This window comes from Ictidomys tridecemlineatus, chromosome 6 (genome assembly GCF_052094955.1).
Source record: "Ictidomys tridecemlineatus isolate mIctTri1 chromosome 6, mIctTri1.hap1, whole genome shotgun sequence".
NCBI lineage: Eukaryota > Metazoa > Chordata > Mammalia > Rodentia > Sciuridae > Ictidomys > Ictidomys tridecemlineatus.
Window position 1 is genome coordinate 171621938 of NC_135482.1, and position 69162 is coordinate 171691099.

Below are 69162 nucleotides of genomic sequence, written 5' to 3' on the forward strand. Positions count from 1 at the left end.
CATCAAAATGGCGATATTACCCAAAGTTCTCTACAGGTTTAATGCGATGCCAATCAGAATCCCAAAGACATTTCTTGTAGAAATAGATAAAGCAATCATGAAATTCATATGGAAAAACAAAAGACCCAGAATAGCAAAAGCAATTCTAAGCAGGAAGTGTGAATCTGGAGGTATAGCGATACCAGAGCTCAAACTGTACTACAAAGCAATAGTAACAAAAACAGCATGGTACTGGTACCAAAACAGGCAGGTGGACCAATGGTACAGAATAGAGGACACAGAGACTAATCCACAAAGTTACAACTATCTTATATTTGATAAAGGGGCTAAAAACATGCAATGGAGGAAGGATAGCATCTTCAACAAATGGTGCTGGGAAAATTGGAAATCCATATGCAACAAAATGAAATTGAATCCCTTTCTCTCGCCAGCCACAAAAGTTAACTCAAAATGGATCAAGGAGCTAGATATAAAAACAGAGACACTGCGTCTGATAGAAGGAAAAGTTGGCTACGATCTACATATTGTGGGGGCGGGCTCCAAATTCCTTAATAGAACGCCCGTAGCCCAAGAGTTAATGACAAGAATAAATAAATGGGACCTACTTAAACTAAAAAGTTTTTTCTCAGCAAGAGAAACAGTAAAAGAGGTAAATAGAGAGCCTACATCCTGGGAACAAATTTTTACCCCTCACACCTCAGATAGAGCCCTAATATCCAGAATGTACAAAGAACTCAAAAAATTAAACAATAAGATAACAAATAATCCAATCAACAAATGGGCCAAGGACCTGAACAGACACTTCTCAGAGGAGGACATACAATCAATCCACAAGCACATGAGAAAATGCTCACCATCTCTAGCAATCAGAGAAATGCAAATCAAAACCACCCTAAGATACCATTTCACTCCTGTAAGATTGGCAGCCATTATGAAGTCAAACAACAATAAGTGTTGGCGAGGATGTGGGGAAAAGGGCACACTTGTTCACTGCTGGTGGGACTGCAAAATGGTGAGGCCAATCTGGAAAGCAGTATGGAGATTCCTGGGAAAGCTGGGAATGGATCCACCATTTGACCCAGCTATTGCCCTTCTTGGACTATTCCCTGAGGACCTTAAAAGAGCACACTATACGGATACGGCCACATCAATGATTATAGCAGCACAATTCACAATAGCTAGACTGTGGAACCAACCTAGATGCCCTTCAATAGATGAGTGGATAAAAAAATTGTGGCAGCTATACACAATGGAGTATTATGCAGCACTAAGAAACGACAAAATCATAGAATTTGCAGGGAAATGGATGGCATTAGAGCAGATTATGCTAAGTGAAGCTAGCCAAGCCCTAAAAAACAAATGTCAAATGTCTTCTTTGATATAAAGAGAGCCACTAAGAATAGAACAGGAAGGAAGAGCATGAGGAAAAGACTAACAGTAAACTAAGACGAATGGGGGGAGAGAAAGCAAGAGAGAAGGGAAAACATATGGAAATGGTAGGAGACCTTCAGTGATACACAAAATTATAAGAGGTTATGAGGGGCAAGGGGGTGGGGGGAAAAAAAAAAAAAGGGGGAAAGAATTGAACAACAGCAGAGGAGGTAGAGAGGGAAGATGGGAGGGGAGGGGAGGGGAGGGGGGATAGTAGGGGATAGGAAAGGTAGCAGAATACAACAGTCACTAATAAGCCATTATGTAAAAATGTGAGTATGTAACAGAAGTGAGTCTGTATTATGTATTTGGGGAGTACAAAACCCAATTGAGTCAAATGTATGAAAGATGATATGTCTTGAGCTCTGTAATGTTTTGAACAATCAATAAAAAAAAAAAAAAAAAAAAAAAAGCAAAAAATAAAAAAAATTGAAAAAAAAAAAAAAAAAAAATAAAAACCTCTTCATTTTAGATCTTGAAGTCTCTGCTGGCAGCATCATAATTCCTGTGGTAGCAACTATGACAGCCAAACAAAGGATTAAGGCTGTTTGTTGAAAAGCAGCAGCAGTTGAATTCATAAGCAAAAGAAATTCAATATACTTGTAAATGCCTCTCACAATAGAAAACAAGGGAGATAAAACACCGAGAGGCAGAACTATTTATTTCTCTAAGATTACTTGAATTCAAAAAGTAGAGAAGTCTTTTTATTTGCAGCTTGCAAGATGCCATTTTGGATCTTGACCACACAGAGAACAATACTTTGGGGTTAAATTTAATATGTTATATAAAAATTTAAATATTTTTTAAGATGAAAAAAATTGCATTCTACTCTTCTAATGCAATTATGCTGTTTTTTCTCTTTTCTAGTCATTTTCATATCCCCTACTTATTCTTCACATAACTGTAAAGATAGAACAGGTGAATTCTTACAAATCACTTTATCTGGAAAATCATTACTCTGGCACAAATTTTGAAGGAGGCTGTAAATATTATGAATAACTGCTAATATTATGTTGAATTAATATATAAGATTGTCAATCTTTATCATGATTTAGCATTAGACCTTTGATTTTCTTTCAAGTTTTTATACTTGTAGATAAATTCCACAATAAATATTTTTATACAAATAGCTCTTTTTCGTCTAGTGAATGGTTTTGTTCAGATAAATTTTCTAAAGAAATCATATTCCTGGTTCTAATTGCATAATATTTTTTGCTTGACTGATAAAGGTATATTGATTTCTTAAAAGGTTGCTCCAGTTTACCAGGCCATCAGCTATGTGTTTGCACACAGTGCCCATCTCTAAATTTTTGTGAGTTTGGAGTATATGGAAGTGTGTAGAGAAAGAAGGCTCAGAGTATGAAAGAAGAAAGATACATAAAAGAATAATAGTGGGTGTTCAATAAGTATTGATTACTTGAATGAATGAATAGATAATTATTTTTCAAATGCTCAGTTCCTTCCTTGGAATAAAAAGTAGAGGAGAAGAGAGAACAAAGCATTTGTCTACCACTAAGAGTGGTTCTATTTTCTTCCAAAACCTTGCTCAACAATTGAGAAAGCACTAGCTTCCTATTAGCTTAAAAATGGAATTATGATGCTCTTTTCAATGTTATTGTTTTTATTATAATTGGCCATGAACCTCCTAAATGCCACTATCATAAGGACAATACACTTTATCATCATTTCCAATCTTTAACTAAATTCATTTGTAGGCAATTACCTGCCTACTATGGATCAGCCATCTGTTTCCCCAGTAATTACATAAGCATATCACTTAGCCACAGGATGCACTTTTCTTCCATGTTTCCATAGAACTGCATAATTATAATTTTAAAGCAAGAAAATAATGAAGTGTTCACGTATTACAAATACATGTTTAATCACATGCTCTATGCATATGTGTATGAATGGGTTGGCTGCATGTTCCTTATATCTGGGGTTACTATAGTAAACATGGGGAAAAAGGATATTTTCCTTCCTTGAATGTCTCATTATAGCTACAAGAGCAGCAATCCTAACTACTAGAAGTTGAGGGCTTGCTATTGACCAGCGTTGCAACTTGCAAGAACTTTACATATATCATGTCACTTAATGCTAACAAAAATCCAGTAAGCTGGATATTTTAATACCTAAGTGAGACAGTGTTATCCTGTTTAAAGATAAAGAAACTGAGGCTTAGAGAAAGTAATTTTCCTAAGGTCTTATGAGAAGTAACCTAGAATGTGATTCTGAGCCAGAATTAATTGCACAAAAGCTCATGTTTTTAATTTCACATCCTCCAAGCTGATCATAAAATTATTTCATTTACTACTTGGGCAACTTGGCATTTTATGAGCAATATAATAGTATTAATAATGAAAAAGAGATCTCAAAGTTCCTCTGGCTTCCTCTATGAATTCTGAACATCTCACACAAGCAGACCCCCCAGATTTCCCCTTGTTCTCCTCCCAGCGTCTGGTGTGCTCAGAGCTCAATTTAGAGCCTGCTGAGCCCTCGCAGCGGGGACTGCTTTGGGTGCTAGCTCCTACCTGGAATTTTATCTTCTTATCCAGAAAGTGTCTTTGTAAAATAATTGGTTATTAAGTTTATGTCCATAAACTGTTATTTTTGGACAGCAACACTTGTGAGGCCACATTTGCATGAACACAGCATTTCAAAGTCAAAAGATCCAAAGTGAAACTAACTTATTTTTTTTGAATTGTTTTGTATATCCAGACTTACCCAGTATATCCTCTACCCTGTGAGTGGCACTGCCAGAGGCAGATTTGCTCAATAGTGGCTGGTGAGTACAATTCATCTGATTTCCTCCTGCTTATCTGCTCGCATCACCAAGCTAATCATCACACCACTCCTTCATCATACTTCCTCCCCAGGGTTCCCCTTGTTATTACAGAAGACCCCCAGCTAAAATTCCTGAACCACTCTTGCTCAGCCAACTATTTTGACAGAGCACCACCACAGCTGTGATGATCCTTCTAAAATTACTCTCCCTTCCATAAAACACTCTATGATTCCACAGAAATTTGAAACAAACTTTCCATTCTTCTCTCAGGTTTGCATGGCTCTCCATATCTGGCTTCTGTATCTCTCTCCAGCCTCATCTCCAAAGGTGAATGTGTCCACTATCATCTAGCCCCAGGTTCACTTTTGGTTCCTAAATGTATCCTTTTCCCTACAGGTGGACACAGCTGTTCCCCAGGTCTCTTTTTCCCAACTCTCCATCTTCTCCAGCTCACTAACTTCTATCGATTTCAAAACTCAATGTGGAATGCATTACAATTCTTATTACACATATAGAGCACAATTTTTCATATCTCTGGTTGTACACAAAGTGTACTCACACCAATTCATAATGCATTTCACAGTCACATATAAATAGATAGATAGATAGATAGATAGAAAAACTAAATGATTGTTACAAGTATCAGTAATGGAATGATTTTACCAGAAATTGCTTGCTCCTCATGTAAGGGAGAGTATTAAGTTAGAGACTTGAAATAAATATTAAGAAAATGTCACGTCTGGTTTAACAAGTAGAAAGAGAAAACAACAAAGATTTTTCTGCATAAGAAGTCTTTGATTTAGGGATTTCAAAATGTGCATTTCATGCAGAAGAAGAAGCAATGAATTTTGTTCCTCATTTAATCATATTTAAGTACATTTGTTAAAAAAAATATCAAAATTTAAAATGTAGATTATAAAGTGACACAAAAATAGAAAAATTAATAATTAAATAAAGATAACATGATTAAAATGGGGGGAAAACTCAATATGGAGAGTCATTTCTCCAGAAAGCCTTCCTCAATGTCCTACCTAGGAACCTTCATATCAGTTTGGATGTTTCCTATGATGATACTTGTCACACTATTTGGCAGTCACTTATTTACTTGTCACATTATCATCATCACTGAAGAGTGGAACAGTCCATCCTGGTCATTGTATAATTGTATCTGATGATTATATCTCCAGGATATACCTCACATGACCAAGAATTAGCAAATAGTTCTTAGATACACAATGAGGAGAGATGATGGTGGTGTCAATGGGGTCTGAGGGGAAGAAATGTTAATATCTTCTAACAGTCATACATCCCAAATCACATGCTTATAACCTTAAATATACAACCAGCTAGGAAGGAAACTATTAGCTATGGGCAGACAGATTCTGATGCCAACTTCTATCTGCAAACTCCTGGTTCCTGCACGTACATACACAGGAGGCTATCTTCCCAAGTCAGCTACATCGGTGAGGGGAAGCTGTGGGGTGAAAGTGTCCTCCCACCCACCAGGTATTTGCCTTGGGCAGTGCATTCCATCCAAGGCGGTTGGGCCTGACCCTTCCTGTCTATGAAATAGGTGATTGAACTGACCCTTAAAGCCTCTACAAATCTGCTTCTCCTTAAGTGCCCTTCCACAAGCCCTACTGGGGTTTTCACAGGATGTTGTTTTTGTAACCACTGTTACTAAGCAAGCCTGGAACACACTGTTCTAGTCTACCCCCCCCACCCGCCCCCAGGTCCTATTAGCCCTAAGGGCTCAATTCAAGTTCTCCAGAAAGACTGTACCCTCTGATAGGGAACAGGTAGAAGTGGAAAATAAGGAGTTAATTCTACAGACTGGACCCACATGCTAATTCTCAAGTTTTTAAAGAAACAACTTACACAAAGTTATCCTGGTCCTGCTCTGACTTCACCACAACCAACAGCATATTATTCTCAGGCCTGATAAGACAAAGACAGATTTCCTTGAATGAAGGCCGGACAGCTCAGCAGCCTGGAGGTCAATGAAAAAGCAAGCTCCAGACAGCACACAATCCAGCTCTCAATCAAGGCCTAGGAAGGGATGCTTGGGAAGGATGCTCTGGAAACTTCTCCTTCGCCCCAATAAAAGCTGGGTCACAAAGAAGGGACTTGTCAATCTTGTCTTGAGAGAATTTACTCCCTTGAGAGTATCTTTCTCTCCTTCTTTCTCTTCTAATAAACTTTATTATACTCTTCCTGCACCTCTTGTCTTGCTTGAAATATTCCCTTGCAAAGACACAAAAGCTGAGAATAGAACATAGTCACTGGTTATACCTCTAAGTGCAGCCAAGGGCTTCACGAATTGACATTTGTTCCAGTGTTCTGCATTGTTTGTCACTTCCATAAATCTCTGTTGATAATAGCAAGAATAAGCAACTACTAGTATCATGCCCTCTATTAAACTCCCTACACACATTTAATTATCACCATAGTTCTACTAATCCCCAATTTATACATGAGCAAACCAAGACTTACAAAGATAGCTTGTGAGTCGATGAAAAAAAAATGGGATTTAAACACCATCCTTCCAATTACAGAGTCCAAATTCTTCATCTTTAGGCTACATTAACTCTCCTTGAGAGAAAGATCTTTTTTATCTCTGCACCACTAATACCTACATAGAACAAAGCAAGCTGAATGTCAGATAGCTGGGTAAGTAGTTGAATGAATAAGCAAGCAAATTAGTGAATAGTCGAGAATACAAGAAGCAACAAGAATACAACCATAGTACTTGCAATAATAAAAACATTTTTAAAAACTCAAACATGGAACTAATACAACATTTAAAATCTTTTATGAGTATCATTGCCATGATTTAAGTTCTATCATTTTTATGTCCTTTGCTAACAAGGTATATAAAAATTTACCATATTTTTTATTGTGGGAATCGGCAGACCTCATTCTACCTCATAAGTACTGGACATAGTACCCAACATATCATATATACTAATTAAATGTTAATTTTCCTGAGAAAATATACCAAACAATTTTTCTTGTGAGATGTCAAGTGCTCTTTAAAATTGTCCTCACATGAGAAAAATTTCAAGTCTTCGGGGACACTTTTTAATTTGATGACATCACCAATACCTTGGCTCAAAAGAGAATCCATCAAGAGATGACCAGTGCTGCCGAACCTTCAGGCTGAATACAGAACAAAGGCAAGGAAATGTGATTTATTTTCTATGGATTAAGATTTTTCCACAGCAGGTAAGAAGGAGACAGGAGAAGAAGACAAGAAATAAGAAGCAGAAAAAAAGAGGAACCAGTAAAGAAAAAGGAAGGAAAGAAACAATAAGAATAGGAAAAGGATCAAGAAAAGTAGGAAGTGTGATTGCTGGAAAAGCAAGGGGTAGATGAGGAAGAGCAGGAGCAGATGAAGAAGACAAGACTCCCTCAGGTCATACTTTCCTTGACCCTCAGAGGGGTGATGTGAACTGTGGGAGAAGTCTCATCTGAGAACAGAAAGCCAAGGAGAATCTCCACCTCTCACTTACCTCTTAAGAAGATAAAGTGAAGGAGTTCTATTAAACATCTCTAAGACTTCTTTCAGGTATGAAACATTAATGAATCTATATAAAGTCTTGCTTTCAATTCTTTTAAATATTGCTTGAAGATCGGATATTATAGTAATTTTAACATCTTTTAAGCAACATTGGAAAAGCTATCAGTACAATCAGATTATATTGTTTAATTTTCTGTGTCAACTTGCCTGCCATGACTTGCCTCGCCCAGACCTTTGGTCCAACAGTATTCTGGACATTTCTGTAAGAGTATTTCTGGATTAGAAGAATATTTGAATCAATAGACAGAATAAAACACATTGTCTTCCTCAATGTGGTTAGGTCTCCAACATCATTGAAAGGCCTAAATAGAACCAACAAGGTGGTTTCTCCCACTAGGTAAGAAGGAACTCCTTCTACCTGATAGTTTGAGCTAGGATTTGGGTGCTTTCCTGCTTTTAGACTTGAAATGAAACATGGACTTTTCTTGAGTTTGGGGCTTGCTAGCTTTCTGATTGGAATTTTGCTATTGATTCTCCTGATTCTCAGTCCTCTGGACTTGAAGCTGATGGGACCAAACTATCAGATTTCTTGAAGTGTAGCTTGCTGATTGTAGATCTTAGGACTTCTTAACCTCCAAAATCTATGATCCAGCTCCTAATAACAAACTAATACTCTAATAAGCATTACCTTTACGCACATATAAATGTATATTTACGTATGTATACAAACTTATTATATACATATGTATACATATATACATGTGAATACATAAGTACATGGAATACATGTTTACATATATACCTAAATATCTATGCACATATACTGGCTCTATTTCTCTGGAAAATCTCAACTCATATACATATCATTATAGAATAGTGATCAGCAAGTTCTGACAATTTTCTTCCTTTCTGGAACAATAATACTTTTCCAACCAATTTGGTGGAGCTAAACATCTTCATGAAAATTAGGATTCAGTTCACAACAATCTTTCTAGATCATGGAGCACCCAGTGAGCTGCTCCTAAAATGAGCACAGCTCTTCCTGCATTCAAGTTAGACGTTCCAAAATTCCCAGGTCTCTACGCAACCAGAGCCTGCTCTATGGTACCTCGATCCTCTGGGATGGTTTCCAAATGCTAAAGACCCAGGTCTGCAATGGTTCTTTCCTTTTAATGGGTTGTTCAGAAGACACTCATTCTTCTTTTACAACAACTGCCAAACTGATTACTTTTTTCAGGTAAAGGCAATGCAAGTTATTGATCTTCCTAATGGAAATATTTGGGGGGAGTTCTTTGAGGAGTTTAATGCCTTAATACTTATCCTTTCTGACATTCAGCACATCCTTGGAAAGAGAATGAAATTTTATTACCTAGAATTCTTTATTCCAAACACATTGGACTTTCTATTATAGGAGCTGTCAAGGAGAAAGTGACGTACAACGTGTATATGCCATGAAGAAAAGAAAGAATTTTTTTTAAATAGTGATGCACTGATTCCCAAATACTTTTCAAAGGTTTGTGAAAGGCCTTGACTTTAACATTGAAATGTGGCAGAAGAATTATTTCTGATTATATGCTTTTCTTGCCATTTAACAGGGTTTAAATTGGATCACTGATCTAAAATATTCATTTTTAAAATTACTTCACAAAAAAATAAAAAAGATTAAATACTTGATGCTTTCAACTGTGGTCTTTAGAGACAGCCAAATGGTATTATAGCTTGTTCTTCGTTGCCTTTTTGTTCTAAATCTCTATTAGGATGATTAGTGCCAATTTTTAAATTAACCAAAGAAGCAATTAATTCTGAGAATGAATTAAATCCATAAGAACTTTTTTCATTCTAAAATTTTACATAACAATTACATGATGTCTTTTTCACTAAGAAAAGTATTTTCAGATGAAGATTTAAGTGTAACTTTTGAAATGAGCTATCTTCATGATGGATTCTTTAGCTAGTTTATTTATCATGGGGAGATTTAAGTTTTTATATATAATAACTTGGAGCAGTAAAATATGTTTAGGGATTTACCATTTCCTAAGAACAACTGGCAAATATAGCAATTCAGGACTTTGGCGCCAGACTTAGGATATAAATTGATTAGAACTGATTAGTTTCCACTACTAAATAATCTTCTGTTTTTATGCTACCAAAGCAAGAATTTAGGGATAAGAACACATTACCTGAAGTATTGATTAGAACTAGAACTCAGGAAATAATTACTGTCTTAGCATCATACTGGTATTGTGAACAACAGAGAGTCAAGTAAACTAATGAGCAGCCCTCTTATAAAAGGGAGAATCAGCAAAGAAAAACAGAAGCCAATAGTTAAGAATGACTACAGCACTGAGACTGACCATACAAGCTGAGACTTTGATTTCCATACAAAGTGATGATCAGGATAGGTAGTGTCTGTATGAATCTGAGAAGCTGAGATTTGGTCATACATACAATCTGGGTATTTCCTGGAGGTCTGGTTGCAATGTATATCTGTTACTAGATCTACTTGAAGGTCAGTAACTGGAGACTCTTGGAGTGACTGCAGCTTTTCCTATAAATTCGTTTATCCAAGTATTAATCTCTTTGGATTTACTCAGAATAAGCCAAATAAAAGGATCACACATTATAGAATCTTTCTCAATTTACATGCATAAGTAAAATTTTAAGTAGTTGTGGTAATATAAGGAATTGAATTTCAGCTCAAGCCTCATGTTTTGGGGGATGTGATTGATGTGCTTACTCATATAAACCGAACCATTAATTGGTCAAACAACAGAGTGGCTAAAACTTTATACATGGCATTATAAGTGATACCAAACATAAGCCACAGTTTCTTAGGGAAATCATGACTTTGATGGTGAGACCAGAAGTAATTAGTAGACACAAAATCTACTTCATAGAGCATCACATACAACTAAGCACCACAGAATTTCAGAGAAGTAGAAAATCAACTTAGGTTTAAGAATCCTTTTAAACTTTTCATTAGAAAATAAATGCAGATTGTTTTATTAGATCAACATTTATCAAAGTGAGCTTTTCGGTCCTTATTCCTGGTGGTTGATGTTGATTTGCTTGTTTATTTTAAAGGCCAGATTTAGTGAGTGGATCATCTGAACTGAGTATTAATGAGAGTGATGATGCATACCTGTAATCTCAGCAGCTTGATAGGTTCAGACAAGAGGATCACAAGTTCAAAGCCGGTCTCAGCAATTTAGCTAGGCCCTAAGCAACTTAGGGAGACTCTATCTCAAAAACAAAAAAAAAGACTGAGGATGTGTCTCAGTGGTAAATGTCTAGGTTCAAAATGAACTAATCAATAATATTTACCACATGCCTACTAATGCCGGACTGTGAGCTTGGTATTATATCAGTCATCTTTACAATCTTCACAGACTGTAATGAAAGAACAGGTGGTCATGGAAAATATGCTTCTGCATTGTTACCAGCAAATAAATCTAGGTATCCTTATGAGCTCATGAATGATTTTCTTTTTGTCACTTAGATTTTTATGTTGTATTTAATGAAGGTAGTCTTCTTTAAGATGAATTCTGTTATATGTCATTCCTATGCCTACAAAAAAGAGTAACATAAGTGAAACGAATTGATTAAAGCATTTTTAAAGTAAATTCTATTATATCACATTTGTCACCAGATTTTCAGTGATTGTAAGACCATCCTAATTTCAGAAATGTTAAAATGTGTCAAACAGCATAAACAATAAATAGCAAGTAACATGTGCCCACCTACCCACTATCTTGCTTAAGATCCAGAGCAATTCTCAACAGCATAAAGCCCCAGGCAGATACTTCCCTGGTCACACCACTCTCCTTTTCACCCAAGTGCTACCTTGAATTTTGTATTTACTATTCCTTGTTTTTATCTACCCTTTTACTAAATGGGCACCTTGCACAATCGAATGTTTGCTCTTATTTTTTAGTAGACTCAGGCTCTGAGAATCCTACCTGCTACGTTTAGGTCAGCATGGCCATCCCACCCCATTTAGCCAGGGGAGATGTGCTGAAAGTAATCCCTGCTGAGGAAACAGTGTTTCAAGAAGTCATTGGGGAGACATCGGTGCAGAAGGAACTACTGAGAGGAAAGGGTGGACAGGCAGACTGAGGCCAGATTGTGGAAGGGCCTGAATGGCACATGAGAGAATTTGGATTCCATCTCAACACTGACAGAGCCATCTGGACTATTTGAAAGGATGTGACATAATCTGACCTGTTCTTCAGAAGCGATCCTCTGACACCACAAAGATACATTAATGTGGGGGAAAGACCTGATGAAGGAAAACTAATGAGAAGACAGTTAACAGCAGCCCAATAAATGGTGATAAGGCTCTCAACTAGGCCAGATGCAGCAATTAGAAAGCATATAAAGTTATTGAGGAGGGGTGCATTTTAGGTACATGTACTAAAATTAGTGATGACTGAGAGTGGCAAGGACTCAGGAGGAAACTCTGAGGGTTTGAATTAAGGTAACCAAGTAACTCATGGTGTCATTGAGGAAGAAAAGGAAAGTCAGGAAGAACGGAATTGGTAGAAAACAGAAGTCTGTTTAGTGTGGACCACAGACTATGATGTCATCATCCTCTCATTCTGTATTTTTAAGTCCACTACACCCCACGCAATGCACTAAATGCTGATCACGTAATTATGAAAAAAATGAAGTACCTGTGGTAAATGAATGAGAGGCCAAATTGACTGCAAATGATTTAGTATATTCAGGTTCAAATAATATTGCAGATGAAAAAGTAGTTAGATCTGAAAAAAAAGAGCCTTGTGGGCATAAACACACACAAATTTAAAGGAAAATAAGGAAAAGACAGGTCAGTGTAATAAACAGAGGTGTCTATGAGATACAGAGTAAATATCTGTTTCTTTGAATAATTTTCAACATAGGGATAATTGGAGGACAAAATTAGGTGTTATGTTTTTGCTTCATTCTTGGAAGATAATGAATTAGTATTAGAGTTATCACCAAGAAGTGACAGCCAAGGGGCCAAATAAGTGGCCTTTAAACTCCAAACTGTTTTACATATTATAAAGGGAACACAATAAAGTTGTCAAGGCTCCGAAGAACAGAGCTTTTTCCCAGGGGATGTTTGAGCTGCAGAACAAGTAACAAAACTTAGAGGGATTTTCTTGGCTTTGTATGTATATCTGAACCCACGCAGAAGTGTCCGAGAGCATCCAGAATACATGCAGTGTTGCTGGAGCCATTACCACCAACTCTTGGGAGCCTACTGCTGCGTTTTTAGGAATTTTCTAAGGCTGTTATGAAACACAAACATTATTAAAATATGCTATATAAGCTTATAATTAAACAGATTTTATTTAATACAAAGGAATGACACACTCGAATGTTACCACTCTCTAGTTATATACTCTACCATGATCTGTGGTCTTCAGATTGTTTACAGCCACTGTTTTCTGAACAATGGAAATACTTAAAATGGAGCGCTACCTCACATCTCTACCCAACTCCACATTCAGTGATATCACATCGGCAGCTGGGAGTATTTACAGCACAGAAATTGGCAAAGGCCACAAAGCAGACTTTAATTTGTTGTTGTTGTTGACTGCTTAGATCTAAGTAATTAATGGGAAAAGTGTGGTAGGCAGAGGAACAGAGGAATCTGGGATTTGATTAAGAAATGGGTAGGGGTTGGATTGTCCTGAGCCTTTTGGACCCTAGAAAGGAGTTTGGGTTTTAGTCTTAGTGGAAATGAGAATAATGGGAAGGTTTAGAACAGAGGAATAGCAACATCTAAATTCGATTTTTTTAAACCTTTCTTTGGTGACTCTGTAAATAATGAACCATTGGGACATAGAGAGGCTACTGTGACTATTCAGGAAAATGATAAGGACAGCTTAGACTGTGGAGATTGTAAGTATGAAGAAGAAAAGTGGATGGGCAGGGAACTTTGGAAATAAAATTGGAAGACTTGACCTTATATACAAGGAAATTATCCAATAATCACCAATTATTATTATTAATATCTTAGAACTATAATATTTACATGTTATTGGACAAAACTTTAAAATACAGTTATCAATAGATTTTATTGCCAGACATAAACCTTTTAGCACTGGTTGTTATTTCATTAATTAGAAGTGAAATGTGAAAACAATAAGCCACTACTGTTTTCACATATTCCTCAAAAGCTAATTCTAACAGGATCTGAGAATATCTGGTCTATCACCTCCAAATATACGCCTGTTTCTCCCTCACATTCACCCTGCCGTTTAGATTGTTGGCTCCTTCTCAACCTTCTGATCTCAATTTACATGCTATTTCCCGAAAGAGCCCTTTCCTGACCAAATATAAGAATATATGACAGACTTTACTGTTATTTTTTTTCTTTTTTAGCACCATACAGGTTTTCTTTGTGGCAACAGTCACTTGATAATTATTTACCAAATTACTAAATGTATTTATTTATATAGCCTTCTCCCTACCAGAAAAGTGATAGTTCCTATCTTAGTCAATATTTTATCCAAATGCCAAAACCACTGTTGGGCATATTATAGGCGTTCAATTATTACTTAGTAAGTAAGTAAGAAAGTGCTTTCCTAGCCTTTGCAAGGCCACGGGTTCAATCTCCAGTACTACCCAAAAAGAAAAGAAGACAAAATTATATCTGCAAAATGAAGGCAAGATGGTGGAGTTAAAAGGAGTCACTTCCCATTCGCTCTGCGGTTTAGAATTTGAACAACAGAAATACTGCTTCATAAAGAGATGGATATCTGAAGGAAACCATTATAAATCATTATTTGTCAGTCAGAGATTCTGGTGTTGTGAATAGAGGATATAATACACCCGAGCCTGGCAATGACAGTAGTGCTGTGTCATCACAAATGGAGGGACAACACAAATGGAAAGAGAAACACAGCAGACAAATTTGGGACACAAAATGTGTTCCATGTTTCTCAACTTCTCAGTGAAGGACAGAGAGGAAGATATGTCTCAAGGAGTTCATGCCAAAACTTGTTCCTACAGGAACATGAGAGTCCTTAACAAATATTTCACTCTGTCTCATTCAGTGCTTACTGCATGTCCTAAAGCATACCTGGCAAATCATGATCCTAGAATGGTTACAAGGGGGATTCAGACAGAGGTACAGAGGAGAGTGCATCATGCCCTCCCTTTGAGATTAGTGGTGTGCCAATGACCAGCAGAAAAGGACATGGGAAATTGTCCACGGGGGCATGATTACATTGAGGACATGAGAGTGCAATCCAACTTCCTCTTGCACTCTCTGGCACTAAAGACCAGCTGAAGAGGACTGGAGGTGGGGATTGATCAGGCAGACATGATTACATTCAGGGATGGAGACTTGGAAATTCATGTTTGGGTGATGGGCACACCCAGAAACCTGCCATGCACCATTCACTCAGAGAAGTCTATCACTCAACCCTAACCAGGAGAACTCTAGGAAAACCTTAGAAACCCAGAATCACAGATCCGTATCTACTCAGTCCTAATTGTGGAAGGATTTAATGACTCTGGAATATATACCCCAAACAAAGTTCTAGTTAAAATTTGACCCAGCAGCTCAAACTTCCAAAATAGATCTTTGCACCACCTTCAATCAGGAAGACTAGTTTTCTTAGACATCTGGACAAAATCCCAATAGAAGGTACTTCCAGTACCATCCCCCATATACTAGCAAGCACAGAAGCTGAGAGTTATTTCAACCAGTTATATTTCCAATTTACTCCAGCAGGCAGAGTGATGAAAATCACAAAAGGAGATAGGGTTTGTTAATAAAAGGCACAAAGCCCTAGAAGTAAGAGACAGAAAAGCAGATAGGAATAGGATGTAAATACTCAAATTCAGCTGCATCAGTAGAAAATTTAAGCTTTTTTTTTAAGAATTATTATTCCCTACTTTGACTTTTTAATTTTAATTTTTTTAATTTATTGGCCAGGCTATATCTGCTGACTGGTTCAAATGTTCATATACACGTTTCTAGGGTTTCCCTCTGTTTTATTGTCACTTTTTCTTTTGTTAACCTTTTAATATCTATTGTTCTTTAAGATGCAATAACTATTTTTTGTTTGTTTTCTTATTAGTGAGTATTTGGGGGTTTTTTTTGCATTTTTTTTTTTTATTTTTTGTATTTGTGGAAGGATTTAATGATTCTGGAGTACATACCGCAAACAAAGTTCTAGTTAGAATTTGACCCAGCAGCCCAAACTTCCAAAATACTTCTTGATATTGGGGTGTTGTTGATGTTCAGTGCTATTTGTTTGTTTGTTGTATTATTCTTACTCTTCTCACCTCTCTTTCTCTCTAATACCAAAATATCTTGTTCTCTCTCTTTTACTTCACTCCCTCCCTCCTTAGGGTCTTTATACAAAAACTTGATTTCACTTTCTCTCCTCTCACTTTTGAGTAATCCAAACTTACTTTGGTGTTCATACCTCAGCTTCTTTACAAATGAATTGTATTTTTAGCATCCTTTTAATCCATGTAGTTTATCCCTTTGGGGAATAAAATATAGTGGTTTGGAGAAAGCAACATCATCAGAGCAGCCCCACAAGTGTGAAACAAGACAGCATGTCAGCACCGGCAAATTGAGTCTGCAAAGTTGAGTAGAGCAAAGAATTCATGTACTTAAAGCAGGCTATCTGAACCCTGGGACTAGGAGGCTGACTAACACTGGGGGTAGGAACTGACCAAATCTGGTGATCCCTGAATCACCTCTTTCAAGCCTAGAAAGGGCTGGAGGATAGGTTGACACCTTCCACTCTCCTCCCTGCAGCATGCAGTTTGAGACTCTCAGAAAGAGAGGGGTCTTCAGAGCTGTACAGTTAAGAAGCCTGTGAAACCCTGAATACAGACTCCTCTAACGAGTTTGACATTTGGGGGACAGAGCGGAGAATGACCAAACTGCATAACAACTGAAACACCCAAAAGAAAACACCTTCCTTCAAAATCCTGACCAAGAATAATATATTAGTGGGCTGCTGAAGAACATTGTCGATACATTTTTTTAAGATTTATTAGTATGAGGCATTGTTCTGAAGTGGCTCATCATTTCTCTATAATAATATTGAATGTAAGTGATAGAATTCTGCAATCAAAAGACACAGATTGGAAGAATGGATCAAAAAACAAGACCCAACCCTATGTTGTCTAGGAGACTCAGTTTACAGGCTGAAGGTGAAAGAATGGAAAAAGATACATTATGCAAATGAAGATCAAAAGCAAGCAAGAGTAGCTACTCTTATCTGACAAAGTACACTTCAAGGCAATTAGTCAGCAGAGACAAAGAGGGTCACTTCATACTGGTTAAGGGAATCATCCAACAACAAGATTAAAAGATTGCAAATATTTGTGTACCAATATTGGTGTATCTATATACATAAAACAAATCCTACTCAATAATAATTTTAAAAAGTAAATATAACCCCTTACAATAATACAGGGTGATTTCAACACACATCTCTCTAACCAATATACAGGCCATTCAGACATAAGCTAACTAAAAATTCTTCAAAACTAAAAATTACTATTAATCAAATAAAAATCTATAGAATATGCCATCCACCAACAACTAATTTACTTTCTTCTCAGTGACACATAAAACCTTCCCTAAAACTTTAGGGTAAATAGTAAGCCTTAGTACATAAAAAAAAAAATAGAAATAATTTCTTGCATTCTATCAGATCATGATAGAATGAAATTAGAAATTAGAAAAAACAAGGTAAACATCAGAAACCATCTTAAAACATGGAGATTAAATAATATTCTTTTTAATGAGAAATAATACACATAAAAAATCAGGGAAGAAATAAAAAAATTCCTATAAACAAATAATAACAGAGAAATGACATATTAAAATCTCTGGGAGAGTATGAAAATAATTCTAAGAGGAAATTTCACATCACTGAATGCCTATATTTAAAAAATGGAAAGATCCTAGGTAAACAATCTAATTCATCAACTCAAGTCCTTAGAAAAGGAAAACAAACTGATTCCAAAGTCAGTAGAAGACAGAAAATAATTAAGATCATGGACAAAAATAATCTAATTAACAATAAAAAATCATACTCAGGATAAGTGCAACAAAGAGTCTGTTCTTTGAAAATATAAACAAGATAGATGAATCCTTAGTCAACTAACTAAAAGAAAGAGAGATAAGGCCCAAATCAATAAAATTAGAGATAAAAATAAGATATCATCACAGACATTTCTGAAATTCAGAGAATCATTAGAAACTATTTTGAAAAAGTATACTTCAGTAAACACGAAAATCTAGATGATATTAAAATATTTCTAGATACCTGTGACCTACCCAAATTGAATCATACGGATATAGAAAACGTAAATAGGCCAATATCGGGCAATGAGATTGACAGTGTCTAAAAGCCTTCCAACCATGAAAAACCAAGTTCTATCAAACTTTAAAAAAAAAATAATTAATGCCAGCCTTTCTCAAATAATTCCATGAACTAGAAAGGGAAGAAACACTTCCCAATTTACTCTATGAAACCAGTATCACACTGATAACAAAACCAGAAAATGACTCATCAAGGAAAGAAAATTACAGATCTATAGCCCTGATGAACCTGGACACAAAAATACTTAATAAAATATTAGTAAGTAGTATTCAAAAACACTAAGAAGATAGTACAGCATGATCAAGTGGATTTCATCCTAGGATGGGAGGTTGGGTCAACATATGTAAATCAATAAATATAATTCACCACATAAATAGAATTAAAGACAAGAATCATATAATGTCTCAATAGATGCAGAGAAAAAGTTCAATAAAATTCACCATCAATTGATACTAAAAATGCTGGAGAAACTAGAGACAGAAGGAAGTTACTTCAATACTTAAAGGCTATATATGACAAACCCAAACTAATATCAAACTGAGAAGAAAATATTTTTTAAAAAATCAGGAATGTTTACTCTCACTACTTCTAGTCAATATAGTTCTCTAGCCAGAACAATCAGGAAGAGAAGAGAATAAATGGATATATAGGAAAAGTCAAATCATCTCTTCACTGATGACATGATCCAACATCTAGAAGACCCAAAAAACTCCACCAAAATACTTCTAGAACTGATAAATAAATTCCACCAAGTAGCAGGATATACGATCAATATATGAAAATTAATAGTTTCCTATACTCCTTTATGTATGCTCAGAAAGAATCAAGATAATTATTCTGTTCACAATAACCTCAAAAAGAAAAAGAAAAATTACTTGGGAATAAATCAAACCAAGGAGGTAAAAGACCTCTAGAATAAAATCCATAGAACACTGAAGGAAGAAATTAGAATATGGAAAGAGCTCCCATGTTCTCAGATAGGTAGAATTAATATTGTCAAAAAGCCACACCATCAAAAGTATTACACAGATTCAATACAATCTCTATTAAAACTGCAATGACATTCTTCACAGAACTAAAAAATAAGTCCTAAAATTTGATTGTAAGAATAAAAGACCCAGAATAGTCCAAGCAATCCTTACCAATAATATTGATGCCAGAGGCAACACAATACCTAATCTCAAGTTATACTACAGAATTATAGTAACAAAAACAGCATGATACTGCCATAAAAACAGACATGAAGACCAATGGAATAAAATAGAAGACTGAGAGAGAAACTCAAATGGATACAGTTATCTGGTACTCAACAAAAACCTATGTTGGGGAAAAGAGAGCCTTTTAAACAAATGGTGCTGAGAAAACTGGATATTCATATGTAAAAGAATGAAACTAGATTCCTATCTTTCAACCTGCACAAAAGTCAAATCAAATTGGATCAAAGACATAGGAATTAGGCTCAAACTATGCAACTCCTAGAAGAAAACAGGGTCAACACCCCAAGACATTGGTGCAGGGACCAACTTCCTTAACAAAATCTCTAAAGCTCAAGAAATAAAACTAAAATCAATAAGTGACATGACAGTAAATCCAAAAGCTTCTGAATGGCAAGGGAGATTTTATTAGGAGTGTGAAGTGAAAGTGTACAGAATGGGAGAAGATCTTTTCCAGCTACCTCTGTGACAGGGGATTAATATCCAGAATTTGTAAAGAATAAAAGGATACATAAAAGCCTATCACCAGAAAACCTGCAAATATCCAATGAATAAATGGGCAAATGAACTAAAAAAGATACTTCTCAAAAGAAGAAATGCAAATGGCCAACAAACATATGAAAAATATTCAAGATCCCTCGCAATCAGGGGATGCAAATCAAAAGTACATAGATATTCCATCTTTCTTAAGTTAGAATGGCAATCATCAAGAATACAACAGTTACTAATAGGGCATTATGTAAAATTGTGGATGTGTAACCGACGTGATTCTGCAATCTGCATTTGGGGTAAAAATTGGGAGTTCATAACCCACTTCAATCTAATGTATGAAATATGATATGTCAAGAGCTTTGTAATGTTGTGAACAACCAATAAAAAAAAGAATACAAATGACAATAAATGCTGAGAAAGATTTGGGGGGAAAAGATATACATTATTGGTAGGACTACAAATTAGTGCAACAACTCTGGAAAGCAGTGTGGAAATTCCTCCAAAAAACAAGAAATGAAACCACCATATGATCCAGCTATCCTAGTCCTTGGTATTTATCCAAAAGAACTAAAATAAGCATACCATACTGATACAAACACATCAATGTTTATAGAAACGCAATTCATAATAGCCAAGTTATGGAACCAGTCCAGGTGCCCATCAACAGATCAATGGATAAAGAAAATGTGGTATGTACACATTTGAAGAATGAAATAATGGTATTTACTGATAAATAAATGAAACTGGGGAACTCAAGCTAAGTGAAATAATCCAGGCTCAGATAGTCAAGGCTGAAATGTTTTCTCTCAAATGTGGAAGCTAGGCAAAATAAGGGGAAAGGGAGGGACATCATGAAAATAAAAGGGAGATCAATGGAGTGGAGCAAGAGTTTTGAGGGCAAGGAGGAGGAATGGGAAAAGGGAGGAGCTGTGGAATGAAATTGACCTAATTAGGCCATAGATATGCCACAGGAATTCTACCTTTATGTATGCCTTTTAAGCATCACTTAAAAAAAACTATAAGTGAATAGAGCAGGAAGAGGAAAAGTTGAGGAAAGAAAGAGAAATAGGGTGAGGGAAGGGAGGGAATGGGGTACTGGGGACTGAAATGAAGCAAATTATATTCTAGGCATGAATGATTATATCAAAACAAACTCCATTATTATGTTTAATTATAATGCAGCAGTGAACACATAAAAAAAACTTAAAAGCTCTCTAATTGAAGAGGGTATACTCTTTTAACAGATGCATATTTATTATGGCTGTATGAATTACCTTTCGTGATTTTACCTAGTCCACTTTCACTATGTCAATTCAAGTGTGTTTTCATCGCACTTTCATATACGAAGAATTACTACTCCTTTAAAATTCACTTGGAATATATTTTTATAAATGAAATATATAGTCTGAGGCAGCCTTTCTTTAATTCTCCAGGTGCCCTGGTTTTAGGTGAATGGAATCTTCTCCTAACATACTGAAGTCCACATTCCTTCATCTGGTCTCTGGAGCTCTGGCTTTCCTCTTCTCTCTTTGGTCATTTCTTCAACACTCCCTAACTCTTGTGTTAGACATGATTAGCCTACCTGCTTCCCCTCAAAGACCAGAAATTTCTTATTTAAGATTGATAAAAGCTCCATTAAGCTCAATTAATTCACTTATAGGCTACCATTTAGTAGTAAAATGAAGTCATTTAATTTTTTAAAAATCGTTTGACTTACTCGGATAGCTATCTGACCAAATTGCTTGGCTCTTTTGGTATCATATAGATGTAGTCAAATATTGTTATTAAATTATCTTATTACTTGTTTTAAGATTGAATTATTCTGATATCTTTATCTTCTATGCCTAGAAATTATTTTATGATATCTTATCTTCTTTGAATTATTGTGAAATTTCGTAACTATTCATATTTCTCATATGTGGCATATGGGATCTTAAGCATGTTTATATGCTGCCAAAATTATGATATAAAATAAAGGACAAATTTTATTTATTTTATATACACGCATACATGTATGTGTGTATATATATGTATATGTATACATATATATATTCTATGTATATATGAGTGTGTGCAGGTGTGTATATATAATATTTGTTTTTATGTAAGTATTTGACATTGTAGAAATGGAGTTTCAGGTATTTTCATCTAGATGTTAGATATTATGTAGCTAATGTAATCCAATCAGCTGTGTGCTCCAGGTCGCTTTTTGTGTTGTGGTTAATTGATGAGTGTAACATGCAGATAATCAAAAGATTTGTTACAATCAAGATAAAGTACGTCTATCATTTCTCCTTGATCTACCATATTAGATTAGCTTTTAAAGGATTTGGTTTTTAAGTAGAACACATTAGTCTATCCACTAAGTACCTTCTTGTCTTCAAGTTATTTGCAATTGATTGTATCAAGGTTTCTGCCAGTAGTTTTTTAAATATCCAAGTGAAGGTTACTTGTCTGCTCTGCTTGTTATATGAATTGTGACTTCATTTAGTCCTCTACTAGTGACAGATTTCCCTGTTAACACCTCAAGATAAAGTCTTTAGGGAACCTGGCATATGAACAAAAAGACTGCATTAAAATCAAGGTTGGTGGAGCTGTTTCTATTATTAGAGCTCCTACTATGATTTTCTGCCAATATATTGAATGTACATTGAATGCTTAAAAATATCACTGCCATTCTTCATTGTATATTTAATATCAGGTTTAGCAAGGAAGATTGTGAAAAACATTTTACAACTATTAATGTGGTGAAATCCAGTTCTTTTAAGGGACCATGACCATTAAGGGATAAAAAGTTGAAAATTGTTAAATATTTTAAAGTTTTTCACCTTATATATGGTTTATATTGCATGTAACACAAGATCAATGTTATTTCATGAATTACGTGATTCATACACAAAAATATGTTCTCTCCTAGGTAAGTACCTGAATTTCAACATTTAAAAAAATTAAGTTAATTTTGTGTGTTGATATATTTGGAAGAATGTACAGTGTAAAAATAAAGGAACAAGAACAGACTTAGGAGCCCAAAGATCTCAATTGACTCTCACCTGCCCACCTACAAGCTAAGGGACCTTGGGTAAGTAACCTACATTCTTGGATCCAACAAGTTTGTCTATTTCACAAGTTTGTAGTAGGCTTAAAGGTTATAGTATAATTGAGCTCAGCACAATGTCTAACACCTTGTAACTCATAAAGAAATACTAAGGTCCAAAGATTCATAGGTTTTCTGAGGATATGAGGGAAAATCTGCTAAGTCATTTTGGGGCAATTGTTTTGCCCATTTTTATCAACACAGGGTCAATGAAATGCCATCTGAATTACTATTATATGGCATCTGGGATATAGTAATTTCTAGTTTGATGAAGTCATTTATATTACATTATGTTATGTTTTGTTATATTATATTATATTATATTATATTATATTATATCATATCATATCATATCATATCATATTATATTATTGGTATTACCAGAGAAGGTCTATCTACCCGTATAGTGTAGTGATAATACTGTGCTCTTAGATATTCCTGGGCATACACCAAATAGTATTCAGATCATGGGCACAAAATGAAAATTGCTGTGGGCTATGACCACATGATTGAATTCATGAATTAACATCATTCAATACATGCCGGATCTGTTTAGAGTAATACATTGCCAAGAGTTACACAAACCTCAAGTCAAATCTGGGCTCTTACCAATTGCACATGGCTTAAATACTCCCTCAGATTTGTCAGGAGGTTTTAATGCTGCTTCTGACCCTAAAACTCTCAATTATCTCTATTATCTGCGGCACAGAACAAACAAATCAGGTCCATGAAGTCAGGGCCCTTGAATCTAATGTTCACCAATATATCCTTATCACTCAGAAAAAAATCTAGTACACAGTAGGTCATCCTCTTTGTTGAATGAATAAATGAATGAATACAATTTTAATTCAGCAAACTCTTGAACAGTCAACCATTCTGAGTGCCTGAGCTGTGAAGTTTTGCCAGCTAAGGGTTAAAAGAGGATCCCAGCTCCCTTTAGTTCAACTTTTATGGTTTTAAAATGTTTCTCAAAATATCTGTATATAATTTCTTGCTTTACTAAGCACAGTCTACTGAACATAACATCTTTCAATGATGTGATGGATCATTGAAGATTCTGGATTATCATGTAAAATCCAGTTCCATCGTTCAACTGCAAATACAGATGTAGGAGAGTTAAAGATTGAGATGAAAGAAGAATGGTCTTGAAATGTAAACTTATAATTTTCTTTAAATAAATATCAGCTATTGAAAGTTTAGATCACACATAATTTGTCTAAAATTCATATGGAAAACAATATCAATATTTTCTAGGCATTTGCTAGATGGGACATGGATAACTTTTACTATAATGAAAATTTTATTATCACCAAACAGCTTCTTTTTTCCAGAAATAATTTGTAATCATCTATTGTATATGGGAAAATACATATACTAGACTCTAGGAATAGATGAATTGAGTAGGATGTGGTCTCTGCACTTAAAAAAAAATTCTCAAAGAGTTCACTGAAATTCAATATAGTCTGAAACTTATTTCTATAACCATATATGATTACACAAAATTGTGGGTGACTTAAAGTGATTACTCTGTTAAAGAGGACTTCCCAAAAGAAGAACCATGTGAGATAAATATGATGAGTATAATTCACCAAGGTCACTATGTCCAAGGAGCACCATCCCCATGACATATAAACAGTGTTCCCTGAACTTGTGCTCCTGGGGAAAAAACTCTTTTCATGTATCACTTAGGATGTTTTCAGATGCAAGCAAACAGCATACTACAGAAAGTACCTCAATTCATAGAGGGCTTTATTTTTCTCAAAATCTAGAGGAAAGTGGTCCCACTTGAGCTTAAGTCATGATTATGTCATCTAGTTTTTTCTATCATTTCACTCCTTTTCCTCAGCATGTGGCTTTTACCCTTGGATTTATCATCACCGCCTGGTCATAAATTCCAAAGTCTCAGGTGTTACCATATTCAAATACAGAAAGGAAGTTTTGTAGATGAGAAGACTCCTTAAATATCTCTTTTTAATTTTTTATTTTATTTTTCTCACCTATATAAGAGTAAAGCTGCCAAATAAAAAGGGTATATATTTTTAATGTAAAAAAGGACATTTTTCCAGGAGTGGTGGCACATGCCTGTATTCCCAGCGGCTCAGGAGGCTGAGGCATGAGGATTGTGAGTTCAAAGCCAGTCTCAGCAATTTAGCAAGGCCCTAAGTAACTTGGCAAGACCCTGTCTCAAAATAAAAAATAAAAAGGGCCCGAGGGTGTGGCTCAGCAGCTAAGTGCCCCTGGGTTCAATCCCTGGTACAAAAAAAAAAAAACTGACCTTTTAATACATTTGTGAAATGATTGGCTTAAATGAGCATATCCATCACCTCACATACATTAAGATCTCCTATCCCAGAAATTTTAAATTTTCTCCTAGCAATTTTGAAAGTATTTACTGTTTTCAAAAATATACACAATATATCATTAGTAAGATAGCTACCATGCTGTGCAATACTCAGAACTCATTCACCCTGCCTAACTGAAACTTTTTACCCCTTAACCAATATCTCTCCATTCCCATCCCTCCTTTTTTTTTTTGAGAGGAAAATTCTTTCAGAGAAGTCACCCAGAAAATATACCCTTCTGCTTCACTGTCCAGAAATTATATGACCATTACTGAATGCAAGAAAGATTGGGAGATTAGGAAAGCAAGTATTTTTAATCTCAATTTAATAAAGCAGTTATTAATAGGAGGAAAAAGAAAGGAGGGGAAAGCTCTTAAGTAGGCAACTCACAGTATATCAAAACTATTCTAAGATTAGAAAAGATTAAGACTTTTGGTCTCCATGACCAAATATTTTGAAAAATACTAACCTTTTTGTCTATATCTGCTAAAAGTATAATTTGGTCTTAATAACTTCTAACATTTTATTTTTTTCTTTTCCCTTCTCAAGAGTAGTATGTCTCTACTAAACATCTTTTCTTTATTTCAGTAAGGAACCTACAAGGTATGTATTGCTGTAGTTATTTTCTATTTGCAGAGGAGATTTGGGATGTGGAGAGGCCAAGCAACACAGCTAGAAAATAGTTAAATAATAAAACCTTCATCTTGATAGGATTTTTTTCCCTCTGAAGTCTCTAATTTTTATATAACCATAGTATGTTTGTGTGTGGCAGGGATACTGGGATCTGAACCCAGGGGCACTTTACCATGAAGCTACATCGTCAGTCATTTTTATTTTTTATTTTGAGACAGGGTCTCACTAAGTTGCTGAGGCTGAGTCAAACTTCAGATCCTCTTGTCTCAGCCTCCCAAGTACCTAGGATTACAAATAGATAGATAGATAGATAGATAGATAGATAGATAGATAGATAGATAGATAGATAGATAATTGATTATGATAATTCTATACACTATAGTACAATTTCATATAACAACACATTGTAATAGTGAATCCCTGTCATATTTCAAACTGTCTAGTATATCCCAAGGTAGACTAGTTAATCAACCTTGTAGGGATTATTCATCATGGGCTAACAAGTAGCTCTGTTCAACAGTGTACTCTTTGTTCCAGAAGCCTACCACCTTCCCAGCATGATGCAGGGCCTGAGAGAAATAAAGAGTTGGTTGTCACCTGTCACCGAAGGAGGTAGAACAGTTTAGGAAATGACCTGGCTATAAGGGAATGTATGAAAAATGATCTCAAAAGCAAGAGCTCTACATTCCTTGGATTCCTTTTCCTCCTCCTTTCCTCTGATTTACACACATCCATGTGGAATAACTAAATTGGCAGCAAATCAAAAGAACACATTTGCTGAGATGAGTCTTTAGAAAACCATGAGAAATTAAGATGCACTTCATCACTGGGGAAAGAGACTGCATGGGCCATTTGAAAACTCTCTGAGATGGACTATATGCTCAAGATCAATAGACAATACTGGATAACGGTAGCCATGGTCGCCATGGTGAGCAAGGCTTTAGCTATAATGACAAGGTTCGACTGGATGGATCACAGGGAGAAATTCTTTATGAACACAGTGTTGGCACCCTTACATAGCTCCTCTCCAACGTATTTCTGACAGTCAGAGGCAATTCAATAGATGTTACTTTTGAAGAAAGAGTAAAAAAAATTGGGTCATTTCATTCTGGGGCTTTCAAAGACTGCTCTTTTAAACCAGGCAAGGTTCTAAACAGCTCCCAGGGTCTGCAGCTATAATTCAGGAATGTGGCTGTGTATTTACTTGACCTCATTTCCAACATGAAGAATTAGCTATTAGACAAGTAAAAATAGATTTTCTCCAAAGCAAGCACACTTTGGTCAGGGCAGAACCCAATCAAGCAGAGCCCTGGAGCATGCATCTAAAGAGTGAGAAAGGTCAAGGATAAAGTTTGCTTAAGAGTGTGCCAGAGCCTTAAGTGGTGGGATGATATATACCTGAGTTATGGGTTGTGTGGTATATTTTGATTATGTAAATTACTGTGTCATTCAAAAAGAGTGTTTCAAGATAGGCAATGAATCTTTTGACTAATATACACTCTGAAAATTCAAAGATTATACAAAGGCTGATGATGAACTCCCAAAATAGAGCAATAGTGTGGACTTTTTAATTAAAAAATTTATTTTTGAAATAATTATAAGTTTAAATGCCATTGCAAGAAATAATACAGAGAAAGCTAATACCCAATTTCCCCCATGCTAAAATCTCTCATAATTTACAAGTACAGCACCACAATATAACAATGAGATACTGATAGTGATGTGATCCTTTAACTTCATTCAGACTTCTAAATTTTAGATACTCTCATGTGCGCGTGTGTGTCCGCGCGCACACACCAGTGTGTGCCTGCAGGCTTATGGGATTTTAGTTACATATAGGTTCATGTACCTATCACCATAGTCAAGAGAGAGTTTATCACCTCAATGATCTCCTATTGTCCTCGATATAATGTTTTGATGACCTGTAAAGCAAAGGTGAGGACTATTTCATTATTTAAATAAGAGTGAAAAACAAATTTAATTTAAATTTTAGAAACTATGCATTTTTAAATACAATTTCCTTTCATTTTCTTCTATGTCTATATTTCCTTCTGAATTGATGAAAATATAATTAACCTGACCCTACACACTTTCAGTATTTTCACATGGTCATTTGAACAAATATAATGAGAATCAATTATTTCCATTATAAAACACATGATCCATCAATTACATGCTTGGGTTTATCCTAGAGAAAGGAAAAAAATATGTTCACTCAAAAACCTATATGCAAATATTCACAGTAGTTTATCCAAATTAGCCAAAATTTAGAAAAAAATTCAAATCTCCTTTATCATATGAATGTATAAATAAATTGTAGTACATCCACACAATGGACCATTACTCAGCAGAAAATAAAAGGGAATAAATATTGATACACACAACTCAGTTGGAGCTCAGGCAGTATAATAGGTTTAAAAAGTTAATCAAAACACATCCTATATAATCTCATTTATAAAATAGTCTCTAAATGATGAAATTGTAGTGATTAAAAAAAATAACAGTGGTTTTCAAAGGTTGGTACTGAAGAGGCCATTATTCCAAAGGAGTACCACAATGAAGTTCCTTTTTGGTGATGGAGAAGTTATTGTAAGTTATTGTAACAAAACATTATAGTCTAGGTGGCTTAACAACAACACAAAATTGTTTCTCATGTTCCTGGAGGCAAGAAGTCCAAGATCAATATGCCAGTCATTCTAGTGTCTGGTGAGGATATACTTTCTGTTTTGCAGGTCATGGTCTTCACTGTGAATTCTCACATGATGAGGGGTAGTTGGGAAGCAAATCCTCTCCTATCTGCTTGTACAAGGGAACTAATCCCATCATGAGATTTCTGCCTTCATAACCTGATTACCTGGAAAAGGTCCCACTTTCAAATACCATCACTATAGAGGTTAGGGTTTCAACATATGACTTTGGTTGGGGCTGGAGGCACAATATTTAGTCCATAGCAGTGATACATCCTGATGGTTGTGAAAGTTATATAAATCTACACATGATAAGGTTTTATAGAGCTACACTCCCTGAAAAAAAAAATGTTTAAATGTAAAACAGTGCCATCTGAATTAGGTACACAGTTTAGTTGATAGCATTGTTCCCAAGTTGGCTTTCCAGTTTTGACAATGTGCTATGATTATATAGGACACAAACGTTGGAGGAAGCTTGGAAAGGATACACAAGGAACTCTGTACTTAATTTCACAACTTCCTATAAGTCTAAAATTATTTCAGTAACTAAATTATTTTAAATAATTAAAGAAGTCAACTAAGATTCAAGTTAAATATCTTACCCTTATTAAGAGCCCTCAAACTAGTAAAAGACTAAACTAAGATTTGAATCCCAACATTTGAATTTGTGACTTCAAATTCAGGATTCTTTACACCACAATGTTATTACCTATGTGTTTATCATGGGCAGATGAACATCCAAGTGATTCAGGAAAGTCGTCTAGGTGGATGGAACAACCTATTCAAGGTGAGAAGATGAAGGAAAAAAGAACCTCCAAAGGCAGACAGACAGGAGGAAACAGGGGGCTAACAGTGCTGAAGCCTTCATGGGCGCCAAGAACAGGGATAAAGAGAACAGGTCAGGAGGTTGTGGGCTGGAATCAACTGCCTGATTCTGAGATTAAGTGTTTCTTGAAGGTGACAGGCTCTAGAAATGGCCCTACAAAAGAGATGAGTGATGGTGTTACCAGAAGTAAAGGCCAATGAACGTGAGACATTCAAGGAGCTGAGAGGCTAGAGCCAGAATGCTGCAAGAGTGGGGCGGACAGGAAGACAGAGCTTTATGACCTGCAGCATAATCTTCCTAGGGGAGGGACTCTGCTTATTTACCTTTATTTCTCCCACAGAACCTCCAACAACCCTTGGACTGGAGCTGCAGTAATATTTGCAGAACTAATGAATGAATGTTCTCATCCCTAGGAAATCTGAAACAGTTAATGAATTATATTTAACTCTTATTTTCCCTTGAACGAATAGCTTTGGCTAATAAACATGACACCCCCAACAACTATTAAATTCCATGTTTAAAATACTAACTTATTTATCATAATAAAGATAAAATATCCTATTTGTTTTTGCTTAGAGTCATCTTATGTTGTATTTTACAAATATTGACCCACAGATTTCTATTTATCACTAACATCTTCTAATACGTGCATACCTATTTATACATAACCACACACATACACACACACACACACACACACACACACACACACACACAAAACCTTCCATTCAGAGAATTAAAATATAAAGAGGTACTCAGAGTTGCTCTGCTGTGGTCTCAATTCCAGAGTTGTTCTGTGAAATAGGTAGCCACTAGCACAATTTGGCTGTTGAGACTTATAATAACCACATTCCAGGGGCTCAGTACAGATATGGACCACTTCCATCATCTCAAAGAATTCTAATGGACAGCAGTGCCTAGAGTAACCTGTCATCAATGCACTAATTCGCATTTCCCCTGACCTTTTTCTCCTCTTTCACCCCACCGTGTCACATTAAGAAGTTTAGCACTCCAAGTTTCCACAGGTCCCCTGCCTGCAAAATACAACTTTTTGAATGTAACTTTTAGACTGTTGTAAAGCACCATTATGTAAAATCTGAACCCCCATGTCTTTTACATCAACTTTTATGAGTCTGTATCAGGCACAATAGTATGTGCCTATAGTCCTAGATTCTCAGAAGACTGAAACAGGAGGGTGACAAGTTTGAGTTCAGATGGGCAAAATAGCAAGAGCCCATCTCAAAACAAAAAATAAATAAATAAGTAAATAATTATATATAAATATATAAATTATATATATATATGTATGTATATATATATATATACATACACACACCATACATATGTGATTATACCATTCAATATACCGTAATATATACTTGCTATGGTAGGAAAGTGCTGGAATAATGACCCCCCACCACCACCACAAGATGTCTACATTCTAAACTCCAGAACCTCTAAGTATGCTATGCTGCCTGACAAAGAAGTAAGGCAGAAAATGGGATTTCGTTTGCTAGTCAGCTGAGTTTGAGTTGGGAAGATTGTCCTGGATTATTCAGGCAGGCCCACTGTAACAAGGACCCTTGAAGTGGAAGAAGGAAGTTAATAAGAGTCAACATCAGAGTTACGGAATGTGAAAAAGAATCAAGCTGTAAGGGACCCTGAAGATGGACTGGAGCAGGAGCCAAGGAATGTAGGCCACCTGCAGGAGAGGGGAAAGACAAGGAAACAGATTCTCTCTTAGATCCTCGAAAAAGGAACCTTTTGTCTAGCTTTTGGCATCTTGAGTCTAGGGTTGGCCAAAGTGATGTTAGACTTCTAACTCCAGAACTGTTATATAGATGTGTTGTTTTAAACCACTGTTTGTGGTGATCCTTTCAGTAGCAATAGGAATTGAATACAGAAGCTTTTGAAAATTCAATAAAATTGGTATAACTCTTATTTTGTTATTTTTTTTATTTTTACTTAGCAGTGGTCAAGTAAAGGTTTCTAATTAAAAAAAAATAGTGATATTTTAACACTCAGAAGTTTTTCCTTTTTTTACCTAAGACTTTAAAGATTCATAACTGGCCACAAAACCCAAAACTTCATAACAATGGGAAAACAGGCCTTGAGCTAAGTCTCCATGTGCAAAGCTGCTAAAGTGGTACAGTTGTTTGCCTGAGGTTTTCAGTACTGAGGAAAAACTTAGATAACCTATGTTGCTTCCGGAAAGGGACAAGGAAATGACATAATCTTTAAGAACATTAGAAAAGTTTTGTGATTCTATTTGTAATAGCAGTAATATAATTGTTTTATTGTGTCCTATCACTGAGATTTATATGTTAAATCAGATAACATTTCATTTTCCTTTTTTTTTTTTTTTGACTAATGTGCTTCTGAAGGTAATAAGCACTGAATGTTAGTATCAAGACAGAAAACTGAACTGAATGTTTTGGAGATGAAGGAAATTGCAGCCAAAGTGTTCTCATATAACCCGCCAGTGGATTATGATTTAATGAGGGTTAAGGAACTACTTCAAAACTTCCCCCAATCTCACATATTCATTCCCATCTGTGCCTGTCTGAAATTTTCATATTATTTACTTTATTTTTTGAACATTTAAAAGAAAATGCAATATGGAACTAAAAGAATAGGATGCAATTTATGGGTTTCTTTTCTGAGAACATAAAGTGGAAAAAACAAGTTTACCCCCCAGGTGACCTAAGGGGCTGAACCTAGAGGAACTTAGATAAACCAATAGAATAACTGTTACTGTGCTAGGCTGAAACCTTGCCCCCTGCTTCCTATAAAAACTCTGTACCCCCGAGCCCGGGTGTGCCAGTCACCGAAGCTCCGGCTGAGGTTTTGCTCTGCACCCGCAGGCACCTGTGTGAGAATAAACCCTCCTGCTGTTTGCATCCAGTGTCTCGCGTGGTCCATTCCGGGTTGGGGGATCCGGGGGTCTTTCACAACCCATTATCAAATCTTTATGTTTCCTCCTCTGGATCTCTCAGGTCCATACACTCCTTTCCACATTCATTTTCAGAATCTCCATTAATCTCATTGTTAAAGAAAAAACATTCAATGATACTTGTTAAAGCACAGTAAGGAAGACTATATTCAGGACTATAAAGATAGGTGCAGGAACCACTGCAATGTGCAATGCTACAGAGGGGAGAAATATTCAATACTCAATTCCAAATAAGGTATGGCCACGTGGAATTTATAGCTAAGGAGCTGTGTGGGGATCCGTGAAAACTTATGAAAAGGGAACATTCAGGGGAAGGGGGATTCGACTACACTCACCTTACAGGATTCCTGCTTAAGATGGGCTAGAGTGATCAGATATTGCTGAGAGCCATTACCAAGTAGGAATGACGCATCGTAATCCTTGCCAGCGTACCCCATGTTAAATGGACTTGCCTTGGAAATTTGCTGCGACCTTGCTTGTGTGTTTGAGAAAGGTGACCCTGCTCAATGACCAGGGTGGATCCAGGATTAGGGTGTATCCTGCAGGAAGTATCCCCGTCCTTGGGTTTAGGGCATGACAATAGGAGTTTTAGGGAAGTTGGAGGTTGAAGATTATTCCTGCTGGGAGTAGGGCGTGCCTGCTGCCTGAGTTCCCGCTGAGTTCTCGTGGAGAGAAAGTATTTAGGAAATGAATTGTGTGTGTGTGGGGGGGGGGGAATTGGGATTGCCCTGAACCTGTGTGGAGGCGGTGTGAGATCGGGAATAAAGAATTGCTGTTTGAACCTACAAAGCTGTGTGGTGACTCGTGATTCTGTGCCAAGCCGAGACATTGGCATTTGGCAAGATATCACATCAGGGATGGTGGAGGACAAGGAAGCCCAATCAGACATAGAAGATAATCAGATAGATATCAAGGGGGTGTTGCTTAAATGACTTGGAAAAGTTCTTTGTCAAAACTGGATTTTATAATAAAATGCACAGATGGACTTGGGGAAAGTTTTAGGAGACTAAATTTTAGTCAAGCAGAAAATCTTTGTCATCATCAAAATTCTAACCAGATTCTCATCACCAAGTCAGTGAGAAGGATTAATAACTACAGGACATCATTTTAGCTCTTTCATAAAAATAATTTTGCATGCACTTCTATCTGACAATAATTACATGAAGGCAAACTTTTTGATATCAAGAAATTTAATGTCAATCAAGAAAAGAAACAACAAAATTATGTAACAACAATATAAATAGCCAGTTAACATGATTACTTCTATACTCTAGGCATTTTTCTAGATGCACTATGTATATTGTCTATGGTAATCATAACAGTCCTACTTGATAGGAATTATGCTCATTTTATAGATAAGAAAACTGAGGCTTGGAGAAGTTACTTATTTGCTAAGATCTCACACTCTTGATAGAATATAATTCCAAGATTTTAAGGGAAGAGGCTATCATTCAATTTTCATTTTCTGTTAGTGCCAGAATAAAGGAATTTCAGACAAAGTAGTTTCTGGCTTAGTGGATAATGATTAACAATGTAAATCAGAAGAAAACTATAGTCTTTACAATAACATTTATATTATTTAAACGGATTCCATATTGAAGCCTCAGGTTCTTGCTATTTATGTTGTTCTCTTAATACACTTTGGTCTTATCATTTTTACAAAGAAAACATAAGTAATGATAAGACCTATTTCACAGAGTTCCTATGAATCTGATTGGATGATGAATACCAAGCACTTAGCCTAATGTAGTAGCCATCAAAGAAGTATTGCTTTCAGCTATTATCTTGCCTCCTCTCTAGAAAAGAGGAATTGCAATAATAATATTACAATGAAAAAAAAATCAATGATTGATTTTCATCCTCTCCAGTTATATATACACCAGGATATTTTGCCAGAAGCTCAGTGGTTCATCATATGAACAGAAAAAGAGCAAATCATGGGATTTAGAGACAAACTCAGAGAAAAACTTAGCTAAAATCTAACTCAATGTAGATGAGTGAGAGATGAAATAGGGATCCATAAAAGGAAAATTGACTTCACAAATGTTGCAAAGCTTGTTTAAGAGTGTTTAAGAGTGTGATTTATAATATCACACTCTCTCAACTACTAAGAAGTGTATGCCTTTTTAGAGGTCAGGTCAGCAACATCTCATGTGAATTACTAGCCATATTCTTCCCAAATGTTAATTTAAATAAACTATCCATAGCTGAGTTTAAAATGAAAGTCAAGGAGAATTTATATCCTACTGAACACATGTATTTAAATTACTTACAAATGGTTAAGATAAAAATATACTCTCATTGAGTTAAAATAAAGTTTTATAAAACTCATTAAATTTAGAAAGCACTGAACATTGATTAAAATAAGAATTATCAGCAAAAACTAGAAAATAAAGTAGTATCTTAAAACCCTGAATAAAGTATGCTTTGTGCAGTCAGGGAGTACCCATCTGCCAATTTTTTGCTAGGAGAGTTCACAAAGGACCTTAAAATTTTAGTCTTTAAATGTATCACCTTGGAGTCTTAAATGATTTGAAATTCTAGGTATGATCAAGTTTCATCTTGATTAATATGGTGAGTAGGCTCATTCATTGGCTATTGAGTGAGCCTCTCCTTTGTTCCAGGCATAGTAGTAAGAGCTAGAGCTATACTAGTGAAGTGAGATATATTCCTTATTCTAAAGAATATATCCCTATTGTAAAGAATCTTAGGGTATGATAGGAGAAGCAGACAAATGACCAGAAACCTACAAGTCAGGAAAATGGATCTCAATAACTAACGTTTCAGATAATTCAAATCAATAACCAATATACAGTAAACTTATCTCATGTGCCAACTAATCTCATGAGCGCTTCCAGGGTTTCATAAAACCCTCTGATAGGGCCGTTTATTAGCTCTCAAGAAACTGAGGTAAAGAACTTGCCTAAGGTCACTGAGATAGAAAGCAGAGGAGGCAGGACTGAAATCCCATCTGCTGAGTTCATGCCCCATCTGTGAACGATGACAACTGTGCCATGTGTGATTGATGGGGAACATACAATATGCTACAGAGCCCACAGGAGTGGCTCCTCCTCCAGCAATGGTGAGTCAGCCACCCATTTTCTAGAGGGCACTTGAGCATTGAGACCAGAAAGAGGACTTAGGGTTGTGTCTATTAGGGAAGGCAGTTGAGTAAATGCAAAAGAAAATGCCTACTCTTGTCCTAAGGATTTTCCAGCTGCCAGCACCCAGCCTTCAACTGCCTTCTTGATATAGGCCAGCCTCATCTCACCATTCTCTCTCTACTACAGTGTTTCTTTTTTTCTAATTGTTTTCATTGCATTTTTTTCATATTTATATTGGTGCATTATAATCATACATATCGATGGGATTTGTGACTACATATCTGTATATGCACATAATATAACAATATAATTTGACCAATATCACTCCCCGGCATTTTCCCTATCCCTTCTCCCCTCCCACCCCTTGGTGCCTTTCCTCTAATGATGTCTTTTTGATTTTTAGGAGATCCACCCTCACCTTTCTTTTCCTTTTTTGCTCAATCTTCCACATATGAGAGAAAACATATGACCCTTGACCTTCTGATTTTGACTGATTTCACTTAGCATAATAGTCTCCAGTTCCATTCTTTCACCAGCAAATGCCATAAAGTCATTCTTATTTATGGTTGAGTAATACTCCATTGTGTAAATGTACCACATTTTTTTAAGCCATCTATTCATTGATGGTCACCAAGGCTGGTTCCATTATTTGGCTCTTGTGAACTGTGCTGCTGTAAACATGAGTATGCATGCACTGCTATAGTAAGATGACTTTAATTCTTCAGGCTAAATATCAGAAAGTGGTATAGCTGGGTAATAAGGTGGTTCCATGCCAAGCCTTTTGACTAACTTCATACTGATTTCCATAGCAGTTGTACTATTTACAGTCCCACCAACAGTGTAAAAGTGTTTCTTTTCCTCCACATCCTCTCTAGCATTTATTATTGTGTGTATTCTTGATGACTGCCATTCTGTGTAAAAAGGAATCTCAGTATAGTTTTTATTTGAATTTCCATAATTGCTAATGATACTGAACAATTTTCATGTATTTGTTGGCAATTTGTATTTATTCTTTTGAGAAGTGCCTGTTTAATTCACTTGGGACATTTGATTTTTTTGGTATGAAGGGTTTTGGGGTGTATATAGTCTAGATATTAATCCTCTGACAGAAGAGTAGCTAGCAAAGATTTTCTCCCATGTTGTAAGTTTTCTCTTTACATTCCCAATGGCATCTTTTTTTGTGCAGAAGCTTTTTGTTTACATCCCATTTATTAACTCTTAGCATTATTTCCTGAGCTTTAGTGGGCCTCCCAAGAAAGTCATTACCTATGCCTAAAAGCTGAAGTGTGGACTGTACTTTTTCTTCCAGGAATTGAATGGTTTCAAGGTCTTTAATCTGTTTTGAATTGATTTTTGTGCCGGGGGAAAAGTAAGGTCTAGTTTCATTCTTCTATATGTGGATAACCAGTTGTCCCAGTACAATTTGTTTAAAGGATGTCTTTTCTCCAATTGTGTGTTTTCTGCACCTTTTGTCAAGGATCAGATGACTGTAGATGAGCGGGTTTGTGTCTGTGTCTTCTATTCTGTACCGTTGTTCTATGTGTCTTTTTTTTATGCCAGTACACTACTCTGTTTTTATGACACTATAGCTCTGTAATATAATTTGAAGTCAGACATTGTGATACCTCCAACATTGCTTTTTAGACTTTAAATTGTTTTGGCTATTCTGGATCTTTTATTGTTCCAGTGAATTGTAGGACTTTTTTTTTTTTTTTTACTTCTATGAAGATTGTCATGGTATTTTGATTGCATTAAATCTATATTAAATGCTTTTGATAATCTGGCCATTTTAACAATAGAAATTCTGCCTATTCGTGAACATGGGATGGGAGTCTTTCCATCTTATGAGGTCTTCTTCAATTTCTTTTTTCAATGTTTTTTCAGTGTGAAATGCTGCTCTATTTCTCAGCAAATTCATTGTTTGTAGCTAGGAAAGCTATTGATTTTTGCATACTGATTTTGTAAACTGCTACTTTGACAAATTTCTTTATTAGCCCTGGCAGTCTTTTGGTAGAGTTTTTTTTTTTTAATTTTCTAGATATAGGGTCATATCATCTGCAAACAGTCGTAATTTGACTTCTTCCCTCCTATTTTTATCCCTTTTATCCCTAATTGCTCTGGCTAGAATTTCTAGTACTATAATAAATAGGAGTGATAAGAGTGGACATCCTTGTCTTGTTCCAGATTTTAAAACAAATGCTTTCAGTGTTTACTATGAGATTGACTTTGGGTTGTTCATACACAGCCTTTGTGATATTGAAGTAGGTTCCTTTTATCCCTAGTTTCTTCAATGGTTTTATTGTGAATGGGTGTTGAATTTTCTCAAAGGCCTTATCTTCATGTACAGAGATTACTAAGTGATTTTTGTTCATAATACCGTTTATGTGATGAATTACATTTTATTGATTATGCATGTTAAGCCATTCTCACATCTCTAAAATAAAACCAAATTTGTCTTAGAGTACGATCTTCTTAATATGTTGTTAAACATGATGCACAAAAAACAAAAGATAATTCACTAATATTTTATAAGTATTTTTGAATATAAGTTCATTAGGGATATTGATCTGTAGTTTTCTTTCCTTGATGTGCCCTTATCTGGTTTAGGTATAAGCGTGATACTGGCTTCATAGAATAAATTTGGAAGGCTTTCATCCCTTTCCTTATTATAGAATAAGCTGAAGAAGATTGGCATTAGTTTCTCTTTAATGGCTTGGTAAAATTCAGGTGAGAATCCATCTGGTCCTGGGCTTTTCTTTGTTGGAAGGCTTTTTATTATTGCTTGAATCTTGTTACAAGTTACTGGTGTGTTTACGTTTTATATGTTCTCTTGATTCAGTTTTGGCAGATCATAGGTGTCTAGAAATGTAACTGTTTATTCTAGGTTTTCCAATTTATTGGAGTGTAAGTTTTAAAAATAGTCTATAATGCTCTGCTGGATTTTTGAGATATCTATAATGATTTTTCCTTTCATCTCTAATTTTATTAATTTGGTTTTTCTCTTTTTCTTTTGGATAGTTTGGCTAAGGGCTTATTAATCTTGGTTATCTTTTCATAGAACCAACTCTTTGTTTCATCCATCCTTTGTATTTATTTTTTCTGAAGTTTATTGATCTGGGCTCTGATAATAATTATTTCCTTCTTTCCACTGGTATTGGAATTGATTTGTTCTTCTTTTTCAGGGGCCTTCAGATGTATCATCAGGTTGTTTATTTGGAATCTTTCTGATTTTCTTAAGTAGGCACTCATAGCTATGAACAACTTTTTAGAATGCCTTCATAGTATCCTAGAGGTTCTGATATATTGTATTACTACTCTTATTTGAGTCTAAGAATTTTTAAATTTCTCCTTTGCTTTCTTCTATCACCCATTCATCATTCAAAAGAGTATTGTTCAACTTCCATGTGTTTATATAATTTCTGTAGTTTTTGGTCCTGTCAATTTCTATTTCATTCCATCATGATCTAATAAGATGCAAGGAAATTATAACATTTTTTGTATTTTTTAGGTGCTGCTTTGTGGCCTATCATCTGATATATTGGGGGAAAGGATCCATGAGCCACTGAGTACTTCCGTGTGTATTCAGCTTTTGTTGGATGAATTATTCTACAGATGTCTGTTAGGACAAGTTGATTTATAATGATTTTCAGGTACAAAGAGTCTTTGCTGAGTTTATGTCTGGATGGTCTACTAACGGTAAGAGAATGATGTTGAAATAACCCAGTATATTGTACTGGGTCTATCAGGGGCTTCTATTTGAGTAGTGTCTCTTTTATGCAATTAGTTGCACCCACATTTGAAGAATACATTTTTATTATTGTTATATCTTCTTGTTGGATTGTTCCTTTTACCAATATGAAGGGACCTTCATATTTCATGTTTCTTTTCTGATTTATTTTGGTGTGAAATTTACTTTTTAGATAGGATAATAGCTATTCTTGCTTGTTTTCAGGCTCCTATCACATAGTATAGCAATTTGCCTGTAAGATGCATATCTTGCAAACAAGATAGAGTTGAGTTTTGGTTTTTAATTCATTCTGCCAGCCTATGTCTTAACTCTCCAATTAAATGACATATGTCTCTGTCTTTTAATTGGAGAGTTAAGATCATTTACATTCAATGTTATTATAGAGATATGTTTATTAATTCATGCTGTTTTACTTTCTTTAAATTTAATTTGGTGTTTAATTTGGTCTTATTTCTCATTAGCTTACCTACTCTTCAAATGATATTTGTTCACTTGTGAGCTCTAATATTATTTCTTCTGTGTGCAGTATTTCTTTAAGTAAATTCTATAATGCCAGTTTAATAATCATTAATTCTTTGAGTTTCTGCTTATCTGGGAAGGGTATTTGCCTTCAATTTTGAATGATAGCTTTGCTGAATATAGCAGTCTTGGTGGACAGTTATTTTCTTTCAGGACTTGGAATACATTATTCTCAGTCCCCTGAGTTTCTGCTGAGAAATCAGAAGTGATTCTGATTGGCCTCTCTCTATAACCTGATGTGTTTCTTTTGAGGCTTTAAAATTTCTATCCTTGTTCTATATGTTAGGCTTTTTAATTAAAATTTGTTGTGGAGAGCTTCTTTTTTATCTTGTCTACCCAGGGTTCTGAGTGCCTCCTGTATCTGGACATACATTTCATTATGCAGGTTTGGAAAGTTTTTCTGTTATTATTTCCCTGAAGAGTTTATCCATTCCATTAGCCCATATCTCATAGCTTTCCTCAATTCCAGTGATTCTTAAATTTGGTCTCTTCATGTTGTTTCAGATTTCTTGTATTATTCTATCATGGTTACTTTTTTTTTTCTTTCATACTGTCTGAATGTTCAAGGCTGGCTACTTTGTCTTCCAGCTCTGAGTCTTTATTCAGCATGGTCTATTCTATTATAAATAGACTTTCAATTGAACATTTTATTTAATTTTTTATGTCTTTCATTTCTCAGATTTCTGTTTTGTTCTTTTTTTATATTTCGTTTTTTTAAAGAGAGAGAGAGAGAGAGAAATTTTTTAATTTTTTTTTTTTTTTTTTTTTTTAGTTTTTGGTAGACACAACATCTTTATTTGTATGTGGTGCTGACGTGTATGCCAGGCGAGCGTGCTACCGCTTGAGCCACATCCCCAGCCCCCTTTTTTAATATTTCTATCTCATTTTTTAATCTCTCTTTCACATCCTGAACTGACTTGCTTCATTCAGTTGTTTTTCTGTGTTCTCTTAGAATTCATTGGTCATTTTTATAATGATCCTTTTGAATTCCTTTTCTTGTCATTTGCTGGTGAGTTATGAACTTTAGGAGGTGTTGTGGTAGCTTGCTTTTTCATATTTCTTATATTCATGTATTGGGTTTTATGCATCTGTTAGAAAGTATTTCTCTTCCAGTATTATGTGTGCATCTTTGCAGGGCACAGTCCTCACTTACAAAAGTATCCTAGAGTGATCTATGTCAACAGCCTTTGTGCTATTTGTTTTTGCTATAGCAATGTATGTCCATTGGTGAAACATGAGGGTCCATCCCTAGCTATTTCTACCTGGGTCCTGGTTGTTAGTTTGGGGTTTTGTCTCTTCTATTCTTTATATTAAAGTATAGCTGAAGATCAAGTGTCATTAATTTGTATGTGGAACAAATGAACTTGAAGTGTTCCTGTAGGTTCCCAGCACCTCACAGAACAGATATAAACAAATAATAGCAACAGCAAATGCAAAGAATATACAGCATTAAACTAAATACTTGATTCCTATTGACACCTACAATGTTAATTGCCACAGGGGGAAAAAAAACAGAAATGGTAGGGTCAGCAATTGTCAACAACAAAGACAATAAGTAACCATGAACTATATCTGGCATTAAATCAAACAACAGGTGTTAACTATGTCATCCACATCAGTGATAATTACAACTGCATAATGATGGAGTATATAATGGTAGGAATTATATAAACCAATTAGTGCTAAAAGATAGTAACAATACAATTAATTGGGGTTGTGGTTGTGCCTTGGTGGTAGGGCACTGTCCTGACATAGGTGAGGAACTGGGTTTGATCCTCAGAACCACATAAAAATAAATAAAGTCATCATGTCCACCTATAACTAAAAATATATATATATATTTTAAAAGAATAGAGTTAATTAAGAGAACAGAAAATGTGGCAGGAAGGTAGAAAAGAGTTTACAGTTTCAAAAAGTGAACAAAGACAATACCAAAGAGATGTAGCATGTGATGGTTAAAAGGAAGGAAGAGATAAAATAGAAGTAACAAAGTAAAGGGAGAGTGAAAGAGAACAATAGAATTTGACTGTATGTAGAGGAAAAGAGAAAGAGAGACAAGAGAAAAAGACAAATGAAAACAATACAATAAAAAACTAAAATATACTAATCAAAAATCCTAACCCTCAAAAGACAAGGCAAGGAAAAATCACTACATTTACAAATGCTAAAAATTAGAAAAAAAAAAGAAACAATTATGTATAGGTGTGTATATCCATGAACCAATCAGCACAGCAAAAACACACACAAGAGAAAAAGAGAAAAGATTCTCAATGAAATAATTGTTTCCACTGAGATGGTCGGAAAGAATAGATGCTCACTATCTATGCCTAACTCTCTTTCTTTCCAGTTCTTCTTGAGCTCTGCACTGACAGTGAGAGCAAGGGACAAGGGTTGTTAACCCCTTCATCTTTTTGCACTGCTCCCCAAGCTGCCAGTTGGAGTGGCCTAAACTGAAGCTGGTTCAAATAAGTATCAGCTTCTCTTCTCTGCAATATGAAGCAGCCAGGGATGGGAAGTACTGTCAGTTGGAGTTTCATCTGCACAGAACAGATCTATATACACCCAGGGTGGGGCTGTGGTAGAGTGCTATGAGGGGAATTCCAGTGGGTTGAGCTGAGGTCTAATCAGGCCTCAGAGAATTTGCTGGGTAGTGTCCACTCCAGAGAGATTAGATCAATACACTCTGAGGACTGGGCAGTTGCCAATCTGAGCTGGGAATCTAGATCTCTAAAACCTCTCAAGAATGGTACTCCAGGGGCTGGAAAGCCAATCCTTCACCCCCTCTGCTGCCTTTCCACCTACCTGTTCAGATTTCTGGACTTGCTTCAGCTGGTCACATGAGCCACCAGACTCAAAGGGGAAAGTGAGTTAGGCTCTCTTTGGATTTTCTGACTTGAACTGCCCTTGTAAAGTACTCTCTGTGTTTGTTTCATTCCTGTTCTTCTAGGTGCACTCGAGGTACCATGTGGTATGCACTTTCCAGGACAGTATACCAGGTTGGCTTTGATCTCTTGGCTCTCACAGCAGCAGCCACAGCATGGCTGCCTCAAGTGGCTCTGCCTCAGCTCTCCATGACCAGTTGGGAAACATGGGACACTTTTCAATCACCAGGACACATGCAGCCTGTGGATCAGCTAAAGGCAGGCTGCCTTTCTGATCTCAGGTTTTGGGTACTAAATTTGTCCATTGTGATTCTCTATGTTCTCCTTCCCTCCGAGATGACAGTGCTGCTGCTGTCACTGCTGCTGCAACTAGTTTGGCTCCAATGTAGTCTTTCTTCTTTGTTTAGCGTATCCAAATTTCTGAATCTCTAAGACACAGTGATGTGTCCAATATTGAGTTTTAGTGAAATCCCTCTTTCATCCATCTCAGAGAAGCAGAACTCTTGTTGCTTGAATCCCAATCCATGGAGTGACTAGGAATGAAGACTTCCTGTAGCCTACCATCTTGAATCCTCTACTCCAAGGTTTCTTAAGTGTTAAATTAAATATGTATATATATAAAACATTTTCCAGTTGTCTTAAAGGACTGAGTTTGCTGTCTCTGTAGGCATGTCATTCTTGTCTACATTAGAATTCTGCTTCTAAGTAATGCATAGCCATTCTGTATGTCTCACTTAGAAATTTTTTCCTCTTGGGGACTTTTCATGAGCTCCATCCAGCCCTCTCTAAATTGAGTTTAGTGTTCTTATCTTCCATTCTTATGGCCCCCAATTACTTCTTTCATTATTGAACTAAGTACTCTACTAAATCCATGCTCAAATCTATGCCTTCTCCATGAGACCATAAAGTCTAATTAGCAAACATTGTTTTATTCATAACTGTAATCCCAGAGCCGGGCACAATGCCAAACACATAGTAGGTGCTCAATAATTATTTTTTACTGAATTAAAATACCTGAGTTTATAGAGTAACAATATCCCCATCTTGTGGCCTTTTAGAAGACTCTGGTAAAGCCATCATCCCCTGCTGTGTTTACAATACCAAAAGCCAGGTGGGTTCTCAAGCTCCTTACTGCATGCACTGGGGAAAAAAATAAAGTAAAAATGAGATCCCATCTGCAAATTCAGTGTTTCCTACTGTTAGTTGACACAAAGCAGGAGAAATATTTGGAAAGGAATAAACCTGAATATACAGTTGTAAGCAGAAATGAGGCACTTGAACCATACAAACCAATTGCCTTATCTACTTCCATTTTTGAAGCAAAGGATTTTATTCAGGTTTACCATCTGGAAGGACATTTTCAGACACATATTTCCTCATAGATTGAGTCATTCTCAGTCAGATTCCTTGCCTTCTTTGAATCAGAGTTTTAGATGGAAAAAGAAGGCAGATATTTCAGAGAGAGAGAGAGCACCCAGATAGTGATACTGCTGGGCCCAGAACCCCAACCTGCTGGCTGCTAGCCAGGGTTTGCAGTCACACTGCCTCTGCTAAATCACAAGTGGGTTTGTTAATAATTAAGCAATGATAGTTAGTGTGCAGTGAAATGGAATGATGGTGTGTTGTTGTTTCAAATCATGTTATTATGGGCTCATCATGATTAGCACACAACTTCTTCCTTCATTATGAGTAGTCCAGAAGAGGATGATGGCACATAAATTAAAGTTAGGCTCAAAATGGGATGTTCTGAGAATGTGTCAAAAAAAAGAGAGCAATAACATTAAAGTTTTATAGAGAAAGTAGAAATTTTTTCATACAAAAGCATTAAATTTTGACAGACAAGCCTATTCATCCTGAAAATAATAATCTAAAACTTCAAAATCTCAGACTATTTAAAGAGGAAAGAGGCTTCAAGGAAGACTAACTTTGATTAAAAGGAATAAAAAGAAATGTAGGGCTTTGATGTCTCCCAAATAACTATTGCTAGTGCTTACTGAAGCATTTCCTATGTGCCATAAACTGTGCGGAGCTCATCACGTGGGTTATTGTATTTACCCTCATAAAAAGGACCTCGAAAGCAGTTATATCACTTACCACATGGCAATGAAGAGGAGTAGAACAAAGGAATACCAAGGATCTTCTCCAGAGTCTCACCATGAGTAAATGGGACCTGAGATTCAACACACAAGACTCCAGAGCTCTTGCTGTCTTTCCCTGCCCCTCTGCAAAACTAAGTCAAGCCTTGCTCAATCACTTTGTCACCTAAAATATTTTCAATGCACATCAAATGTATGCCCTCCCTTCTTAGGTACCCCACAGATGTTTTCTCTGTCCTTTTGCTTAGTAGAATTTTCTAGTATTATAATAATAAGCCATAGTCAAATCAAAACAGCAGTGGATCCAGACTTGAAAACCCAGGTCTTGGGAATACTCGAAGCTTGTACTTTATTAGGTCACTCAACTTTCCTCAAAGTTTTCTTAATCTGTAAAATGGGGCATATCCTATTTCTCAAAGTTGTTGAGAGAAATTTATAAAATAATATCTTTAAAAAGGCCTTAGATATGGTGGGCTCAAATATTTAGTAGCAACTTGATGACTGTACTGGAGTTCTACTAAAACTACAAGGGACCTCCACCATGTAACAAGCCTGGAGGTATAGATCTGAGCATTGTATTAGTCAGTATTCTACAGAGAATCTGTGGATTTATTAGATCAACTCACATGATCAGAGGATGAATAGCCCTACAATGGCAGGCTGGAAAGCCAGGAAAAAATAGTAGCTGCTCAGTTCAGGAAGCTGAGAACCCCAGAAGGAGAGAAAAACCAATGATATGGCCCTAGTCTGAGATTCACTGGAAAAAAAAAATAAGTATCAACAGCTTGAAAGACCTCTGGAAAGCTTGCTGCTGGTACAATTTAGCATTCAAAGGCTGAAGACCTGTAATCTGATGTCCAACACTGATAGCAGAAGAAAAACACCTGCTCAAGAAAAGTACAGCACATGCAAACTAGCTTTTCCATTCCATTCCATCCAGACTTTTAGCTAATAGACGGTGCTATGCACATTCAAGGAGGATCTTTCCCATTCAATTTGCTGACTCATATACTAATCTTTTCTGGGAAAAATCTTCACAGGTACACCCAGAATTATACTTCACCAATTTTCTAGGCATCCCTCAATCTAATAAAGTTGAAACTAAAATTAACCATCAATGAGATACTGCATTGATAGAAAAAGTTTTTAAATACTTCCTACTATTTTCAAATTTTTGGATAGTTTCCTGTGTACAGAAAAATATTTTTCCCCTCAATTTTGTCTCTTAAACACATGGATCCAGCTCTTTCTAGCCACAGGCCAAAGCTTGCTTTGCCCACATTAAAAGTTAAATGGCTCTGTAAGTCATCACTGAATGGAGAAAAAGCAAATAAGCTGGAAAGAAAATATGCTTCATTTATTTTTCAGGTAGAAGCAATCAACCAAGGACCCCGTTTATTCATTCAATACTCTGTAAACATTTATTTAGCACCTACTACCTTTGTTTTTAATAAAATATAATGCCAGGTGTTCAGCATATTTGGAGATTGGTAAAGTTCATATGAGTTGTAAATATTTTTACTCCCTCTTCCAATCATTCCCCAGAATGAAATTTGGAAAGTGACAAGCTTAATCTGTCTGTGAAAAACACAGAGATGACTGAACTCGCCAAGTGACAAATCTGCCTCGCTAATGAGGTCTCCTCCTCTCTCATGGCTTCCTCAACCTATTGCCTGTCATCGCAGACATCTCTCTGTTGTTATTTGGCCATGCACAGAGTGTGTATAACATTATGAGTAAGTTTTCTTTGCCACACTCTCTGCCCATTGGCACAGCCCAGGAACATAAGGTAGAATAAACAATAAGATATTAGGTGAATGTTCTCTTATCTCTTGCCACAGAGATAAAAGAAAGAGAATTGAAAGGAGAAAAGAGTGAAATCACATGCTCTGAATGTTAACAAAACCAAAGGACTCTGAAATACTACTCTAACTCTGACTGCTATGAAATGTTACCTGGTAGAGACATGTAGGCCTTAAAACCAATCTCTGAATGAACCCAGCTCTTAATCTTTCTTCTCTCTTACTAATCTGTAAAGTAAGGATGGCACTGGCCCTTCCACTCATGCAGGGGTCAGAAGAACTGACAGTGGCACAAAAAGGTTGAGTCAGGTGAAGAGAACCACCCCAGTGTGCCATGAATATGACTATAAGATTTTGGTCTCAGAAACCTTTTGTTTTGTTTTAGAGGACTGGAGAGGGGATAAGGAAAATTAGAGAGTGTGGTAGGTGGAATAATGGCCCCCCCAAAGATGTCCACACCTTACTCTCTGGAACATGGTAAAAGAGACTTTGCAGATATGATTAAGTATAACACCTGGAGACAGGAGTTTATCCTGGGGCCAGTATAATCACCAGGGTACCTATAAAAGGATGCATGAGGCTGGGAATCAGTAGTAGAAGATGAAATGATGAAAGCAAGACGTTGAACTGATGGAGGAAGGACACCTGTGCTGAGGAGTGCAACTAGCCCCTACAAACTGGAAAAGGCATAGAAACAGAGGATCCTTTCAGAGTTCCATACACAGTCAGCCCTGCTGACAGCTCAGCTGTAGCCCATAGAGAGTGGTTTGGGACTTCCAAGCTGTAGAACAGCAGGATGATAAATGTGCATTGTTTTAAGCCACTGAGTTTGTGATCACTCATTATAGCAGCCACGTGAACTATTGCAGGTGAGAAGCTATGTTCTTCCATTAAAAAGAGCAAAGAAATGAGAATGGGAAACTTTGGGTTTTAACTTTGTCATAACTAGCTGTAAGACCTTAAGCAAATCACATTACCTCTTTACACCTTGATGTACCCACCTATTTTAGTCGGCTTTTCATTACTGTGACCAAAAGATCTGACAAGAAGCATTTTAGAGGAGGAAAAGTTTCTTTGGGATTCATGGTTTCAAAGGTCTCAACTCCATTTTTCTGGATCCGAGATGAGGCAGAACGTCATTCAGAAGCCTGTGGTGGAGAAAAACAGCTCAGGACATGGCAACAAGGAAGCAGAGAGGGCTCCCTCACCAGGAAAAAAAAGAAAAGCCTCAAAGTCATGCCCACATGACCCATCTCCTCCATTCACACCTACCTGCCAATAGTTACCACCCAGTTAATTCATGCAATTGAATTAATCCATTGACTAGGTTACAACTCTCATAATATGATCATTTCACCTCTGAACCTTCTTGTATCATCTCACACATGAGCTTTTGAGAGACACCTCATACATCAATCATAATATTACCCATGCACATAGGGCTTAAATCTTCTAGATCTGGGAGTCTACAAAGGACACTGCTAATTGTACACAGCTACTTAAATTAATAACCTCCTTCCTCAAAAAATTAAAAGTAAGAAGATGGCGGTGGGAAGAGAGTGAGCCGCTCCATGCCCCGCACCACCGCGCCCGCAGCGTGTTGCCGCATCTTAAAAGAAAAAGTAAAGATCACTAAAGGAGATCTGTCGACAAAGACTAAGCACCATGTCAAGAAAGGGGCCTAGGTGGAGTGAGTCCGTCACAACTCCAGCCAAGGTGGAGTGAGACCTTCACGACTCCAGCGAGAGCAATAAGGCTGCAGCTCCTGAGCTGCCCGGCTCTCTCAGCCCCTTTGCCTTCTCCACTCCGCCTTTCCGCTTTGCTTCCCCTCCTCTGTCTCTCCTCCCACGCTCACTCCCTAAATCTAGATCTCAATTTCTTTCCCCCGCCCTGCCCGCTCTCTCGCATGCCCAGTCACTCGGCCCAAGCGAGCCCTGCGGGGCTGCCTCCCCTCCACCAGCCCGCACCCCCTCCCCCGTGTCCCGAGGGCCGCAGCTGGGCCGCTGCCACTGCCGCCGCTTCCTGCGGAGCACCTTAAAGCAGTCTCTTCACCGTGGGAGTGAGCCGCCGACCCACCAAGCAAATGGAAGAGCTGATAATATGGGTGACAATTTAAAATCTAAGTGATCCAACATGGCGGCGGACACGGAGAGATTAAGTCTCTAACCCCTTCAGCTGCACGGGCATAGGGAGAAGTAAACTGTCAAAATACTGTTTGCTCAGGACCACTAGGCAATGATGAGCTGACGTGGATCCAGGGCGAACAGTCTGGGCTTCTCAGAACACACCAAGCCCGGATTAGCTGCATTCAAGCTCCGGTTCGCCTGCTCCTCGTGACTAGCACTAACGCTGAAATAACTAGTCGGCCCACCTGAACTTACAGAGGTAAAAGCCAACCGAGCACGCCAGACCGAGGGAATCAGGAGTGACTCGGGACTAGCGGCGCAGAACTCCTGGCTAACGCTCCCACCAGTGCTGACAACTGAGGTCCCTTGCACCAGCTACCAGGGGAGTTGCTACCGGAGGGCAAACAAATTCCCTGGGGGTTCTCAGCCCCAAGCTCTACAGACTTAGGGTCTGAGGGAGGCAAACAGGGAGAGTGTGCCCAGGTGTTCATGAAAACAGGGCTCCCAGGAGCAGCAGACCTGGTGTGTAGCCAGTATTGTGGTGAGCGTCACAGGTGAGTGGGGCCTGGCTTGAGGAAACACAAGAGAAGGCCCTAGACACTCAGGATTGGAGACCCACACAGTCTGGGAGGAAGAGCTGCTGCACAGTGATTGGATCCCACCTATCAAGAAGAGAAGCTTGGCCCAGTGGGCACAGCTCCACCTACTGGAAGAGAAGTTAATCGAGCTCTATGACTGCATTTATTATTATTATTTATTTTATTTTATTTTATTTTCATTTTTTGTTGTTGTTCTTTAACTTTTTTATTAATGTTTTCAATTTTTTTAATTCTTTTTATTTTATTATTATTATTATCATTATTTAAACTTTAATTTCCATTTTTTTATTATCATTATAATTTTTTTGTTTTGTTTTAAATTTTTGTTTTATCTTTTTTTCTTTCTTTCTTTATTTTCAATTTTTTTCTTTTGTCTTTTCATTTCTTTTCAATTTTATTATTCCCCCTTCCTTGAATTCTGCCTGCCTACACTCATTCTCTTTAGTGACTTCTTCCCTTCCCTTCTAATATCTTTCCTCCCAAGCATCAAATAAATTTCTAAGAGTAAACAGTAACTCAGCAGTCAAACAGAACAAGAAGTAACATGAGCAGCATAAAAAAGCAAGGAAGAAAAGGAGTACAAACAATGAAGGACAGCCTAAATATTCAGGAGGACCTAGAGTCATCAGAAAAATGGCCATATAAAGAACTCAAGGAATACCTTAGACAGATGGAAAGGAACCTTAAAGAGGATACAAGACAGCAAATTCAAACAGCGAAAGATCACATTGAAAATGTGAAACGATAACCAAATTAAAAACTCAATCGAGAGTATCACTAACAGAGTGGAGCAAGTAGAAGCCAGAACGTCAGATAATGAAGACAAAATATATCAGGTTGAAAAGAGTCTACCCAACTCAGATAGGCTGGTAAAAAATCACGAGAAAAACATCCAAGAGATTTGGGATAACATAAAAAAAACAAACTTATGAGTCATCGGGATAGAGGAAGGTACAGAGATTCATAAGAAGGGAATGAGTAACCTGCTGAATGAAATAATTACAGAAAACTTTCCAGAAATAAAAAAGGAAACAGATATACAAATTGTAGATGCATACAGGACACTGAGCACACAAAATCACAGTAGACCAACGCCAAGACACATTGTTATGAAGATATCCAATATACAGAACAAAGAGAAAATATTAAAGGCTACAAGAGAAAGGAGGCAGATTACATTTAGGGGTAAACCAATAAGGTTAATAACAGATTTTTAATCACAGACACTGAAAGAGAGAAGATCTTGGAACAATGTATTTCAAACACTGAAAGACAATGGATACCAACCAAGAATTCTGTATCCAGCAAAATTAAGCTTCAGGTATGACAACGAAATAAAAATCTTTCATGATAAACAAAAGCTAAAAGAATTTGTAGCCAGAAAACCAGCATTGCAAAGCATCTTGAGCAAAACACTACATGAGGAAGAAATGAAAAACAATAACCAAAACCATCAGTGGAAAGTGCCTCGGTAAAGACAGAGGACGGGGGGAAAGCTAATCATGGAGAAACAAACTAAATTAGAAAAAAAAAAAGATAAATAATCAAACATGGCAGGAAGTACAAACCATATATCAATAGTAACTCTAAACGTTAATGGCTTAAACTCTCCAATAAAGCGACATAGGCTGGTAACATGGATTAAAAAAACAAATCCAACAATATGCTGCCTCCAGGAGACTCACCTGACTGGAAAAGACATACACAGGCTGAAGGTGAAAGGTTGGGAAAAAATATACCACGCACACGCTCCTTGCAAGCAAGTAGGGGTGGCCATCCTCATATCGAATAAAATCGACTTCAAGACTAAGTTAATCAAAAGGAATAAGGAAGGACATTATATACTGTTAAAAGGAACCATTCACCAACAAGACATAACAATTATCAATATTTATGCACCAAATAATGGTGCTGCGACGTTCATAAAACAAACTCTCCTCGAGTTCAAGAATCAAATACACCACAACACAATAATTATGGGTGACTTCAACACACCTCTCTCACCATTGGACAGATCATCCACACAAAAGTTGAATAAAGAAACTATTGACCTCAATATCACAATCAATAACCTAGACTTAACTGACATATATAGAATATATCAACTATCATCAAGTGGATATACTTTTTTCTCAGCAGCACATGGATCCTTCTCAAAAATAGACCATATATTATGCCATAGGGCAACCCTCAGTAAATATAAAGGGGTGGAGATAATACCATGCATTTTATCTGATCATAATGGAATGAAACTGGAAATCAATGATAAAAGAAGGAAGGAAAAATCTTCCATCACATGGAAAATGAACAATATGTTACTGAATGATCAATGGGTTACAGAAGACATAAAGGAGGAAATCAAAAAATTCTTAGAGATAAATGAAAATACAGACACAACATATTGGAATCTATGGGACACAATGAAAGCAGTTTTAAGAGGGAAATTCATCACCTGGAGATCATTCCTCAAAAAAAGGAAAAACCAACATATAAATGAGCTCACACTTCATCTCAAAGCCCTAGAAAAGGAAGAGCAAAACAACAGCAAATGTAGCAGAAGGCAAGAAATAATTAAAATCAGAGCAGAAATCAACGAAATTGAAACAAAAGAAACTATTGAAAAAAATTAACAAAACTAAAAGTTGGTTCTTTGAAAAAATAAATAAGATCGACAGACCCTTAGCCATGCTGACGAAGAGAAGAAGAGAGAGAACTCAAATTACTAACATACGGGATGAAAAAGGCAATATCACAACAGATGCTACAGAAATATAGAAGACAATTAGAAATTATTTTGAAAACCTATATTCCAATAAAATAGAAGATAGTGAAGACATTGATGAATTTCTTAGGTCATATGATTTGCCCAGACTGAGGCAGGAGGATACACACAATTTAAACAGACCAATATCAATGGATGAAATAAAATAATTAATCAAAAGACTACCAACCAAGAAAAGCCCAGGACCGGATGGGTACAAAGCAGAGTTTTACAAAACCTTTAAAGAAGAATTAATACCAATACTTTTCAAGTTATTTCAGGAAATAGAAAAAGAAGGAGCTCTGCCAAATTCATTCTATGAGGCCAACATCACCCTGATTCCGAAACCAGACAAAGACACCTCAAAGAAAGAAAACTACAGACCAATATCTCTGATGAACCTAGATGCAAAAATCCTCAATAAAATTCTGGTGAATCGGATACAAAGGCACATCACAAAAATTGTGCACCATGATCAAGTAAGATTCATCCCTGGGATGCAAGGATGGTTCAATATATGAAAATCAATAAATGTTATTCACCACATCAATAGACTTAAAGATAAGAACCATATGATCATCTCGATAGATGCAGAAAAAGCATTCGACAAAGTACAGCATCCCTTTATGTTCAAAACATTAGAAAAACTAGGGAAAACAGGAACTTACCTCGACATTGTAAAAGCTATCTATGCTAAGCCTCAGGCTAGCATCATTCTGAATGGAGAAAAATTGAAGGCATTCCCTCTAAAATCTGGAACAAGACAGGGATGCCCCCTATCACCACTTCTATTCCATATAGTTCTCAAAACACTGGCCAGAGCAATTAGACGAAAGAAATTAAAGGCATAAAAATAGGAAAAGAAGAACTTAAATTATCACTATTTGCGGATGACATGATTCTATACATAGAAGACCCAAAAGGGTCTACAAAAAAACTACTAGAACTAATAAATGAATTCAGCAAAGTGGCAGGATATAAAATCAACACACATAAATCAAAGGCATTTCTGTATATCAGCGACAAAACTTCTGAAATGGAAATAAGGAAAACCACTCCGTTCACAATATCCTAAAAAAAAATAAAATACTCTGGAATCAACCTAACAAAAGAGGTGAAAGACTTATACAATGAAAACTACAGAACTCTAAAGAGAGAAATAGAAGAAGATCTTAGAAGATGGAAAAATATACCCTGTTCATGGATAGGCAGAACTAACATTATCAAAATGGCGATATTACCAAAAGTTCTCTATTGGTTTAATGCAATGCCAATCAAAATCCCAATGGCATTTCTTGTAGAAATAGATAAAGCAATCATGAAATTCATATGGAAAAATAAAAGACCCAGAATAGCAAAAACAATTCTAAGCAGGAAGTGTGAATCAGGCAGTATAGCGATACCAGATTTCAAACTATACTACAGAGCAATAGTGACAAAAACAGCATGGTACTGGTACCAAAACAGGCGGGTGGACCAATGGTACAGAATAGAGGACACAGAGACTAATCCACAAAGCTACAACTATCTTATATTTGATAAAGGAGCTAAAAGCATGCAGTGGAGGAAGGATAGCATCTTCAACAAATGGTGTTGGGAAAACTGGAAATCCATATGCAACAAAATGAAACTGAATCCCCTCCTCTCGCCATGCACAAAAGTTAACTCAAAGTGTATCAAGGAGCTAGATATCAAATCAGAGACTCTGCGTCTGATAGAAGAAAAAGTTGGCTCTGATCTACATATTGTGGAGTCGGGCTCTAAATTCCTTAATAGGACACCCATAGCACAAGAGTTTAATAACAAGAATCAACAAATGGGACTTTCTTAAACTGAAAAGTTTTTCTCAGCAAGAGAAACAATAAGAGAGGTAAATAGGGAGCCTACATCATGGGAACAAATCTTTACTCCTCACACTTCAGATAGAGCCCTAATATCCAGAGTATACAAAGAACTCAAAAAATTAGACAATAAGAAAACAAATAACCCAATCAACAAATGGGCCAAGGACATGAACAGACACTTCACAGAGGAAGACATGCAATCAATCAACAAGTACATGAAAAAATGCTCACCATTTCTAGCAGTCAGGGAAATGCAAATCAAAACCACTCTAAGATACCATCTCACTCCAGTAAGATTGGCAGCCATTATGAAGTCAAACAACAACGAGTGCTGATGAGGATGTGGGGAAAAGGGTACACTTGTACATTGCTGGTGGGACTGCAAACGGTTGTAGCCAATTTGGAAAGCAGTATGGAGATTCCTGGGAAAGCTGGGAATGGAACCACCATTTGACCCAGCTATTGCCCTTCTCGGACTATTCCCTGAAGACCTTAAAAGAGCGCACTACAGGGATACTGCCACATCAGTGTTCATAGCAGCACAATTCACAATTGCTAGACTGTGGAATCAACCCAGTTGCCCTTCAATAGATGAATGGATAAAAAAATGTGTCATTTATACACCATGGAGTATTACGAAGCACTAAAAAATGACAAAATCATGGAATTTGCAGGGAAATGGTGGCACTAGAGCAGATTATGCTTAGTGAAGCTAGCCAATTCCTAAAAAACAAATACCAAATGTCTTCTTTGATATAATGAGAGCAACTAAGAACAAAGCAGGGAGGAAGAGCAGGAAGAAAAGATGAACATTAAATAGAGACATGAGGTGGGAGAGAAAGGGAGAAAAAAGGGAAATTGCATGGAAATGGAGGGAGATCCTCATTGTTATACAAAATTACATATAAGAGGTTGTGAGGGGAATGGGATAATAAACAAGGAGGGAAATGAATTACAGTAGATGAGGTAGAGAGAGAAGATGGGAGGGGAGGGGAGGGGGGATAGTAGAGGATAGGAAAGGTAACAGAATACAACAGTTATTAATATGACAGTATGTAAAAATGTGGATGTGTAACCGATGTGATTCTGCAATCTGTATTTGGGGTAAAAATGGGAGTTCATAACCCACTTGAATCTAATGTATGAAATATGATATGTCAAGAGCTTTGTAATGTCTTGAACAAACAATAAAAAAATTAAAAATAAAACTACTATATGATCCAGTAATTCCCTACTGGGTAAATATCCAAAAGAAATGAAATCAGTATATTAAAGAGATATCTACATTCCCATGGTCATTGCAGCACTAATTACAATAGCCAAGATATGGAATCAATCTAAGCAATCATCAACTAATAAGTGGAAGAAGAAAATGTGCAGGCCACAGAAAAACAAATACTTCATGATCTCACTCATATATGAAATGTGAAACAGTTGATCTCATTGAAATTGATAGACAATGGTGGTTACCAGAGACTAGGAAAAGTATGTGGGGAGAAAGGGATGAGGAAAGATTGTCATTGGGTTCTAAGTTTTAGTTAGTTAGGAGTCAGAAGTTCTAGTGACAGAAACTATTTTAGCATACTAAAACACAAGAGCTGTGCTAGAAAAAACGTAGCTCTCACAATGTTAAAAGGCCTGATCTCTGTGATACTCGTGAAGGCCAGAGAATAATGAGTTCCTTGTCTCCCCCCTGACCAACACACACACACTCTTTACCTGCAGAATCTGAAGCACTTTCTTTTCCTTCTCCTGTGGGCCAGCTCCATCTAGTAGGATAACTGTGAATAATAATTATTATATATTTCAAAAGCAGCTACAAGAAAGGATTTGAATGTTTTCACCACAAAGAAATGACAAATATTTGAGGAGACAGATATGTTTACCCTGATTGGAACATTACACAATGTATACACAAACAAAACCATTACATGTTACTCCATAGATATGTACAATGTTTATGTGCCAAGTACAGAACATTTTTAAAAGTTTAACATCCTTCTTACCCTCCTGACGATATTAAAAAAATTTATATTATATTGTCATTGGCATACATCAAGGAACTATACATGCAGAACACTAATTCCAGACATTGGCACTGAAGATAACAGAGGCATGTGAAATGTATTTATAAATCCTGGGATGTGTTTGCCTAATATACAAGATTTAAAATATATATATATATATGGTGCTTGCCTTAGGCAGGTTTATTCTAGAGAAAGAGCTTCTTAGTTCTTGCTTAACATATGGCCCAGCCATTCCACTACACCCACTGGGTGTTTATCTTCCCTGTTTTTGTGCAGCAATTTTAATAAAAGCCCTGTACCAGCCCTCAACCCCGGTGGTGAGCCAGCCCCACCTGTCACTTCCTGACAGTCTGTTGAACATGGATGCCTTCCAGTGACTAAAAGTCATTATTTTGCCTTCTCAACCCTTGTGCTTTTGCTTCAGGTAGCTGTTGCACAGTGTTGTATATTTAGAAACATGATGTCAGCTGTTTCTTATTTTGCCAAGCTTGAGATGACAGGAGACTTGGATACTCCAACAATGTGATTTCTCTGTGCACCATTTCCCATTCTAGAGACACAAGGAAAGATTTAAGAGTTAAAGGATTCCACTACTTTATGCTGCATTTTCTTCAGAATAAAGAGCCCATCCAGGCGCTTGGCAATGGACTTGAGTTGACGAAGACAGCAGCCAGGAGACACTTTGTCCTTCACTAGCCCTGTAAAGGGCTTTTTTGTTTTTCTTTCTTTCTTTCTTTCTTTCTTTCTTTCTTTTTTTTTTTTTTTATCTTAGCTGTTAATTGCTTACAACCTGCCAGGTTCTGCAAGGATTTCACCAAAATCAAATAGAAGCCAAAAACTTCTGAGCATACATTTAAGAACTAGATTCAAGGTACTTAGCAATTCTGACAGAAGAGCACTCGCCTCATTATGTCAACTTGACCAAAGGTCGTTCCTTCCTGTTGTGAAACTAGCAACCAGAAGGATAAGAGAGCTAGATTTCTATACTCCTTTTTTATAGACTTACGGAGGGCCAGGTTTCCCATGCCACCCATCTTGCCAAGAGCCTCTGAAAGCTTAAGTAATAAAATGGAAGGCTTCTAAAACGTGACTTGAAATTGAAATGGTGACAGAAACTATTTTAGCATACTAAAACACAAGAGCTGTGCTAGAAAAAACGTAGCTCTCACAGTGTTAAAAGTGCTGATCTCTGTGATACTCCTGAAGGCCAGAGAATAATGAAGTCCTTTTCTCCCCCCCCCTCTTTACCTGCAGAATCTGAAGCACTTTCTTTTCCTTCTCCTGTGCCTGTGGGCCAGCTCCATCTAGCAGTGGAACTAGACTATGAAAAAAAAGGGCAAAGAACTCACAATGCAGGCTGAGGCAAAAGATGGAACTTTGGGAACAGAAGGCATAAAAGAAATTCAACAATAGTTTCCTTCCTAGATAAATATTTATCTCCCTGAGAAGAATTTAATTTTCTGCTAGTGAGTTTTCTGCTGTTTTTTTTATTATTATTTCTTTCTGTAAAGGAACAGATGAGTAAAGAAAATAGCAATCATACAAATAAAGAATCTTTGCAGTTTTTATGTAGTTCTTTTTTTGGTGTATGGCTCACTGTCCTCAGATAAAAATAAAATGTTATCCATGAATCAGTCTCATAAAGGTCAAGGCTCTTGGTTATATGCTGTGGAGACCAAATATCACTAACTTAATGAAAAAGAAAAGACATTTACTGAAAGGATATTGTGTCAGTAACTCAATCAACAGGAAGGCCAAAAAACCCAGGCTGAGAAATTGGGAGTGGAGTAACCAAGGTGGAGTAAACAGCAGGGAGCCAAGAACATTCTGTCCTAGTGCTACTCCTCATCAGCACTATCACCGATAATAACAGCAATTCAATATTGCCACCCCAAGACATTTTGTGTCCTTGCCTCTAGAACTGTGATACTACCACTGCCAATGCTGGATTCCCGCAATATTATCAAACTAGCAGCTAGAATCAGTTCTAACTGGGTTTGTGTCTTTGTGTCATCCTTTCCAGAATATTCAAACATTCAAGGCTAGGTGATGAACAGCAGCAAAAGCCCTTAGGGAAGGAGGGCCTGGCCATTCCAGCTTCTCTTCCCAAGAAACTTCCCTTCCACTAAGAGGCACACTTTGGAGGATTTTGCCAAATAAAGGGGTGTTTGGACACTGGGTCAATAGCTGATGTTCTGCAAGTCTAGCTCCTCTTCCTACTTGATATCCACATATTTCGCTTGAAAATACTCCTCTCTCCTACAACAATCAAATATGTGATATCCACATATTTCGCTTGAAAATACTCCTCTCTCCTACAACAATGCTCCTCAAACAATCAAGGCATGTTCAACGTCACCCAAAAAGGAAGGACCATCTGACTTGCCTGTTACTTCTTCTAGCTCAAAATCTAAGAGCTCCAAGAGTTGTTCTTTTGCCTCAATATCTGTTGCATACCCATTTAATATTCTATAGCCAATGGCCTGAAATGGAAAATTAGCCAATCAAACATTTTAAAAATGGTATGATAAATAGTCAAGAAAGACAAAGTGAATTAGATAAAATAAACAAATGTAGATATGGCGTGGAGAGCAAGGAGCTATGATATTTGTGGCTTCTCCCTTTCCTGCACTGTTCACTTTCCCTTTGTCTTCAGCCAGCATTGTAACTGGTGTGGAGTCCTTAGCATATGGATGGCATAAACCATCTTTCCCGCCTCAGAGATCTCCACCCTTGTGAATCTGACCTGTAAGGGGCTGCTGCACTTTATTCATTTGACATAAAATGACTACAGGATGCTGCCCAGGAAGGTATCTGTACTCTGGTCTTTGTAGTGGTAGAGCACTATTTCCTCTCCATAGTGAGAATCAACCATCCCAGCTGAGAACATGATTCTTTATTTTTCCAGCAGCATAAATTACCTAAAATGGTCATGGAATCCTTAGCATATGGATGACAGAAACCATCTTTCCCACCTTGGAGATCTCCACCCTTGTGAATCTTCCAATTAATCTAAAAACTGTTGCTATATTCTCTGGAGGAAGCACTTCTCCTCAAGATACTAAAATGGTTAAACTAACAGAATCTAGAGTCACAAGGACATAAAACAAGCTTTTGAAGTGGGCCATTAGCTCTACTAGGTAGAAGATTCATCTCTACTTCAATTCATTATTCCTGCACATGCACCTTCTGGCCATGGGAGAGAGAACATTATTTTAGTTGACAATTCAGAGCACATGTTGGATTTTGCAACAGTTTCCACCTTCACAAACTACTTTAATACAATTGAGTATTCCATAGTTCATTGCACCTTCTATAAAGCTAACTGCTTCTTATAATGGGGATGAGATTAAGATCAGTGAATTCCATGGGCATCAACCATTGCCTAGTTTCTTTTACTGTAATTTAACATCTAGCTGGCACTTCTTACTAAAAAAGTCCTTACTTTGTGAGTCAGCAAACTAATGAAGATATCATTATTCAGAATACCAATTCCTGAGTAGTTCCCTCTACTACATCTATAAGAAACCTTGCAATGTATTTAAAACTGTAAGTTAGTCCTCTCTATACCTGACTATAACAAAGCCACACTGTCTTCTCCCAACCAACCCCTCCTCTTGTGAACATAATCTGGGTAGGAGAGAAGAGCTCTAATGGGATGAAAATGTAATGTCTGCTACCTAGAAGAGTGGAAAATAAAAATAAAATAAACTTCTTTTTTGGTGGGGGGGGGGTATCAGGAATTGAACCTACAAGTGCTTAACCACTGAACCACACCCCCAACCCTTTGTTCTTATTTTTTGTTTTGAGATAGGGTTTCACTAAGTTGCTTAGGGCCTCACTAAGTTGCTAAGGCTGGCTTTGACCTTGCAATCCTCTTGCCTCAAACTCCGGAGCCACTGGGATTACAGGTGTGTGCCACAAAGCCCAGCAAAAATAGACATTTATTATTTTGTGTTTGAGATTCATATCTGCACGTGTATATTATGTATATGTCATAGGAAAGCATTGTTTAATGATGGAAACATTCTTTGTTCTGAAGATGAGTCATTAGACAATTTTATCATTATATGAGCATCATAGTGCATACTTACACAAACCCAGAAGGTATAGGTCAATCGCTCAAGGTGGCCTTTTGATGAAATCAAGAGATGCACTAAACATGACATATATGAGGCTTTTGTTGGTATACCACAGCACAGTTTTACAGTAAATATTTTTCTTTATAAATAGAATGAATACACTCTAAAGTAACAATAAATGTATAGTATCAAAAATATACAAACCAGGGACATGTTCATTTATTATCAAGAATTATGTACTGTACATAGTTATATGTGTCATATTTTTCACTGTCAGGAACGTGGTTGATTTGTTTACCCCAGCAGCAGCACAAAATATGTTGCCCTACATCATCACAATAGCTAGGCAATATTTTTCAGCTCCATTTTAATTTTATGGGACCACCAACATATAAGTTGTCTGTCAATAATCCAAACATCATCACATGGTGCATGACTTTATGAAATGTACATATGTGTGTGTGTGTGTGTGTATATATATATATATATATATATTTAGTTATTAGGTCATTGATATAGCTGTAAATAGTCTGATGAAAAGTAAATATGCTGAAGAGGAGTTTGAGGCTAGAAGGAACATCATTTCAAATTCTCTTAGATACAAAATCATGCACACCAACTAACTGACCAAATAAATGAAAGTTCTCTGCGGGAAACACTATTCTTAAGGACCTCTAGGAAATCATTTTCACAACCTTTCTTAAAAACTCTTGTAAAAATTTATTATACATGATAGAATCCGAAAGCATAGGGAGGCAATTTGTAAATTCCATTCTATGATGAAATAGTACAGTGGAAACTTGGGGAATGGACTAAATAAGATGATTTTAGAGGTGACCTCAACAGCAACCCTCATTATATTTTTAGATCTTGATTTTCCTACTCCTTGCATACTTTCAGAACACTTAAATGGTGAATTGCAAGAGGAGATGAGATCAAATACTTAAAATTTTAAGATATATCTATAGAAGATAGGTATCAAAACACATATCAAATAAATGTTTATATCACAATATAGAATGTTAAAATACATAAGTATATAGTACAAAAGTATTATATTTATGTATATATTTCTAGTTCATAGCCTCTCTCACTTAAAAAAATATTTTAATGTATGTATATAAGAATCAGGGGGACATACTGATTTAAATAAAATCATTCACAAAAAAACAGTTTACTGACAAAGAAAAGCATCAGAAAATATATATGAACACATCCAATTATAAAGGATTGGAAGTATAAATAGAAAAAGTTGCATAAATATATTGAAGCTGAGTCAAGTCAAAGGAAACCTCTAAGTTCTTCTTTAAAAATAACTGTTAAATATGTTTCATTGCAAATTATACATCACAACATGTTCATTTTCTATCCCTAAGGGATTCCGTTTTGCATAGAATCTAAATAAACTGGCTGAAAAAAAAATGTGCTGAGATTGGATTTAATTACCAGACCTAATTCTTCAGTAATGGAAATCAGCCAAGTAACTGGGGAAAAAATGCTGACTGGGATAAAGACCTAAGTGACCTAGCTAAGAGGAAGGGAACAACATTTTTGATTAATTGAAAGAACAAACTTTTCATCTTAAAATTTCTAATGGTGAGATGTGTAGAACTAAAATAAATCTATAATGTTGTTCATAGCCCTTTGTCAATAATGTTGTGGAATACCTTTTCATCCTCTGTCATATGAAATAGCAATAAGTATATTTTTGCAGGCAACTTTCTACATGCCAAGTAAAACTTAATGTCTTTTACAGCTTTTAGGGTAGGCATTTTAATTGCTCATTAAAAGCAATTTCTTACATTTTCAGGGTTAGTTTCACTACAAAGGTTACCAACTGTAATTGTTTGCAACACTTTGGTATGGCACAGTTAGTGTAGATAAGAAACCATTCAAAGAAAAATCATTTGGGGAGTTTCTAAACAGAGTTGTGTTTGTTCTCACAAGGTGAATTACCACCACAACAATGCACTGCAGTGATGCTACATGTTATTGCAAATATGAAAAGTTAACAGTTCTTCCCTTTTCAAAGTCCATCCTGCAATCAGCAAAGATGAGAATGTTTATAAAAAAATCATTTTCCTGAAATTATTAATTCAATGCTATATGAGCATCAACAGCTTTATTGTCAGGGCTGTAGCAAAATCTCAAAATTAATATGCAGACTTTAACTAGTATGTTTCACTTTTATGCTAATACATTTTAAAATATTGTGTTATTTGTTCAAATGTTTTTTAAACAAAGAGAGCAAGAGAAAAAATGGCATATCTACTTTTAAGAAGTGTCTTCAGGAGTTGTTGGTTTTATGAAAATCAAGAGTTGCTAACCAGGAGGTTATTTAAAGGAACATAAAATGGCTGTTGCCAAAGTAACCTCCCCCTAACTAGAGAGCAATCATGCCACAGACAGAACCATAACACATCTCCTTTTTCTTTCTCCTTTTTTTGCTTTGGCCTAGAGGGAAAGAAGGAGGAGTTTTTCTATCCTCAGGGCTGCCTGGAACACACAGAGAGTAGACTGTTACTTTAAAAACTTCAGATAAGCTAAAGCACACCCAGAGACATATAACCAGAAGGGCAAGGAATCTGACCTGGTTGTAAGACAAAAGCTGGGGCTACTGGGAAAATTTAGTCTGGAAAGAGGACAATTAAGGAGAAATGTAATCGCTGATTCACATATTTGGAGCACAATAATGTATAAGATGTCTTTAAATGTGCTCGTGCAGTAGTGAAGAGTAAAATGTACCAGGCTCTGAGCAAGCCACTGTCTGTTGACACTTTCCCATCTCCAGCCACCTCCCTGTAAGCCACAGACTTCGGTCCTCCCACTTCACATGATTATGGTCTTCCTTTGGTTTCCTTGAGGAGGATTTTGCTAACAGAAGATCTCTCTTCTGGTTCTTGTTCTCCTTCCAACCCTGAAAAATAAAAATAGTCTAGCACCATATTAATCCTCTTGGGCTGCCATAACAAATTTCCATGGCTTAAAGAACAAGAACAGACACTTTTTCTCACTGTTCTCAAGGTTGGAAGTCCATTATCAAGTTGTCGGGAGATTCGGTTTCTCTCTCTTCCTTGCTTGCAGACAGCGCCTTTTCTTTGTGTCCTCACGTGGGGTTTTCTTTCTGTACACATCCATGGTGACTCTTATGAGAATTCCAGTCCTATAGTTTTAGTTCCTCACTTTTATGACATAATTTAATCTTAATTACCTCATTAAGGACCCTATCTCCAAATGCAGTCATATTGGCAGAAAGGGCTTCAACATGTGTTATGGGCACCACAGTCCATTGAATTATATCATATTCAACCAGCATTATGTAAGAGATGTTTATTTAAAACTGCAAATATATTCATGTCACTCAAAGACCCATGTGTTCAAGGCTTGGCCCCAAGGAGGTGCTAGAACCTTTGATAGGTGAGAAAGAGGTCTTTAGGTCATTGATGCATTTCCTTGAAGGGGATTTTGGGAATTCGGTCTCTTTCACTTCCCTTTTGTTACTTATTGGCAATAAGATGAGAAGTTTTGCTCCACCACACATTCTCACCATGACATGCTGTCTTGTCCCAGTCCCAAGCTAAGAGATCAAATATCATGGATGCAAACCTCCAAAACCATGAGCCAAAATCAATCTTTTCTCTTTATAAATTGATTTTCTCAGATATTTGGTTATAGTAACAGAAAGATGACTAACATCCACACATGTGCATATATATATATATATATATATATATATATATATATATAATGATGTTTTGATTATACATAATTTATGTTCCTTAGAGGTAAAAATTTGTAAACATAGAAAATAGAAATTATACCCAGTCTTACCACCAGAGCATAACTAAAATCATGAGTTTTTTTCTCTCATAATTTTCTTAAAGATTTTTTAATATAGTCACTTTGATAGACCATTCTCTTCATTCACTAAAACACAAATATAATGTTGTTATTAAAGATACTTCAAAATATTCAGTGATCTTATACTTTTTCATTATCACATTTGTTAACTATTCTACCCTTATTGAAAATTTAGATTCAATATCAATTCTTTATTATAAATATGCTTAGTTAATTTGTCACCAACCAATGTATTTATTATTCCTTGAAATTTTTGTTTTGGCTCATGACCATCTCTTGGGCATTTAGCTTTGAGCTCATGGAAAGGATGACATGGCAAATTAAGAGTTCATGCTCAACTTTGGAGTTTTAAAACAGACTTTGAGGCTTAAAAGCCTGACTTTTGAGTGTCAAATAAAATCATAAGCTGCACATCTGTAATCCCAGCAACTTTGGAGAACAAGGCAGGAGGATTGCAAGTTGGAAGCAACTTAGTAAGTTCCTGCCTCAAAATAAAAAATATAAAGGGCTGGGTATATAAGTCAGTGACAGAACGCCTGTGGATTACACACACCCACCCACACACACACACACACACCACACACACATACAACACACACACACAACACACACAAATACAAACATAAGGTATTTATGTATTTTTGTTTATCATGAAAAATAAATTTGCAAGCATGTTAAATCAGCCAATGCATTTTATATAAAGAACTGAGTGCAATATGCATGTATTTAGCGTGTGAGGGAATACATTATATGTTAGAAATGAAGTTTCAAACTCAGGGGACATGATTATGCAAAAGATAAGTCTAAGAGCTAGAACCAAAAATATATGTTCTACAAGAAATAAACTAACATTTGATAGCCTGCCACTTTTATTTAAATATAATAGGTAAATAAATACCTTTTCCATAGATGGAATTGAGAAAACTAATTACCTACTTCAATATTTATCTTCCACTGATTAAAAAACATTAATTTCATTTCTTTGCCCAGCTTTTCTCTAATCACAAATGTGACTATAGAACTAAATTCTTCATGTTAACAAATAAATAAAAGTGTAGGAGATACCTCTAGAATATCTTCTTTAAAGTTTCCTTCTTTGCTCTCATCCTAGAATGTAAACACAACATCTGGTTCTACAGACACCATCTCAGTTTCATGCTAAAGGTTGGTAAATGTGGAAAGGATCTTTATTTATTCTATTTAGATATATATGACAGTAAAATATAAATTTTGACGTATCATACATGTATGGAGCATAACTTCCCATTCTTGTGGTTATATATGATATGGAGTACACTGGTTGTGTATTCATACATGAACATAGGAAAGTTATGTCTGATTCATTCCACTGTCTTTCCTATTCTCATCCCTCTCCCTTCCCTTCATTTTCCTTTCTCTAATCCAATGAATTCTTCCCTCCCTCCTTCCTTATTGTGTGCTAGCATCCACATATCAGAGAGAACATTCACCTTTTGTTTTGGGGGGATTGGCTTATTTCACTTAGCATGATAGTCTCCAGTTCCACCCATTTAGCATCAAATGCCATAATTTCATTCTTCTTTATGGCTGAGTAACAGTCCATTGTGTATAGATACCACATTTTCTTTATCCATTCATCTGTTGAAGAGCACCTAGGTTAGTTCCATAGTTTTGCTATTCTAAATTTACCTGCTATAAACATTGATGTGGCTGTGTCACTATAGTATGCTAATTTCAAGTCCTTTGGGTATATACTGAGGAATGGAATAACTGGGTCAAATGGAGGTTCCACTCCAAGTTCTCTGAGGAATTTTCATGCTGTTTCCAGAGCGCTTGCACTAATTTGCAGTCTGTGGGAAGGATCTTGGGTAACTGCTCTAGTTTAAACCTGGAGTACCAACCAAAGTTCCATGCATTAAAATCTTGGTCCCCAGTCCATGGCACTATTTTAAGAGGGTAGAAACTTTGGGACATATGGCCTAATGAAAAGAAGTTAAGTCACTGGAGGCATATCCTTGAAGAGGATATCTGGACCCTACTCTCTTTCTGTTTTTCTTTGAATCCAGGCTGCAAGGAGTCAACAGACCATGAACTGAAACCTCTGAAACAGTGAGCTAAAATAAACTCTTCCACCTTAAAAGTTGTTTGTCTTAGTATTTTGTCACAGTGGCACAAAGTTGACTAACACAGTAACTGTTAATTTTGTTAAAAATATAAAATTCTCATGTTTAACCCCTTGTTATTATTTAGTATAGGTTTTTCTGTAATATGCATCCAAACATATTATTGATTTGAATTGTACATTATTGATTTGAATTGTAATTCAGATTAGGAAATTGAAAATCTTTAAAAAGTCACCAAACTGGTTTTTTGACAAAGCAAAATGAGTCAAGGTTTATTTCAGGAATCAAAACAAAACAGAAAAAAAAACTAAAATATCACTTTTATATCTGATAGAGGTCAAGTTAGAAGATTCAGCTTCTATGTTTGAACCCACAATTCAGAATTCCAGTGTTGGGTAACTAACCCTGGTAGCACTAGGCCACAGGACAGAATTCCCCATGTGGAATATGCAGGTTTGCTTCTAAGAGGAGAAAGACAGGAGGCAAGTCTGGTTACACATCCTAAACAGACTCATAGTCTAAGAATTCTTCTCAGAGTCAGAGGGATTAAATAAAAAAAGGAAGCTCAAAGTTACAACTAATTGAGAATATATGAGAGTACATACACACCATCATGAGTAGGGCTCACTTCTGTCTACTTCTGTCTGCCTTAGAAAAACTCTCACCTTGATGAAACCACACCCTATCAATCTCTACTTTGGGGCGCTTCATAGAAAGCTCAATAGCAGGCCATTCAAATATCATCCCCACAAGAATCTCAATAAGTCATAACCATATATTCAATAAATATTTGAGTCCATTCCTTACTAAAAGCTACAAATGTATCACCTATTCTCTTTCCAAAATTATGACAGGCATGCTGTTCAATGTAGCATGACAATGTTCTACAAGGAGACTGATGCTATCTTGTTATATTTGAATAGTTTTCATTCCACTATTAAATTCCAAGAAATACATTTAGGTCCAAAGATTTAGTCCCTTAACAAGTTGAATTACCAAGTCATTAAAATCCAAGGAAACTAAAATCTAAAATAAAATCCTCTTGCCCTATGTATTAAAATTCAAAGGGCAAAGTTGAATTATAAAATAAGGGCTGGGAATATAGCTCAATTGGTAGAGTGCTTGCCTCGTATGTACAGGCCCAGTTACATAAAGTCATCCCTCTGCCCTTAGATCAATTAGACCAGGTAAAAATATTTCTCCAGAACCAGGGCTACCAATACCCCAGCAGAAACCCAGTGATATCTGAGAGAACAGGAAAATCTTGGATTTGATCTCAAAAGGCTGTTGCTCACTCAAGACCAATTGATTAGACTTCTTGAACTGCTTCCTTAAGCCCAAATGGGAAAATTATTTCAGCAACTTTATTTTCAGACTCCACTTCTAGCATTTGTATTTGCATTTCTTTATATCTACATGTTCATGAAAATAATTTGTCTATGTTTTCCACGTCCTCATACAATGTCTTCAAAAATAAAGCCAGTTTAAGTTGGGAAAATGTTAAGCTTATTGTGCATTCTAAGAAGAGTTATCTAGCTGGGAGACCTCAAATGGAAGTGGTAAGAAGACCCATTAAAGTAGCTACTACCGTAGTTGTTTATAATGCATAAAGGAAGAGTGTTTGGATCTTTTTGATTGACAGATATACATTAATCCTTTTTAGGCAAGAAGAGGTATTTGAACTGCTTTGTCTATAGCTGATTGTTTTACTTTCAACTTTAATCTTTTTGACAAGGACCTAAAGATTATGTTTTGTGTTTTGACTATGAATAGAGCTAGGATTTTATGGAAATCAGAATGCCAAGTTTTAGCTATGTGACTATGGGCAGTTGCTTTGGGGTGTATATAGCCTGGCCTTCATTTTTATTTTTCTGTAACATCCCTTTGAGGCATTTCTGCCTCCTCGCAAACTTAGCTAATTGCAAAGAGGGCAGCTCCTATCTCCAGCCTTTCTTCAGGTACCTTTCCTACCCATCCAGTATATCCAAGACCTCTTAATTCCATCTTCCTATACAAGTCTTGGGCTTTGGGCCCTAGGACTGTCCTGAAAATAAGCTCTGGCAGGTGACACAGCTGAATCATCTCTTAGAAAAAGTCGTTTTTGGTCCTATGCCATAGTAGCTATCTCCATTCCCTCCATCTGTGGTATTATTTGAGACTTCTAAGAAGAGTTCTTAATTCCCAGTTTGTTTTAACTGAAGAATCACCCTTATTGTGCATTCTAAGATACCTTAGCAGATATCTGTATTAAAGCAATTTTGATAATTCTGAGTTTAACCTCTTATTTATTGATATTTAATTTCCCTTTTCTATTCCCTAATACCTTTCTATAAGGTTACTTCAGTTTCTTAGCAATTATCCTATTTCTTAAAGTAGCCCTTAATCCATACATGATCTGATGATGCCTGCTGAAACCATGTGGCTCCCTTTTATTAACCTTACCTTTGCCTTCTCTCCCAGTTATTTTTATAAGTACTCTGGATTCATCTGATGAGGTTTACACAGTAACTGAATAAATAAGTTCTTGGTTCACTGTTCAGATTATGTCTCCCATGCTCTCTATGACATGGATAATTCCTCCAGGAGATATCCACCTATCAGACAATATCTCCCAACAGACCTTTAGCTAAAGGTCTCGGATTGTCAGGTCTCCTTTTCTTCATATCATTCAGCTACCTTTCTTTAGGGTCCTAATTTCATTAATTCATTGACTAAGGCAAAGGCAATGCCTATACTTACTTCTAAAATGATTATTACGTGGAATTTTGTATAAAAATGCACTGAATATTTCACATGTGTTTCCTCTTTCAAATTCATCCAGGTTTTTTGTAATCACTTGAAAAGTTATTCCAGTCTTAAAGGAGTGGCTCTCCAATTGCTACAGATGAGAACAAGTGGTTTTAATAAGTCATAACTTAGCGACCTGGACTTTCTTAGGAGAATAATTCTAGCTTTTTCCCTGATAGATTTCTACATATCCCATTCACCATTTCTAATCTAATAAAAACAAAAATATCATTAATTAAAATGTTCTCTTGCTTTATTTAGCCAGGGTTTTTTTTTATTAACCTTACATAGTTTGGGGGCTTAATAGTAAAATTAAAGGATCCTTTTCAAACTACTCTAGTTTCTTCTTCTTTTACAGATCTAATGAGATAGTTATAGGCAAACAGTTCCAGGCACAGAATACTTTGTTTCCTTCTAAGATTTTGATTATGTTATTTAGTTCATCTTCTACATTAAAAGATTTGTGTTTTTAATAAAAGGCAATATCTCTTAC

At 36.3% G+C, this 69162-nt stretch overlaps 1 long non-coding RNA gene across 1 annotated transcript; it reads right to left on the reverse strand.

Moving 5' to 3' along the window:
• Window positions 1-37124: 37124 nt before the first annotated feature.
• Window positions 37125-57300, reverse strand: LOC120888480 (uncharacterized). Its single transcript, XR_005732151.2, has 5 exons — window positions 57086-57300; window positions 56170-56387; window positions 55530-55591; window positions 47482-47628; window positions 37125-43722 (listed from the first exon to the last, which is right to left on the reverse strand). It is a non-coding gene; the product is annotated as an uncharacterized LOC120888480 (long non-coding RNA).
• Between the last annotated feature and the right edge of the window lie 11862 nt (window positions 57301-69162).